This window comes from Aegilops tauschii, chromosome 2, assembly GCF_002575655.3.
Source record: "Aegilops tauschii subsp. strangulata cultivar AL8/78 chromosome 2, Aet v6.0, whole genome shotgun sequence".
Lineage (NCBI taxonomy): Eukaryota > Viridiplantae > Streptophyta > Magnoliopsida > Poales > Poaceae > Aegilops > Aegilops tauschii.
In genome coordinates this window covers 338238426-338310514 of record NC_053036.3, presented here as the reverse complement: position 1 = coordinate 338310514, position 72089 = coordinate 338238426, and the positions used below count along the sequence as shown (strand labels likewise).

The 72089-nt window shown below is 46.1% G+C and overlaps 2 protein-coding genes across 3 annotated transcripts; one reads left to right on the top strand and one right to left on the bottom strand.

The window, feature by feature from the left end:
• The first annotated feature begins 24961 nt into the window (after positions 1-24961).
• On the top strand, positions 24962-27294 carry LOC109745485 (transcription factor BHLH6). Its single transcript, XM_020304607.3, has 4 exons — positions 24962-25138; positions 25226-25448; positions 25543-25974; positions 26879-27294. Exons 1-4 carry the CDS (start codon positions 25059-25061, stop codon positions 26978-26980), a joined length of 837 nt encoding a protein of 278 aa, XP_020160196.1. The 5' UTR covers positions 24962-25058; the 3' UTR covers positions 26981-27294.
• A 15033-nt stretch (positions 27295-42327) lies between these two features.
• Positions 42328-51173, bottom strand: LOC141041671 (uncharacterized). 2 transcript variants are annotated; one of them, XM_073508555.1, is made up of 2 exons: positions 48205-50340; positions 42328-43457 (listed from the first exon to the last, which is right to left on the bottom strand). In XM_073508555.1, exons 1-2 carry the CDS (start codon positions 48242-48244, stop codon positions 42523-42525), a joined length of 975 nt encoding a protein of 324 aa, XP_073364656.1. In that variant the 5' UTR covers positions 48245-50340; the 3' UTR covers positions 42328-42522. The 2 variants fall into 2 exon arrangements, with proteins under 2 accessions (XP_073364656.1, XP_073364657.1); XM_073508556.1 differs by having other exon boundaries at positions 42773-43457; positions 48205-51173.
• Positions 51174-72089: the final 20916 nt, after the last annotated feature.

Genomic DNA, 72089 nt, shown 5'->3' with positions numbered 1-72089 from the left:
TCATGGCCACTTGCAAAAGTGAGATCTGATAGAGATAATAAGATAAGTATTTTTGGTATTCTTATGATATAGATTGGAAAGTAAAGATTGCAAAATAAAATAGATCGGAAACTTATATGATGGAAAATAGACCCAGGGGCCATAGGTTTCACTAGTGGCTTCTCTCAAGATAGCGTAATCTACGGTGGGTGAACAAATTACTGTCGAGCAATTGATAGAAAAGCGCATAGTTATGAGAATATCTAGGCATGATCATGTATATAGGCATCACGTCCGCGACAAGTAGACCGAAACGATTCTGCATCTACTACTATTACTCCACACATCGACTGCTATCCAGCATGCATCTAGAGTATTAAGTTCATAAGAACTGAGTAACGCATTAGGCAAGATGACATGTTGTAGGGATAAACTCAAGCAATATGATATAAACCCCATCTTTTTATCCTCGATGGCAACAATACAATACATGCCTTGCTGCCCCTGCTGTCACTGGGGAAGGACACCGCAAGATTGAACCCAAAGCTAAACACTTCTCCCATTGCAAGAAAGATCAATCTAGTAGGCCAAACCAAACTGATAATTCGAAGAGACTTGCAAAGATATCAAATCATACATATAAGAATTCAGAGAAGAACCAAATATTTTTCATAGATAATCTTGATCATAAACCCACAATTCATCGGATCTCGACAAACACACCGCAAAAAGAATTGCATCGAATAGATCCCCAAGAGAATCGAGGAGAACTTTGTATTGAGATCCAAAGAGAGAGAAGAAGCCATCTAGCTAATAACTATGGAACCGAAGATCTGTGGTAAACTACACACACGTCATCGGAGAGGCTATGGTGTTGATGTAGAAGCCCTCCGTGATCGATTCCCCTCTGGCGGAGCGTCGGAAAAGGCCCCAAGATGGGACATCACGGGTACAAAAGGTTGCGGCGGTGGAAATAGGGTCTCGTGGTGCTCTCGGATGTTTTCGGGGTATATGAGTATATATAAGCGAAAGAAGTAGGTCGGTGGAGCCACGAGGGGCCCACGAGGGTGGGGGGCGCGCCTCCCTATCTCGTGGCCGCCTCGTTGCTTCCTTGGCGTCCTGGATTGCGTTTGTTCCAAAAATAACTCTCCCAAAGGTTTCATTCCGTTTGGATTCCGTTTGATATTCCTTTTCTGCCAAACACTGAAATAGGCAAAAAAATAGCAATTTGCACTGGGCCTTTGGTTAGTAGGTTAGTCCCAAAAATAATATAAAAGTGCATAATAAAGCCCATTAAACATCCAAAATAGATAATATAATAGCATGGAACAATCAAAAATTATAGATACGTTGGAGACGTATCAATGTAGTCGAACCTCTTCACGATCCAACCGATCTAGAACCGAACGTACGGCACCTCCGAGTTTAGCACACATTCAGCTCGATGACGTCCCTCGAACTCTTGATCCAGCAGAGGGTCGAGGGAGAGTTTTGTCAGCACGACGGCGTGGTGACGGTCATGGTGATGTGATCCGCGCAGGGGTTCGCCTAAGCACTACGACGCTATGACCGGAGGAGCAAACTGTGGAGAGAGACGCCGCACACGGCTTGGAAGAATTGGTGTGTCTCCAAGGGGTGCCCTGCCCATGTATATAAAGGAGGGAGAGGAGGAGGCCGGCCACCAGGGGCGCGCCATAGGGGGGAAACCGACTAGGACTCCCGATCGTAGTCGGCCCCCCTTTCCTTTCTATCGGAGGGGAAAAGGGAAGGAGAGGTTGAGGGAGAGGGAAAGAGGAAATGGAGCCGCGCCCTCCCCCTTGTCCAATTCGGACTCCCTTGGGGGGGTGGCACCACCCTGCGGGCTCCCCTCTCTTTCTCCCCTATGGCCCATGAAGGCCCATTACTTCCCCGGGGTTCCGGTAACCCCTCGGTACTCCGATAAATATCTGAAATGTCCCAAAACCATTTCGGTGTCCAAATACTATCGTCCAATATATCAATCTTTACCTCTTGGCTATTTCGAGACTCCTCGTCATGTCCGTGATCTCATCCGGGACTCCGAACAATCTTCGGTCAGCAAAACACATAACTCATAATACAAATCGTCATCGAACATTAAGCGTGCGGACCCGACGGGTTCGAGAACTATGTAGACATGATCGAGACACATCTCTGATCAATAACCAATAGCGGAACCTGGATGCTCATATTGGTTCCTACATATTCTACGAAGATCTTTATCAGTCAAACCACAATAACAACATACGTTATTCCCTTTGTCATCGGTATGTTACTTGCCCGTTCGATCATCGGTATCCTCATACCTAGTTCAGTCTCGTTACCGGCAAGTCTCTCTACTCGTTCCATAATGCATCATCCCGTAACTAAATCATTAGTCACATTGCTTGCAAGGCTTATAGTGATGTGCATTACGACTGGTACAACGACGTCCTAAACATACGGTTTAAAACCCCTTTCCGCGACGACATTTGGAACCGTCGCCAAGTGAGTGTGGGAGATAGGGGGGTCCTTCCCACACGACCCAGAAATCATTGGGGATAGGCCCTCGTGGGACCCAGGCTAGGGCCGTGTGCGATCGGGCGAGGCATGGAAACCCAATCATTTCCGCAGGTATGTACATCCCACACGGTGAATCCCAGAAATCATTTCCGTAGGTATGTACATCCCACACGGTGAATCCCAGAAATCATTTCCGTAGGTATGTACATCCCACACGGTGAATCCCAGAAATCATTTCCGTAGGTATGTACATCCCACACGGTGAATCCCAGAAATCATTTCCGTAGGTATGTACATCCCACACAATGAATCCTAGAAAATCATTTCCGTAGGTATGTACATCCCACATAGTTCTTTGTGTGGAAACGTTTGTGCAAGGTGGCCTAACGCAAACAGTTCGCTGCCGGAAGCCGTATGTGATTGTTAGTTGATCGAACACGCCTACTTTCTAGAAACCGTGCGGGTTGTTTGAGTTCATCGCCCACGGTGCTGCCTGAGTAACCGTTTGCAATAGAAAACCCCAATAAGTAGGGTAATTAGCCTATTATTGATAATCCATGTACTAATCAAACTAATATTTCTTATAAAACACGCCAGATATTTCATATCCGTATAAAAGCAACCAGGATTTCATAATCGAATTACATCAGATAGCTTCGGCACTCAGTTACGCCATTACACAACAACACCAAGTTTCACATGCAACATCAAAAACCTTTGGAAAGTAGCATCATACACAGTAAATAGACAGATGAATCTCATCTGGGAAACTGCAGAAGCGGAAGGCAAATATGGAGCCTTCAGTGATGTTGAATGTCCTTGCAACTTTAGGCCAGTGGCTATGGATAATTGCCCGCCCAACCTTCGTCCTCTTCAGCAAGACTTCAGTATTGTACCGTGGGTGTTGAATGAATACCTTCCTCGCCTCTTGACCATGCAGGTGGTTTGAGAAGTAATCATCGGTGAACTGCTTTGAAAAGTACTGAAAACAAAGCTATGCATAAATCACTGTTGTAAATTTTGAAACGGCGCAAGGGGTAAAAACAAGTTAAAAGAGTTGGTACCATCCTATAGTTGACCGATGTCTTCTTCATTGTGCAAACAAAGATCTTGCTGTTATTCATCGCAAGTTTCTTCATCCTAACAATCTTTCTGAGTTTCTTGACTTGACTGATATTCATGGACATCTTATTTCCCCATATGCAAAATGGGTCGAACAGTGGGTCTAAGCCTCTGACAGCAGGACCTACATGTGCAAGACCAAATTGTAAGAAACCTAAATATTAGAATGATTCCTGCAACTGCACAATAATGTGCTATTAGCCAAAGGACCCTGCTTGAACAAACCTCGATGGTAAACCGCAGTGTCTCCCATTGTTTCTCTGCAACACACATAAGGAAGATCTTGATCAGGTTAACTGAGAGTTGCCATACTATTAGTAGAATATGTATTGAGCACAGCCAAATTCGATTGGTGTCACATGCATAACAATACAAAATTGTACCCACAACAAATGAAAATCAAATTGCAGAACTGAACCAAACAGTTAAATGGACAGCAGACCAAATGAACCAAAATAGTTAACTGAGCACGACATTGCAGAATAGAAACATGTACTAGAAGATAAGACAGTTAACAAAACAAAGAATGCTTGAGAACAGTACTACGAAATGTAGCAATTGTTGGACCAAAGTGTTAACTGAGCATTACATTTCAGAGGACCAAACTGTTAACTGAACATCAGATTGCATATTAACATTACAGAGGACAAATCACTAGAAGGCACTGGCGATGGCCTCGAGAAAACATCACGAACTATATTTTAAAGTAGACAACTGCGCGGCGGTGTCGACTGTGGCCTCGAAGACGAGGTGCTCCTCCAAGATCTGGCGGTCGACACGCATGTCAGCCATAGCGACCTCGTTCGCGCATGCGGCCACATGCTACTCAGCTGCACGTTATACTACGTGTAAAATGGTTGTGGGCGGCGCTTAATTGGAGGAGGGGGCAGTGATTTTGGTGGAAGGTGTTGCTCCGTCAGTCGGGGCATGTGGGACGGGAAAGGAGGAGGATGGTGTGGGTGGGGTGTGGATTACCTGACCATATTGACGAGGCCGCGCAGCAAGAAGAAGGGTCGGCGGCGAGGAGGCCGCGCAGCAAGAAGAGGGTCGCCAGCGAGGAGGCGGCGCTGCAAGAAGAAGGGTCGCCGGCAAGGAGACGGCGTTAGAAGAAGAAGGGTAGCCGGCGAGGAGGCGGCGCTGCAAGAAGAAGGGTCGCCGATGAGGAGGCTGAGCTGCCAGTAAGCAACAGTGAAGGTTTGAACTTGGAAAGCAAGGAGGAACAGTGGAAATGTGGCTTTTGGTAGGAGGGAGGGGTCGGGGAGATAGATATTTCCGCGGTGGCAAAAAATTTTCGCTCGGTGCCACGAGAAACTGGCGCGCAAGTGTGGTTCAAGCGGGGGCAGTGGATTGTAGACGACGAAGCTTCCTACGTAAGCCAGACAAGACGGTGTGCCAAGATATTTTATATCGCATCCCACACGATTCTTTCTAGTAAATTGTATGTGGTATACCTGATTTTTTTCATTATGTTTTGAAAGAAAAAATGGTGTTACGGAGGGAAAGGATGGTGTTTGAATTGCTAGAACATTTACGTACAGTGAACATGCAACTAGTACATGAGTGTCGTGTTTAAATTTGGAATTATTCCGGGTTTGTTTGGCATTTTTATGCATTACTTGAGTTTCTGGGCATTTAATGTGCATAATTCAAATTTGAATGACAAGCACATGCCCCAATGCACCAAAGTTTCCTGAAAAATCACATGTGTGTCTTTGGGTGAATTTATAGGTCCCATGCAAGAAATGGGAATACAATTCAAACATCTGGGTGTCGTGGCTCGGCCGGAATGATTGAGAAACTTGGTTTTTTAATCCCTGTAAATCCAAAACACGGCTGAAAACCATGAAACTTGGATCGTGTCATTACATGGCACCAACATGCTGCAGTAATTTTTTTGGCTGAATTGGGACAAGCTTTGGTGTAAGCTTCTTGTAAACCGGAGCTTCCCTCAAGCAGGCTCCTGGTTCCGAGAGGGAACGTGTCACCTCCGTGTGCGAAACGACGTACATACACTGCCTTCTCCCGCCTTAATTTTTTTACACAGGCAGATTAGACCAAATAGAAGTATATCGTGCTAAATTTTGGAATTATTCCGTGTTCGTTTGGCCTTTTTTATACATTAATTGAGTTTCTGGGCATTTAATGTGCATAAAATTCGAACTACAAGCACGTGCTCCAGTGCATCAAAGTTGTTTGAAAAATCACATGTGTGTCCTTGGGTGAATTTCTAGGTCCCATGTAAGAGATGGGAGTGAAATTCAAACATCTGGGCGTCGTGGCTCGGCCGCAAAGATTGAGAAACTTGGTTTTGTAATTCCCGTAATTCTAAAACACGGCTGAATATCATGAAACTTGGCATGGTCTCATGACATGGCACCAACATGCTGCGGTAATTTTTCTGGCCGAATTGGGACAAGCTTTGGTGTAGGCTTCTTGCACCATACATACACTGCCTTGTCCCGCCTTAATGTTTTTACACATGCAGATTAGACCAAATAGAAGTATCGTGCTAAATTTTGGAATTATTCCGTCTTCGTTTGGCCTTTTTATACATTAATTGTGTTTCTGCGCATTTAATGTGTATAATTCAAGTTTGAACTACAAGCACGTGCTCCAGTGCACCAAAGTTGTTTGAAAAATCACATGTGTGGCCTTGGGGAATTTCTAGGTCCCATGCAAGAGATGGGACTGAAATTCAAACATCTGGGCATCGTGGCTCGGCCGGAAAGATTGAGAAACTTGGTTTTTTAATTCCTGTAATTTCAAAACACGCCTGAAAATCAGAAACTTGGCATGGTCTCATGACATGGCACCAACATGTTGCGGTAATTTTTTTGGCCGAATTGGGACAATCTTTGGTGTAGGCTTCTTGCAAACCGGAGCTTCCCTCAAGAAGGCTCGTGGTTCCGAGAGGGAACGTGTCACCTCCGTGTGTGAAACGACATACGTACATTGCCTTCTCCCACCTTAAATTTTTTTACACAACCAGATTAGACCAAATAGAAGTACCGTGCAAAATTTTGGAATTATTCCGCGTTCGTTTGGCCTTTTTATATATTGATTGAGTTTCTAGGCATTTAATGTGCATAATTCAAATTTGAACTTCAAGCACATGCTCCAGTGCACCAAAGTTGTTTAAAAAATCACATGTGTGTCATTGGGTGAATTTCTAGGTCCCATGCAAGAGATGGTACTGAAATTCAAACATCTGGGCATCGTGGCTCGGCCGGAAAGATTGAGAAACTTGGTTTTTTAATTCCCGTAATTCCAAAACACGGCTGAAAATCATGAAACTTGGCATGGTCTCATGACATGGCACCAACATGCTATGGTAATTTTTTTGGCCGAATTAGGACAAGCTTTGGTGTAGGCTTCTTGCAAACCAGTGCTTCCCTCAAGAAGGCTCCTGGTTTCGATAGGAAACGTGTCACCTCCATGTGCGAAACGACATACGTACACTGCCTTGTCCCGCCTTAATTTTTTTACACAGGCAGATTAGACCAAATAGAATTATCGTGCTAAATTTTAGAATTATTCCGTGTTCGTTTGGCCTTTTTTATACATTGATTGAGTTTCTGCGCATTTAATGTGTATAATTCAAATTTGAACTACAAGCACGTGCTCCAGTGCACCAAAGTTGTTTGAAAAATCACATGTGTGTCCTTGGGTGAATTTCTAGGTCCCATGCAAGAGATGGGAGTGAAATTGAAACATCTGGGCATCGTGGCTCGGCCGAAAAAATTGAGATACTTGGTTTTTTAATTCCTGTAATTCCAAAACACGCCTGGAAATCATGAAACTTGGCATGGTCTCATGACATGGCACCAACATGTTGTGGTAATTTTTTGGCCGAATTGGGACAAGCTTTGGTGTAGGCTTCTTGCAAACCGGAGCTTCCCTCAAGAAGGCTCGTGGTTCCGAGAGGGAACGTGTCACCTCCATGTGCGAAACGACATACGTACATTAATAGAGTTTTTGGGCATTTAATGTGCATAATTAAAATTTGAACTACAAGCACAGGCTCCAGTGCACCAAAGTTGTTTGAAAAATCACATGTGTCTCCTTGGGTGAATTTCTAGGTCCCATACAAGAGATTGGAGTGAAGTTCAAACATCTCGGCGTCGTGGCTCGACCGGAAAGATTGAGAAACTTGGTTTTTTAATTCCTGTAATTTCAAAACACGCCTGAAAATCAAGAAACTTGGCATGGTGTCATGACATGGCACGAACATGTTGCGGTATTTTTTTGGCCGAATTAGGACAAGCTTTGGTGTAAGCTTCTTGCAAACCGGAGCTTCGCTCAAGAAGGCTCGTGGTTCGAGAGGGAACGTGTCACCTTCGTGTGCGAAACGACATACGTACACTGCCTTCTCTCGCCTTATTTTTTTTACACAGGCAGATTAGACCAAATAGAACTATCGTGCTAAATTTTGGAATTATTCCGTGTTCGTTTGGCCTTTTTTATACATTAATTGAGTTTCTGCGCATTTAATGTGTATAATTCAAATTTGAACTACAGGCATGTGCTCCAGTGCACCAGAGTTGTTTGAAAAATCACATGTGTGTCCTTGGGTGAATTTCTAGGTCCCATGTAAGAGATGGGAGTGAAATTCAAACATCTGGGCGTCATGGTTCGGCCAGAAAGATTGAGAAACTTGGTTTTTTAATTCCTGTAATTCCAAAACACGCCTGAAAATCATGAAACTTGGCATGGTCTCATGACATGGCACCAACATGTTGCGGTAATTTTTTTGGCCGAATTGGGACAAGCTTTGGTGTAGGCTTCTTGCAAACCAGAGCTTCCCTCAAGAAGGCTCGTGGTTCCGAGAGGGAACGTGTCAGCTCCGTGTGCGAAACGACATACGTACATTGCCTTCTCCCGCCTTATTTTTTTACACAACCAGACTAGACCAAATAGAAGTATCGTGCTAAATTTTCAAATTATTCCGTGTTCGTTTGGCCTTTTTTATACATTAATTGAGTTTCTGCGCATTTAATGTGTATAATTCAAATTTGAACTACAAGCACGTGCTCCAGTGCACCAAAGTTGTTCGAAAAATCACATGTATGACCTTGGTGAATTTCTAGGTCCCATGCAAGAGATGGGAGTGAAATTCAAACATCTGGGCGTCGTGGCTCGGCCGGAAAGATTGAGAAACTTGGTTTTCTAATTCCTGTAATTCCCAAACACGCCTGAAAATCATGAAACTTGGCATGGTCTCATGACATGGCACCAACATGCTGCGGTAATTTTTTGGCCGAATTGGGACAAGCTTTGGTGTAAGCTTCTTGCAAACCGGAGCTTCCCTAAAGAAGGCTCGTGGTTCCGAGAGGGAACGTGTCACCTCCGTGTGCGAAACAACATAGTACACTGCCTTATTTCGCCTTAATTTTTTTACACAGCCAGATTAGACCAAATAGAAGTACCATGCTAAATTTTGGAATTAATCCGGCTTTTTTTGCATTTTTTATACATTAATTGAGTTTCTGGGCATTTAATGTGCATAATTAAAATTTGAACTACAAGCACAGGCTCCAGTGCACCAAAGTTGTTTGAAAAATCACATGTGTCTCCTTGGGTGAATTTCTAGGTCCCATACAAGAGATTGGAGTGAAGTTCAAACATCTCGGCGTCGTGGCTCGACCGGAAAGATTGAGAAACTTGGTTTTTTAATTCCTGTAATTTCAAAACACGCCTGAAAATCAAGAAACTTGGCATGGTGTCATGACATGGCACGAACATGTTGCGGTATTTTTTTGGCCGAATTAGGACAAGCTTTGGTGTAAGCTTCTTGCAAACCAGAGCTTCGCTCAAGAAGGCTCGTGGTTCGAGAGGGAACGTGTCACCTTCGTGTGCGAAACGACATACGTACACTGTCTTCTCTCGCCTTAATTTTTTTACACAGCCAGTTTAGACCAAATAGAAGTACCGTGCTAAATTTTGGAATTATTCCGGACTCGTTTCGCCTTTTTTATACATTAATTGAGTTTCTGGGCATTTAATGTGCATAATTCAAATTTGAACTTCAAGCACATGCTCCAGTGCACCAAAGTTGTTTGAAAAATCACATGTGTGTCCTTTGGTGAATTTCTAGGTCCCATGCAAGAGATGAGAGTGAAATTCAAACATCTGGGCGTCGTGGCATGGCCGGAAAGATTGAGAATTTGGTTTTTTAATTTCTGTAATTCCAAAACACGCCTGAAAATCATGAAACTTGGCATGGTGTCATGACATGGCATGAACATGCTGCGATATTTTTTTTGGCCGAATTGGGACAAGCTTTGGTGTAAGCTTCTTGCAAACCGGAGCTTCCCTCAAGAAGGCTCATTGTTCTGAGAGGGAACGTGTCACCTTCGTGTGCGAAACAACATACGTACGCTGCCTTCTCCCGCCTTAATTTTTTTACACAGTCAAATTAGACCAAATAGAAGTACCGTGCTAAATTTTGGAATTATTCCGGGTTTGTTTGGCCTTTTTTGTACATTAATTGTGTTTCTGGGCATTTAATGTGCATAATTCAAATTTGAACTACAAGCACATGCTCCAGTGCACCAAAGTTGTTTGAAAAATCATATGTGTGTCCTTGGGTGAATTTCTAGGTCCCATGCAAGAGATGGGAGTGAAATTCAAACATCTGGGCGTTGTTGCTCGGCCGGAAAGATTGAGAAACTCGGTTTTTTAATTCCTGTAATTCCAAAACACGCCTTAAAATCATGAAACTTGGCATCGTCTCATGACATGGCACAAACATGCTATGGTAATTTTTCTGTCCGATTTGCGAAGGCCCAGACATTGACAATCAACAAAGTCATTTTGGAACAAGTGCTGCCACCTTACAAATCGGAAACACAAGTATTATTGAAACCGTGGGCGTTCGACTTACCAATTACGTGCGGCCACGCATCCCCTTTTTTTATTGGCTAGGATGTGTCGTGCGGGGTAGCTATTTGAGTACGGGAGGCGTGCGATCAGACCCCTGCGCGTGCTCATCGGGAGGAGAGCCCTTTGATCGCTACCCGCCGCGCACCTCCCTCCCAACGTCTCCATTAATGGCGCCCGAGCACCTATTCTACGGCGTGGCTATATGTCTCACTGGACTGAGATTTAAGAGAGAAAAATGAAAATCTGAAAAGAAAATTTTGCACGGATCTTGATGTAAGATCCGACAGACATATATACCATCGACTATGACTTATAGCAAGCATGATGAATATAAGGACGATGACGGTGGATAATAATTGTCTTACATATTTAGAAACATAATTAAAAAAGCCACATGCGGCAACGCCCGAAATACACAAGGGCAAAAGAAGAAGGTAGACAACGATCTGGCTCGTTGATCTCTATTTTCTTGATGCGTTGCTGCAGGCCACGGGAACTAGTCTCCGCGGCGAGCGGCGACGAGCTCTTTCTTGCCCTCAAGATGCTGCTTGAGAGCATCCACGGATTCCTCCACCAGCCTTTTGCGCTTGATGCGCAGTATGGCATTCTCGTCCATAATATTCTCGACGATGACGCCGGTCCTCTTCAACAAGGCAGTGGTCTGCTCCTGCTGCTCCGCACTTCCGACGATCTTCGCCCTCAGCAGGTCGCGCTCAGCCCGGAGCTTCGCATTGCTCTCATTTAGTTGCCGCATGACGTTGGTAGACTGTTCAAACGAGGCTTTCAGGTCATCCTGCAACCTCTCCCACCTGGAGATCTGATCCATCTGCCTAAGGACGAGGGCACGCATGCGCCTGTAAGAATCCTCGCCTGCCCACGAGGCATTTTCCCAGGCTGCCGCGGCGCGGGAGGACATGTCTGCTGCATTCGCGGTGCGGCGGGACATCTCTTCTGCTTCCGCGGCGCGGCCAGACCAGTCTGTTGCATCGACGGTGCGGCGGGTCCTCCGTGCTACTTCAGCGGCAGGGCGGGACCTCTCTGCTGCTACGGCCGTGCAGCGGGACATGTTGGCTGCTTTTGCGGCGAGGCGGGACATCTCTCGTGCTCCCGCTTCCAGGCTCGCCTCTCCCTGGTGGCAATCTCTTGACCCAGAACTCACGCTGGTCATGGCGGGCGCAAGGGAACGATGATGAATGACTTGTTTGTTTTTGACTTTTTGTGGATGAGAAGTTGTGGAGGAATGTGCAGTCATCTTGGAGTAGTAGTATTTATAACCGCGTAGTAATACACTCCTAAGTGGGAAACCGTTCAGGTTTTGATCGGTGTGAACAGGTTTGCAATTTGGAATGTGACGGGACGCGGCCTCCCTGTTCTTCTAAAAAAATTGTGACGGGACGCATGCTCAAACTTTACTGACGGTTATAAGTGCGGCACTATTCCCGGAAGGCGTAACGTGGGCATGTACGCCTTCTCGGCCCCGTACGTGCCGTTTGCACCATAGGGTGCACCGCAATAGGCAATGTCAGCACACGTCTTGTTCCAACAACCGTGCGCGCTCGTTATTACCATCACGCACGCTTCTTTTAATTAGAATGGGTGTGCCCGTCTAGCGCACACACGTTGATCTATCTAACTATTTTAGTTTGTTGTGGCTAATCGCAAACAGTTCATCCATGTGAAGTGTATACCATCAATCGCAGACACTTTGATCTGGCTTACCCGTTTCTGTTCTGTTGCCTAATCGCAAACGGTTAATCCTCCTAAAGCGTATGCCCTCAATCACACAGACCTTGATCTGGCTGACCGTTTCTTTTGTGTTGACTAATCACAAACAGTTCATCTGAGTGAAATGTATGCTGTATATCACACACACCTTCATCTGGTTGCCCGTTTCTTTTGTGTTGCCTAATCATAAACAGTTCATCCGAGTGAACCGTATGCTGTGTATCGCACACGCCTTCATCTGGCTGCCCGTTTCTTTTGTTCCTCCTCGCCGCAAACAGTTAATTGAACTGAACCGCATGCCCTTCATCGCACACGCAACTAAAATCTGAACCATGTTTGATGCATCCTCCATCGCAAACGGTTTCACCTTTTTTGACGGTTTTCATACACCACCGTTTGCGAATTGCATCGCACACAGTTTCTCGAAGGGTCTCTGATCGTAGTGTCGCGTTAGCAGCATCCTGCAGTAGTGTACCAAGAGGGCCCAGAGATACCTCTCCGATACTCGGAGTGACAAATCCTAATCTTGATCTATGCCAACCCAACAAACACCTTCGGAGACACCTGTAGAGGATCTTTATAATCACCCAGTTACGTTGTGACGTTTGATAGCACACAAGGTGTTCCTCCGGTATTCGGGAGTTGCATAATCTCATAGTCAGAGGAAAATGTATAAGTCATGAAGAAAGCAATAGCAATAAAACTTAACGATCATTATGCTAAGCTAATGGATGGGTCTTGCCTATCACATCATTCTCCTAATGATGTGATCCCGTTCATCAAATGACAACACATGTCTATGGTTAGGAAACTTAACCATCTTTGATTAACGAGCTAGTCAAGTAGAGGCATACTAGGGACACTTTGTTTTGTCTATGTATTCACACATGTATCAAGTTTCCGGTTAATACAATTCTAGCATGAATAATAAACATTTATCATGATATAAGGAAATATAAATAACAACTTTATTATTGCCTCTAGGGCATATTTCCTTCAGTCTCCCACTTGCACTAGAGTCAATAATCTAGATTACATAGTAATGATTCTAACATCCATGGAGTCTTGGTGCTGATCATGTTTTGCTCGTGGAAGAGGCTTAGTCAATGGGTCTGCAACATTCAGATCCGTATCTATTTTGCAAATCTCTATGTCTTCCTCCTTGACTTGATCACGGATGGAGTTGAAGCGTCTCTTGATGTGTTTGGTTGTTTTGTGAAATCTGAATTCCTTCGCTAAGGCAATTGCTCTAGTATCGTCACAAAAGATTTTCATTGGACCCGATGCACTAGGTATTACACCTAGATCGGATATGAACTCCTTCATCTAGACTCCTTCATTTGCTGCTTCCGAAGCAGCTATGTACTCCGCTTCACACGTAGATCCTGCCACGACACTGCTTGGAACTGCACCAACCTACAGCTCCACCATTCAATATAAATAGATATCCGGTTTGCGACTTAGAGTCATCCGGATCAGTGTTAAAGCTTGCATCGACGTAACCATTCACGACAAGCTCTTTGTCACCTCCATAAACGAGAAACATATCCTTAGTCCTTTTCAGGTATTTCAGGATGTTCTTGACCGTTGTCCAATGATCCACTCCTGGATTACTTTGGTACCTCCCTGCTAAACTTATAGCAAGGCACACATCAGGCCTGGTACACAACATTGCATACATGATAGAACCTATGGCTGAGGCATAGGGAATGACTTTCATTTTCTCTCTATCTTCTGCAGTGGTCGAGCATTGAGTCTGACTCAACTTCACACCTTGTAACACAGGCAAGAACCCTTTCTTTGACTGGTCCATTTTGAACTTCTTCAAAACTTTATCAAGGTATGTGCTTTGTGAAAGTCCAATTAAGCGTCTTGATCTATCTCTATAGATCTTGATGCCTAATATATAAGCAGCTTCACCGAGGTCTTTCATTGAAAAATTCTTATTCAAGTATCCTTTTATGCTATCCAGAAATTATGTATTATTTCCAATCAACAATATGTAATCAACATATAATATTAGAAATGCTACAGAGCTCCCACTCACTTTCTTGTAAATACAGGCTTCTCCAAAAGTCTGTATAAAACCATATGCTTTAATCACACTATCAAAGCGTATATTCCAACTCCGAGATGCTTGCACCAGTCCATAATTGGATCGCTGGAGCTTGCACACTTTGTTAGCACCTTTAGGATCGACGAAACCTTCTAGTTGCATCATATACAACTCTTCTTTAAGAAATCCATTAAGGAATGCAGTTTTGACATCCATTTGCCAAATTTCATAATCATAAAATGCGGCAATTGCTAACATGGTTCGGACAGAATTAAGCATCGCTACGGGTGAGAAGGTCTCATCGTAGTCAACTCCTTGAACTTGTCGAAAACCTTTCGCAACATGTCGAGCTTTGTAGACAGTAACATTACCATCAGCGTCAGTCTTCTTCTTGAAGATCAATTTATTCTCTATGGCTTGCCGATCATCGGGCAAGTCAACCAAAGTCCATACTTCGTTCTCATACATGGATCCCATCTCAGATTTCATGGCCTCAAGCCATCTCGCGGAATCTGGGCTCATCATCGCTTCCTCATAGTTCGTAGGTTCATCATGGTCTAGTAACATGACTTACAGAATAGGATTACCGTACCACTCTGGCGCGGAATGTACTCTGGTTGACCTACGAGGTTTGGTAGTAACTTGATCTGAAGTTTCATGATCATCATCATTAGCTTCCTCACTAATTGGTGTAGGCATCACCAGAACTGATTTCTGTGATGAACTACTTTCCAATTCGAGAGAAGGTACAACTACCTCATCAAGTTCTACTTTCCTCCCACTCACTTCTTTCGAGAGAAACTCCTTCTCTAGAAAGGATACATTCTTAGCAACAAAGATCTTGCCTTCGGATTTGTGATAGAAGGTGTACCCAACAGTTTCTTTTGGGTATCCTATGAAGACGCACTTCTCCGATTTGGGTTCGAGCTTATCAGGTTGAAGCTTATTCACATAAGCATCGCAGCCCCAAACTTTAAGAAAAGACAGCTTAGGTTTCTTGCCAAATCACAGTTCATATGGTGTTGTCTCAACGGATTTAGATGGTGCCCTATTTAACGTGAATGCAGTCGTCTCTAAAGCATAACCCCAAAACGATAGTGATAAATTGGTACGAGACATCATAGATCGCACCATATCTAATAAAGTACGGTTACGATGTTCGGACACACCATTACGCTGTGGTGTTCTAGGTGGCGTGAGTTGCAAAACTATTCCACATTGTTTCAAATGAAGACCAAACTCGTAACTCAAATATTCACCTCCACGATCAGATCGTAGAAACTTTATTTTCTTGTTACGATGATTTTCCACTTTACTCTGAAATTCTTTGAACTTTTCAAATGTTTCAGACTTCTGTTTCATTGAGTAGATATACCCATATCTGCTCAAATCATCTGTGAAGGTCAGAAAATAACGATACCCGCCGCGAGCCTCAACACTCATCGGACCGCATACATCAGTATGTATTATTTCCAATAAGTTAGTGGCTCGCTCCATTGTTCCGGAGAACGGAGTCTTAGTCATCTTTCCCATGAGGCATGGTTCGCAAGCATCAAGTGATTCCAAAAGCCCATCAACATGGAGTTTCTTCATGCGCTTTACACCACTATGACCTAAACGGCAGTGCCACAAATAAGTTGCACTATCATTATTAACTTTGCATCTTTTGGCTTCAATATTATGAATATGTGTATCACTACGATCGAGATTCAACAAAAATAGACCACTCATCAAGGGCGCATGACCATAAAAGATATTACTCATATAAATAGAACAACCATTATTCTCTGATTTAAATGAATAACCGTCTCGCATCAAACAAGATCCAGATATAATGTTCATGCTCAACGCTGGCACCAAATAACAATTATTCAGGTCTAAAACTAATCCTGAAGGTAGATGTAGAGGCAGCGTGCCGACGACGATCACATCGACCTTGGAACCATTTCCGACGTGCATCGTCAGCTCGTCCTTAGCCAATCTTCGTTTAATCCATAGCCCCAGTTTCGAGTCAAATATGAGCAACAGAACCAGTATCAAATACCCAGGCGCTACTACGAGTATTAGTAAGGTACACATGAATAACATGCATATCAAATATACCTTTCACTTTGCCATCCTTTTTATCCGCCAAATACTTGGGGCAGTTCTGCTTCCAGTGACTAGTCCCTTTGCAGTAGAAGCACTCAATTTCAGGCTTAGGTCCAGACTTGGGCTTCTTCCCGGGTGCAGAAACTTGCTTGCTATTCTTCTTGAAGTTCCCCTTCTTTCCTTTGCCCTTTTTCTTGAAACTAGTGGTCTTGTTAACCATCAACACTTGATGCTCCTTCTTGATTTCTACCTCCGCAGCCTTAAGCATTGCGAAGAGCTCGGGAATTGTCTTTTCCATCCCTTGCATATTATAGTTCATCACGAAGCCTTTATAACTTGTGGTAGTGATTGAAGAACTTTGTCAATAACATTATCATCTGGAAGATTAACTCTCAACTGAGTCAAGTGGTTATGGTACCCAGACATTTTGAGTATATGTTCACTGACACAACTGTTCTCCTCCATCTTGAAGCTATAGAACTTATTGGAGACTTCATATCTCTCAACTCGGGCATTTGCTTGAAATATTAACTTCAACTCCTGGAACATCTCATATGCTCCATGACATTCAAAACGTCTTTGAAGTCCCGATTCTAAGCCGTAAAGCATGGCACACCGAACTATCGAGTAGTCATCAGCTTTAGCTTGCCACACGTTCATAACGTCCGGAGTTGCTCCTGCAGCAGGCCTTGCACCTAGTGGTGCTTCAAGGACATAATTCTTCTATGCAGCAATGAGGATAATCCTCAAGTTACAGACCCAGTCCATGTAGGCTCTACCAGTCAATGTAGGAATGCATTAAAATTCAAGGGAACGGTAGCACGGGCCATTGATCTACAACAACATATATATGCAAAAACTATCAGTACTAAGTTCATGGTAAATTAAAGTTCAATTTAATCATATTACCTAAGAACTCCCACTTAGATAGACATCCCTCTAGTCATCTAAATGATCACGTGATCCATATCAACTAAACCATGTCCGATCATCACGTGAGATGGAGTAGTTTTCAATGGTGAACATCTCTATGTTGATCATATCTACTATATGATTCACGTTCGACCTTTCGGTCTCAGTATTCCGAGGCCATATCTGCATATGCTAGGCTCGTCAAGTTTAACCCGAGTATTCTGCATGTGCAAAACTGTCTTGCACCCATTGTATGTGAACGTAGAGCTTATCACACCTGATCATCACGTGGTGTCTCGGCACGACGAACTGTCGCAACGGTGCGTACTCAGGGAGACCACTTATACCTTGAAATTTAGTGAGGGATCATTTTATAATGCTACCACCGTACTAAGCAAAATAAGATGCATAAAAAGATAAACATCACATGCAATCAAAATATGTGACATGATATGGCCATCATCATCTTGTGCCTTTGATCTCCATCTCCAAAGCACCATCATGATCTCCATCGTCACCGACTTGACACCTTGATCTCCATCGTAGCGTCGTTGTCGTCTCGCCAACTATTGGTTCTACAACTATCGCTACCGCATAGTGATAAAGTAAAGCAATTACATGGCGATTGCATTTCATACAATAAAGCGACAACCATAAGGCTCCTGCCAGTTGCCGATAACTTTTACAAAACATGATCATCTAATACAATAAATTATATCACATCATGTCTTGACCATATCACATCACAACATGCCCTGCAAAAACAAGTTAGACGTCCTCTACTTTGTTGTTGCAAGTTTTACGTGGCTGCTACGGGCTTCTAGCAAGAACCGTTCTTACCTACGCATCAAAACCACAACGATTTTTTGTCAAGTGTGTTGTTTTAACCTTCAACAAGGACCGGCCGTAGTCAAATTCGATTCAACTAAAGTTGGAGAAATAGACACCCGCCAGCCACCTTTATATGCAAAACAAGTTGCATGTCTGTCGGTGGAGCCGGTCTCATGAACGTGGTCATGTAAGGTTGGTCCGGGCCGCTTTATCAAACAATACCGCCGAATCAAAATAAGACGTTGGTGGTAAGAAGTATGACTATTACCGCCCACGACTCTTTGTGTTCTACTCGTGCATATCATCTACGCATAGACCTGGCTCTGATACCACTGTTGGGGAACGTAGCATGCAATTTCAAAAAAATTCCTATGATCACGCAGGATATATCTAGGAGATGCATAGCAACGAGAGGGGGAGAGTGTATCCACGTACCCTCGTAGACCGAAAGCGGAAGCGTTAGGTTAACGCGATTGATGTAGTCGATAGTCTTCATGATCCAACCGATCTAGTACCGAACGTACGACACCTCCGAGTTCGGCACATGTTCAGCTCGATGACCTTCCTCGAACTCTTGATCCAGGAGAGGGTCAAGGGAGAGTTTCGTCAGCACGACGGCGTGGTGACGGTGACGGTGATGTGATCCACGTAGGGCTTCGCCTAAGCACTACGACGCTATGACCGGAGGAGCAAACTGTGGAGAGAGACGCCGCACACGGCTTGGAACAATTGGTGTGTCTCCAAGGGGTGCCCTGCCCACGTATATAAAGGAGGGAGAGGAGGAGGCCGGCCACCAGGGGCGCACCATAGGGAGGAAACCGACTAGGAACCCCAATCCTAGTCGGCCCCCCTTTCCTTTCTATCGGAGGGGAAAAGGGAAGGAGAGGGAGAGGGAGAGGGAAAGAGGAAAGGGGGCGCGCCCCCTCCCCCTTGTCCAATTCGGACTCCCTTCGGGGGGGGCACCCTGCGGGCTCCCCTCTCTTTCTCCCCTATGGCCCATGAAGGCCCATTACTTCCCCGGGGGGTTCTGGTAACCCCTCGGTACTCCGATAAATATCCGAAACATCCCGAAACCATTCCGGTGTCCGAATACTATCGTCAAATACATCAAACTTTACCTCTCCGCTATTTCAAGACTCCTCGTCATGTCCGTGATCTCATCCGGGACTCCGAACAAACTTTGGTCACCAAAACACATAACTCATAATACAAATCGTCATCGAACGTTAAGCGTGCGGACCCTATGGGTTCGAGAACTATGCAGACATGATCGAGACACATCTCCGATCAATAACCAACAGCGGAACCTGGATGCTCATATTGGTTCCTACATATTCTACGAAGATCTTTATCGTTCAAACCGCAATAACAACATATGTTATTCCCTTTGTCATCGGTATGTTACTTGCCCGAGATTCGATTGTCGGTATCCTCATACCTAGTTCAATCTCGTTACCGACAAGTCTCTTTACTCGTTCCATAATGCATCATCCCGTTACTAACTCATTAGTCACATTGATTGCAAGGCTTATAGTGTTGTGCATTACCGAGAGGGCCCAGAGATACCTCTCCGATACTCGGAGTGACAAATCCTAATCTTGATCTATGCCAACCCAACAAACACCTTCGGAGACACCTGTAGAGCATGTTTATAATCACCCAGTTACGTTGTGACGTTTGATAGCACACAAGGTGTTCCTCCGGTATTCGGGAGTTGCATAATCTCATAGTCAGAGGAATATGTATAAGTCATGAAGAAAGCAATAGCAATAAAACTTAACGATCATTGTGCTAAGCTAACGAATGGGTCTTGGCCATCACATCATTCTCCTGATGATGTGATCCCATTCATCAAATGACAACACATGTCTATGGTTAGGAAACTTAACCATATTTGATTAACGAGCTAGTCAAGTAGAGGCATACTAGGGACACTTCGTTTTGTCTATGTATTCACACATGTAACAAGTTTCCGGTTAATACAATTCTAGCATGAATAATAAACATTTATCATGATATAAGGAAATATAAATACCAACTTTATTATTGCCTCTAGGGCATATTTCCTTCAGTTAGTTCCCAAAAATGTTATAAAATAGCATATAAATGCATATAAAGCATCCAAGATTGATATATAATAGCATGAAATAATTAAAAATTATAGATACGTTGGAGACGTATCAAGTACCCGCCTCCTAGGGGTTGTAGCACATAAGAGTGTACTCCATGTCATCCGTTTCTGTGCGCCCCATGCCAACGGATCCCTAGCGTGCTCCCGGCCATCCGATTTGCGCTGCCCATCCACACCCGGCCGCTTTCCCCTGAGTTCCATGACGCATGGGCCACGAGCGTGACCAGGGTCACCTTCTTTGGTTTTTTGAGTCTCGCCTTAGTGCGCCGTATCACGCGAGGCCCCGTGCGCGACGGATGAGCCCGGGTTGATTATATATATTAGTGATGTCCGAAGAAAATTCTGCGCCACCAATAGTCAAAACAGGAGTGGCGGTGGCACTATATCCAACACCACTAATAATGGGGTAACAAAAGCAAACATGGGCATGTCAGGCCGAGGACCTCTAGCAGCGCTAGCTAAAAAACAACACACGCCACTAGTGGCATGGGAGAAATGCCCAAAGCCACTAGTATGTCGACCCCATAGGTGGGCCCAAACTATATGTTACTGGTGGCCAGTAGGCCTGCTGGCCCCCGCCCACGCCACTACTGAAAGCAGTACTAGTGGCATACGACTCACCCATATGCCGCTAGTTACCCTTGGATGCTCAGACAACGGGGTCTCACAAACTAGTGGCGGTTCACCTAGAAGGGACACCACTAATAAAGTCTTAGTTGTAGCGCCCTCTGTGTGCTGCACGCTGTTGGTATTTTGCTAAATTACCAGCAATGTACTGTTTATGGCCGATGCCACTAATTATCTCAACCTATTGGGGTTTCTCTACTAGTGGATTTCGCCCCTGTTTGTTCCTATGAGATTCTTGGACATCAAGGAAGGTATCGGGAGAGGTTTAGGCTCATCTACATCCCATGGATCAAAGGAGAGAAGATACATCCATGGAGGAGACCTGTGGAGGAACTATTCACACCCCTTCAACTCTAGCCATCGGCCATCATCATCCATCATCATGCATCTCATCTCTCGCAAGTTCAAGCCATCATCTACATCATGTTAAGAAGCATTAAGGGGATTTGCCAAGTTCTAACTCCATCCTTTGCAACCTCGAAGGTCGGAAGGAAGCCACTGAAGGAGCCTTTGCTGCCGCTGCCACGCCACCAACTTCATCACCACCACTCCTTCTTCCTTCCTATCACGTTCTCCCTGATAGATTGTAATCACTCTTGAACCATGTTATCATTGATGTTATCTGAGTAATTTGTTGGCTATAGGTGTTGTAATATAGTACACGTGTTATTTGATAGATGTCGTTTATTTATGTGTGCTTTCTTGATGTTATTATTTACCTTGTGTTAATTTAGTGGTTGTAGATGCTGAATGCACCGGTGTAGTTGGAGACATGTAACTCCCTAGGCCGTGCATGCATGGAGTCGTTAGGTATTTTGTGCGATCTGATAGACCTTTGAAGTTACATGCATTAGTATCTTGAGGGAAGTATAGCTTACCTAGTAGTAACCATTATCCATAGAAATTAATGCCTTTGGTCTGGTTTAACGACCATAATTGTTGAAATGACCATGCATATGACAACAGTGATGCATGAAAATTGAGTTGTCCGCACAAGACACTGCTTGAGAGGCAATGTTATGCGACGAACCACTCACCATAAATAAGTTAATCGATTCTATAAATACATGGCAGTGATCTAGCTATACTGGTAGTCGATAGATTAACGTCATTCAACGCCGTTGAAGTACTAGTAACCCATGCTTAGATGGCACCTTTGCTCTTATAAAACATCGCATCAATTCTCCTTCATTTAATTTAATTTTTTTAGCCTAGTATTTATTTTATGTCTCGTAGTACTTAGTTTAGTTTCATCGTTCACTGTTTTCCTAGCAACCATTAGGATATATTATTTTCAAACTACGGTGTGTGGACATAGCTATGTATGTGACAATGTAGTTGCAGGGTTAATAGAGCCTTCCTTCAGCTTTCTAAGGGTTCGACACTTCCCGTGAATTGTGCTACATAGTCCTATGCACTTGCAAGAGTTTGGTCTTCAAGTTCTTGATCATAAGGTCGTATAGTGGTGTTTGCTTCAGATGACTACATCCTAAGACATGTTGTAGAGATGCCTGGCGGGGGAGGAGGGGTACAATGCCTTATCTAGTCGGCCTTGGCTAGGTTTGCAATCCCAAGTTGGTTGCTAGCATGCTTAATACATAAGACCTAGCTAGATACGTAGTAGAGGCTTTGTCTTGCCCCAAGGTGGCGATGCGCCCTATATTGCCAGCGGGCTTCGCAGTTGCTGGGCCTCTTCTATCCTCTGTGGCTATGCCTTAGGGGCATGGCATCATCAATCATGGTTTGTTATGTGAGAATGAATAACTCTCACGAGATCAGTGGTACTAGAAGAAATTCTTCGGAAGTACCGTAGCTTGGAGAAACTCATACAAAGATTCATTAGGGAGTGAATTTTTGGAATTTTTTTTACTTAGGATCTGTTCTTGGAATTAAAACCAAAGTATTTTCATGTGACCCGCTTCATAATACGGTTATCCTGGACTTCTAAACACCTAGAATTTACAAACTAAGAACTTGATGAGGACAACAACTAGAAAGTTGTTTGTGGGGGTGACAGATGATCTTCCATTTGTAGCAAAGACAGGTACGCAATAACTATATCTGAAATAACATGAATAAAACATTAATCCTCTCTGTAGAGTTGTCACAAATCATCAAAACTAATTAGAATGGAATGGAGATGCACTTCCAATCTACCACTAGTGAGGATAGCACTTTGTGGTTGTATGCCACGATGACATAGGTTGGATGCTCCTTCGTGGATCTTGCAACCGGAACCTTAATTAAGTGACCCTAGAACCTTCGTGGTTTGAATCCGTCATCAATGTGGAGTATGATAAACCCAACTATCCCAACCATAGGAAAAATCTTTGTCGAGCCCCCCTGTGTTTGTGTGCTCCTAACCTTTACTTTTTATATATGCAAATTGGTGTCTTTCATTGTTATACTCTTGTAGACTTGCTTGTGTAGGATGTTCGTGAGATACCGTAGAAAAGGTTAAAGTTACCAAAACCTTAAAGCACTGGCAGAACTACACGAGGGCAAAACATGGCCATAGCCTGTCCAGCCCAAGGGCAATTTTTTTGTGCATAAGCCTAGTCTACGGCAGACCATCAGCAAAGGCCACAAGCCCAAAACCGCATGAGTTGCCCATATACGCTCCCGATTTAGCAGCAAAGGTCCAGCGACCAGTGGCCACTGAGCACCGATGGGGCAGCTGGTCGCAACGAGTAGTAGCGACAAGCCCCCAGGCGAGCCATCCCCCATTCCCATGGTCATGCTACAGGGCACAAACAGCTAGCAGTGGGAAGCCAGTGACGAGCAACTGCAACTGCAAGTACTGACTATTGAAGTATGTAACTTGTATGGTTCAGATTAGTTTTTTTTTTAAGTTATGAGTAAAGTCTATTGAAGAAGTATGGTTCAGAATGAAGTATGTAACTTGTATGGTTCAGTTTTTTTTTCTATCAGAAAACTTATCACTAAAACCTATTGAAGAATTATGGTTTAGATTTTGAAAATTTATGTGTTCTCCTTTAGCATGGCCCGCCCAACAAATTCTTTGTAGCTCCACCACTGCTTAACAGTAAGAAAAGAGTCATTCATGTATTCTATTCACCTCTCTCCAGACATACTAATGATTGTACGCACATGTTTAGGCCTCTTTGGTTTGTAGGAATTCTATATGATAGGATTTTGAAAGAAAAAATTTCTTCGAAGACCTTTGGTTTGCAGAAATGATTCCTATTTCTATGTAGGATAGGAACTAATCCTTCATATTTTTTTCAAAAAAAAGACATTAGCCTGGAAAAATTCCTATTATATGCATCGAATGACATTTATTTTCATACAAGAATTGAGATGCATGCGACCCCACTTCCCATAATTTTCTATTTTTATGATATTTCTACCTTACGAACCAAAGAATACCTTAAATTATAACACATGGTAGCACCAGTAGTAAACCCAAACATTCATGTTATAGAATATGTGTTTTTAGTATGCGTAGGAATTAGGATCATCTTTAGTTTTAGGTAATGTCCTTGCGAAAAGCCTGATTTTTTGTCAACCAAAAGGAAAAAGGAAAAAACGGATATCGTTGGGTTTGGTTTGAGCTAACAAGGCACGTGTGGTAGTAGACTACTACTACTTCCTCCGTCTCAGTTTACAAGTCCTATACGTATACCTAGGTTGCCAATTTGATCACCCTAATATAAACTATATAACACAAAAAATATAACTTTTGAAAATAGAACATCTGAAGTTTATATTGGTATATTTTTTTTAATATATGACTTGTATTAGGTTGGTCAAACTGACGACCTAGGAATACGCGCACGCTCTGTAAACTGAGAGTGAGGGAGTACTAGTAAATCGAGTTATCATCAATGCTCCATGTGCTGGATTAGCCAAAACTAATTAATAATCCCGCACGTTGTGTCCGCGAGAGAGTGCTCTGCGCGTGAAAGAGAGTGGCGTGCGTGTCCGCCTCGAATTTCTCCACGTTTTTCGCCTGGTCGTTACGCGGAGACGGAGACCACAGGCCAGCGCGTCCTTGTCCGGTGCGCGGGGCCCGCCTGCCAGCCGCACATGTGAGCCCGCGCTTATATATAAGGGCTCGAAGAGACAAGTGAGAGCACCTGGAGAAAGAGGGACAGAGCAACAGAACAGAGAAGAGCAGAAGCCAGCGACGAATCAGAGGGTAGAAGAAAGAAAGAAGACATGGACCCGGACATGGGCGAGAACTTCGCATACTACTGGGAGACGCAGCGCTACCTCGAGTCAGAGGAGCTCGTTGACAGGTACGTACGCCGCCTTCCGGCCATCCATCGCCATTGTTGAGGGATTTTGGAGGCGAGGGTGATTGAATTCATGGTACTTGGTTGCAGCATCTTCGTCGGGGCGACCGAAGACGCCATCTCGTACTACGACTCCAGCTCGCCGGACGGTTCCCACTCGTCCTCGACGCCGATGGGGGCGGCCATGCCAGGGGCGGGGATGGGGATGGGCGGCACTGGGGCGAACAAGAACATACTGATGGAACGCGACCGCCGCCGCAAGCTCAATGAGAAGCTCTATACGCTCCGGAGCGTCGTGCCCAACATCACCAAGGTGAGCGCAAGAATCTCAGCCGGCATTGCCGGAACACAGCAGCATCTCCATCGCCGGAGAGACGGTTTTAACGGCCAGTCCCTCGTCGTTGCAGATGGACAAGGCCTCGATCATCAAGGACGCGATCGAGTACATCCAGCAGCTGCAGGCAGAGGAGCGGCAGATGGAGGCGGAGGTGTCCGCGCTCGAGTCCGCCACCGGCGCGGAGGATGACTGCGACGGCGGCCTCTCCGTGGACCAGGTCTCCTCGGCGCAGAGGAAGAAGGTGAAGCGCGCGCTCTCGGTCTCGTCCATGAACGACGCGCTGCTCGCCGCGGCGGCGACGGTGGCCTCGCCGCCCGTGGAGGTCCTGGAGCTGCGCGTGTCGGAGGTGAGCGAGAAGGTGCTGGTGGTGAGCGTGACGTGCAGCAAGCAGCGCGACGCCATGACCAAGGTGTGCCGCGCGCTCGAGGAGCTCCGCCTCAGGGTCATCACCGCCAACATCACCTCCGTCTCCGGCTGCCTCATGCACACCCTCTTCGTCGAGGTACGTCGCCGCCGCCATCCACAATTCATGAGTAACAGTTCTTTCCCACGATTCTATCCGATCCGATGGCTCTGTTTCTGCTTCCGTTAGTTCACTTGGTTGAATTGATGATAAGATGACGTGGGCCGTGCTGACGTCACACACCCCTTCTTTTTACTAGTTGGTTGACTGGATTTGACTTTTACTCCAAAATCGGTAGACACTTTTAGTTTCCGCTTCCAAGTCGACAGTTTGTATATACATCAAAAAAGTTGTTCCTCTGTTCCATTTGCGGCGATCAACGCCACATCACTCGCAAGTCGCAAGAAACTCAAAAGGCTCCAGAAAAAGAAAATATCGCTTTCCCATCCCGGCATCTCCTCGATCCATATTTGGGCCACGCTCGATTTGCCGCTGGATCGGCGTCGCGCAACATAACCAATCAATCACATGGCAATCAATAAGCACGCGCGGCGTGGATGCCATCGCTCAGCTTGAGCACGATGGGGACATATCAATCGCCACGTGCTTTGGATGCCAATTGATCTCGAGAGAAACGCGGAAGCATCAACATCACGTGGTCGGGGCCTCGGGGGAGCCCTGGAGATCGATTTGCACGTGCTCAGTGCAAGAAGATGCTCCCTCCTGTCTACATCTATCCTCAGATTTTTTTTTTCTCTTTTTGTACTACTACAAGTGAAATAGGGCGGAAATGCTTCTCTTCCACACGTCACGCTTGATATTTTATTGCGGGTGATTCTTTTGTTGTACTAGTATATTGAGCACGAGCGCCACATGCTTTAAGCTAACTCCGTGCTGTATTATCGGTACTAGTTTTCAATCCGGATGAGATTTTGGATAATATTTGCTGTGCATGAGACAATATTAGCAGCCGTGACTGACTCGATCAATTTCCTTTTTTCAGGTAGATGAGATGGACCGCTTCGAGATGAAGGAGACGGTGGAGGCTGCTCTCTCGCAGCTTGACTCTACGGGGAGCCCGCCGCTTAGTTCGATGAGCTATTAGGGATCACTGCTACGGTCACTAGTCGCTGGTCACCTATTTTCACCTCACCTAGTCTCTCTTTTGCAAGGCCAATATTATATACGTATATACCTTATGTAATGTATGCCAGAATTTTGCCCCCTTTTTTGCAACACCCGTTTATATGTGTGGACGGAGGTGACTGCTTTTTTTAGTACGAGGCAATAACTCAAGGGATAGATAAATAGGCTAGGCGTGCTCTGGACCTCAACGTGTAAAGGTCTTCATGAGCATGGCATGATATGCTTCTGGACTATGACATATTTATAGTGATAAATAACAAGGTGATTACTTTATAGGAGCGTTTGTAAGAAATGTAGTGGCAATTTTCTTGCGGTTCTCTACGCAAAAAATAAAATAAAATAAAATAAAATAGTTCTTGGCGTTCGGTGGATCGCATGGTAGCAGGAAATATCATATGCCAAATGTGATAGATTCTATAATGGAAACATGTGTTTCTACAGCGTTATGAAGACATCCCTTAATTATCTTGATTTCCAGCGTCTCAATGACTTGTGGCAAATATTGATGTTTTTTGAATTTTGTTGTTGACGTGGAGCATACTGCATTTCAGTAGTGGCAACCGACCCCAGGTTTGGGCACATTTGTGAAGATTTTTTTGGGAGTGCTTAGATTAGAAAAAAACATTGTGTTTCTATAAACTCATCCTTTGTGGCTATTGCTGAAGTGATTCCCATGCTATTTCGTCATTATGCAGACCAATCTCTTCGATGGTACTACCTTCATCGAACAAAATAGTTGCTCGGTTGCGTTTTTTTAGTACACCAATTGCATGATGTCATTGAGCTAGCTAGGATTCCCAAATGTTGCTGGAACTGATTTTGACACCTACTCCCTCTAGTCCTATTAAGTTGTCATTTTAGGAACTAACATGATCTTCAAAGTATGGTGTTGAACACTATTTTTTAAATTAGTTTATTTGTGAAACCTTAAAAGCCATGTATAATGTGAAAACAATTTTTGAGGAAAAAAGAATCACACATACGATTTCAGTTATTACAGTAGAAATATATGTAAAGACGTTGGTAGTCAAAAATTCAAAAGTTTGACTCTAGTCCTGGTCGAAAACAATAACTTTTACATAACCAACAACAGGATCTGGTTCGCACATATTCTGCCTTCTTTCTGGTCATTTGTTCAAACTGGTCTAAAAGAAAAGTTAAGTTTGAGACATACTCAAATGCTTTGGTCTTGTTAGGGCATCTTCAATGCTGACCCGTAAACTGCATATCCATGGACCGAGGAACCTATCTATAGACATTGATACGAAAACCGGCCATCCAACCATATACCGCATATGTCCGCCTCTATTAACTTAAACAAACAACATTCCGCCAAACGCCGCAACCTTCCGCCAAACGCAAACGCATGTAAATCTAACTTCGACACTGCTAATTGTACTTCTCACCGGAACACTACTACTAACAAGGATTTCTGGCGCTAATAGCAAGCTCTAACTGTACTATTTATCTAGGTTCCGCCAAACATAGTGGCCAAACTAGTTTTGGAAATATGCTTTCGCCCCGCTTTATAGATAAAGCAAAGATCCATACACCCAACATCCAGATACGCCATAAAGGCAACGGCTGGGGCAACAGCACAATAATTCCCAAGGAGAAACTGAAGAGAAAACGAAAACAATGCCACCTAGTGGCGGTCGACGGGCGAAGCTAGGATGATGAAATCCGACGGGCCGAGTCCACGAGCGCATCCAACATGGTGTCTAGACGCGCACGGTCGTGCTGCCTAGTAAGTGGGTGTCATTACTGCAGAAAAGCAAGTAATTTGAAAAGAGAGTCAGATGCCTGCCTCGGGAACACCTTAGGGGTGTAAGCTGGGTCCCGTTTAATCCCGTTTAAAGTCCACTCATGGTATGATAGTTCAAAAGAGTTTTTGTTTTTTGAGGAAAATGAACTATCGAGCTAGCAAATATTAACTAGGTGGGACTTCCGGATGCCATTTATTTGCCGCTTACTTCCCTAGAACACCTTCTCAATAACCATTTTATTTCTTGTCGTCCAAAGAGTCCATGACATGGCCGCAAAGATCCGTCAGAATGTGCGGCGGTGTCGTCCTGACATGGTAGCCCTGGCCTGGACAAAGTCCACGAGATCCAGGGCCTCCCAGTCGGGCCCTAGTGCCTCACGGACGAACTGCCAAAACACTCGAGCCGCCGTGCACGAGAATATAATATGTGCCATAGTCTCAGGGACCCTGCATAAAGGGCAAAGTCCATCACCTGGGCCCTGTCGCTTGAGCACCTCGGTCCCCGAAGGGAGGCGATTTCTAAGAAGCTGCCAGACGAAGATCTTTATCTTCAAGGGCATGGGAGCCTTCCACAAGTTAGATAGCCAAGGGATAACGGGGAGGCGGCCTAGAGCCTTGTATGCGGATTTGACGGAAAACTCACCTAAAGGTGAGAGCCGCCATGATACAATGTCCGGATAGTCCGGCAACACTGGCGGCAGGGCTACCATCAGTCTCATCCATTCGGCATGCTCTGCCCTGCCAAAACATCCGGCAGAACCAGATATCCCACTGTCCCGAACGTGACACCTCGGAAAATAGAAGATGGTTCCGAGCATATAGAGAAAAGGGTAGGGAAGCCCACCTTGAGGGTCTCGGTACCCATCCATGGGTCTAACCAGCATTGGGTCCCGTCCCCATCACCTATAGTGAAGGAAATCCCAAGGCGTTGTCCTCCTTTATCTTTTGTATGGATTGCCAAAACTGGGAACCTCCCGGTCATGAGTACGCCAGGAGGGGTACACCTCTCAGATATTTTGCTAGAATCAGCCGTAACCACAGTCCTCCCTTGCCGCGCATGATCCGCCATATCCATCGCATCATAAGTGCAACATTCATGCGACGAGACGCCATAATTCCCAGCCCACCTTGGTCCTTGGGCCTGCAGATATCTGCCCACTTGACCATGTGATACTTCTGGCGGCCGTCTGCGGCCTGCCAAAAGAACCTCGCGAGTTCCTTATCGAAGGAGCCATGTGTTGGGAATCGTAGCATAATTTTGAAATTTTCCTACGCTCACCAAGATGCATCTATGGAGTATACTAGCAACGAGGGGAAGGGAGTGCATCTACATACCCTTGTAGATCGCGAGCGGAAGCGTTCCAATGAACGTGGATGACGGAGTCGTACTCGCCGTGATCCAAATCACCGATGACCGAGTGCCGAACGGACGGCACCTCCGCGTTCAACACACGTACGGTGCAGCGACGTCTCCTCCTTCTTGATCCAGCAAGGGGGAAGGAGAGGTTGATCGAGATCCAGCAGCACGACGGCGTGGTGGTGGATGTAGCGGGTCTCGTGCAGGGCTTCGCCGAGCTTCTACGAGAGAGAGAGAGAGAGAGGTGTTGCAGGGGAGGAGGGAGGCGCCCAAGGCTGTTGTTTGCTGCCCTCCCTCCCCCCTTTATATAGGCCCCTGGGGGGGTGCGCCAGCCCCAAGAGATGGGATCTCAAGGGGGGCGGCGGCCACAAGGGGGGGAAGGGGTTGCCTTGCCCCCCAAGGCAAGGGGGAACTCCCCCCTAGGGTTCCCAACCCTAGGCGCATGGGGGGAGGCCCAAGGGGGGCGCCCCAGCCCACTAGGGGCTGGTTCCCTTCCACTTTCAGCCCACGGGGCCCTCCGGGACAGGTGGCCCCACCCGGTGGACCCCCGGGACCCTTCCGGTGGTCCCGGTACAATACCGATAACCCCCGAAACTTTCCCGGTGGCCGAAACTGGACTTCCTATATATAATTCTTCACCTCCGGACCATTCCAGAACCTCTCGTGACGTCCGGGATCTCATCCGGGACTCCGAACAACTTTCGGGTTTCCGCATACATATATCTCTACAACCCTAGCGTCACCGGACCTTAAGTGTGTAGACCCTACGGGTTCGGGAGACATGCAGACATGACCGAGACGCCTCTCCGGTCAATAACCAACAGCGGGATCTGGATACCCATGTTGGCTCCCACATGTTCCACGATGATCTCATCGGACGAACCACGGTGTCGAGGATTCAATCAATCCCGTATACAATTCCCTTTGTCAAACGGTATGTTACTTGCCCGAGATTCGATCGTCGGTATCCCAATACCTTGTTCAATCTCGTTACCGGCAAGTCTCTTTACTCGTACCGCAATGCATGATCCCGTGACTAACGCCTTAGTCACATAGAGCTCAATATGATGATGCATTACCGAGTGGGCCTAGAGATACCTCTCCGTCACACGGAGTGACAAATCCCAGTCTCGATCCGTGCCAACCCAACAGACACTTTCGGAGATACCCGTAGTGCACCTTTATAGTCACCCAGTTACGTTGTGACGTTTGGCACACCCAAAGCACTCTTACGGTATCCGGTAGTTGCACGATCTCATGGTCTAAGGAAAAGATACTTGACATTGGAAAAGCTCTAGCAAACGAAACTACACGATCTTTTATGCTATGCTTAGGATTGGGTCTTGTCCATCACATCATTCTCCTAATGATGTGATCCCGTTATCAACGACATCCCATGTCCATAGTCAGGAAACCATGACTATCTGTTGATCAACGAGCTAGTCAACTAGAGGCTTACTAGGGACACGTTGTGGTCTATGTATTCACACATGTATTACGATTTCCGGATAATACAATTATAGCATGAATAATAGACTATTATCATGAACAAAGAAATATAATAATAACCATTTATTATTGCCTCTAGGGCATATTTCCAACAATCTCCCACTTGCACTAGAGTCAATAATCTAGTTACATTGTGATGAATCGAACACCCATTGCGTCCTGGTGTTGATCATGTTTTGCTCTAGGGAGAGGTTTAGTCAACGGATCTGCTACATTCAGATCCGTATGTACTTTACAAATATCTATGTCTCCATTTTGAACAATTTCACGAATGGAGTTGAAGCGACGCTTGATATGCCTGGTCTTCCTGTGAAACCTGGGCTCCTTCGCAAGGGCAATAGCTCCAGTGTTGTCACAGAAGAGAGTCATCGGGCCCGACGCATTGGGAATCACCCCTAGGTCGGTAATGAACTCCTTCATCCAGACTGCTTCCTGTGCTGCCATGTACTCCGCTTCACATGTAGATCCCGCCACGACGCTTTGCTTGCAACTGCACCAGCTTACTGCTCCTCCATTCAAAATATACACGTATCCGGTCTGTGACTTCGAGTCATCCAGATCTGTGTCGAAGCTAGCGTCGACGTAACCCTTTACGACGAGCTCTTCGTCACCTCCATAAACGAGAAACATATCCTTAGTCCTCTTCAGGTACTTCAGGATATTCTTGACCGCTGTCCAGTGTTCCTTGCCGGGATTACTTTGGTACCTGCCTACCAAACTTACGGCAAGGTTTACATCAGGTCTGGTACACAGCATGGCATATATAATAGACCCTATGGCCGAGGCATAGGGGATGACACTCATCTCTTCTATATCTTGTGCCGTGGTCGGGCATTGAGCCGTGCTCAATTGCACACCTTGCAATACAGGCAAGAACCCCTTCTTGGACTGATCCATATTGAACTTCTTCAATATCTTGTCAAGGTATGTACTCTGTGAAAGACCAATGAGGCGTCTTGATCTATCTCTATAGATCTTGATGCCTAATATATAAGCAGCTTCTCCAAGGTCCTTCATTGAAAAACACTTATTCAAATAGGCCTTTATACTCTCCAAGAATTCTATATCATTTCCCATCAATAGTATGTCATCCACATATAATATGAGAAATGCTACAGAGCTCCCACTCACTTTCTTGTAAACACAGGCTTCTCCATAAGTCTGTGTAAACCCAAACGCTTTGATCATTTCATCAAAGCGAATGTTCCAACTCCGAGATGCTTGCACCAGCCCATAGATTGAGCGCTGGAGCTTGCACACTTTGTTAGCATTCTTAGGATCGACAAAACCTTCCGGCTGCATCATATACAACTCTTCCTTAAGGAAGCCGTTAAGGAATGCCGTTTTGACGTCCATCTGCCATATCTCATAATCATAGTATGCGGCAATTGCTAACATGATTCGGATGGACTTTAGCTTCGCTACGGGTGAGAAAGTCTCATCGTAGTCAACCCCTTGAACTTGTCGATAACCCTTAGCGACAAGTCGAGCTTTGTAGATGGTCACATTACCATCTGCGTCCGTCTTCTTCTTAAAGATCCATTTGTTTTCTATGGCTCGCCGCTCATCGGGCAAGTCATCAAAGTCCATACTTTGTTTTCATACATGGATTCTATCTCGGATTTCATGGCTTCTAGCCATTTGTCGGAATCCGGGCCCGCCATCGCTTCTTCATAGTTCGAAGGTTCACCGTTGTCTAACAACATGATTTCCAGGACAGGGTTGCCGTACCACTCTGGTGCGGAACGTGTCCTTGTGGACCTACGAAGTTCAGCAACTTGATCTGAAGCTTCATGATCATCATCATTAACTTCCTCCCCAGTCGGTGTAGGCACCACAGGAACATTTCCCCGCGCTGCGCTACTTTCCGGTTCAGAAGGGGTGACTATCACCTCATCAAGTTCCACTTCCCTCCCACTCAATTCTTTCGAGAGAAACTCCTTCTCCAGAAAGGACCCGTTCTTGGCAACGAAGATCTTGCCTTCGGATCTGAGGTAGAAGGTATACCCAATAGTTTCCTTAGGGTATCCTATGAAGACGCATTTTTCCGATTTGGGTTCGAGCTTTTCAGGTTGAAGTTTCTTGACATAAGCATCGCATCCCCAAACTTTTAGAAACGACAGCTTAGGTTTCTTCCCAAACCATAATTCATACGGTGTCGTCTCAACGGATTTCGACGGAGCCCTATTTAAAGTGAATGCGGCAGTCTCTAAAGCATAACCCCAAAATGAGAGCGGTAAATCGGTAAGAGACATCATAGATCGCACCATATCCAATAGAGTGCGATTACGACGTTCGGACACACCATTTCTCTGAGGTGTTCCAGGCGGCGTGAGTTGTGAAACTATTCCACATTTCCTTAAGTGTGTACCAAATTCGTGACTCAAATATTCTCCACCATGATCTGATCGTAAGAATTTTATTTTTCTGTCACGTTGATTCTCGACTTCACTCTGAAATTCCTTGAACTTTTCAAAGGTGTCAGACTTGTGTTTCATTAGGTAGACATACCCATATCTACTTAAATCATCAGTGAGAGTGAGAACATAACGATATCCTCCGCGAGCCTCAACACTCATTGGACCACACACATCGGTATGTATGATTTCCAATAAGTTGGTTGCTCGCTCCATTGTTCCGGAGAACGGAGTCTTGGTCATCTTACCCATGAGGCATGGTTCGCACGTGTCAAATGATTCGTAATCAAGAGACTCCAAAAGTCCATCTGCATGGAGCTTCTTCATGCGCTTGACACCAATGTGACCAAGGCGGCAGTGCCACAAGTATGTGGGACTATCGTTATCAACTTTACATCTTTTGGTATTCACACTATGAACATGTGTAACATCACGTTCGAGATTCATCAAAAATAAACCATTGACCAGCGGGGCATAACCATAAAACATATCTCTCAAATAAATAGAACAACCATTATTCTCAAATTTAAATGAGTAGCCATCTCGAATTAAACGAGATCCAGATACAATGTTCATGCTCAAAGCTGGCACTAAATAACAATTATTGAGGTTTAAAACTAATCCCGTGGGTAGATGCAGAGGTAGCGTGCCAACGGCGATCACATCGACCTTGGAACCATTCCCGACGCGCATCGTCACCTCGTCCTTTGCCAGTCTTCGTTTATTCCGTAGTTCCTGCTTTGAGTTACAAATATGAGCAACCGCATCGGTATCAAATACCCAGGAGCTACTACGAGTACTGGTAAGGTACACATCAATTACTTGTATATCACATATACCTTGGGTGTTGCCGGCCTTCTTCTTGTCCGCTAAATATTTGGGGCAGTTCCGCTTCCAGTGACCACTTCCCTTGCAATAAAAGCACTCAGTCTCGGGCTTGGGTCCATTCTTTGACTTCTTCCCGGTAACTGGTTTACCGGGCGCGGCAACTCCCTTGCCGTCCTTCTTGAAGTTCTTCTTACCCTTGCCCTTCTTGAACTTAGTGGTTTTATTCACCATCAACACTTGATGTTCTTTTCTGATCTCTACCTCAGCTGATTTCAGCATTGAATATACCTCGGGAATGGTCTTTTCCATCCCCTGCATATTGTAGTTCATCACAAAGCTCTTGTAGCTTGGTGGAAGCGACTGGAGGATTCTGTCAATGACCGCGTCATTCGGGAGATTAACTCCCAGCTGAGACAAGCGGTTGTGCAACCCAGACATTTTGAGTATGTGCTCACTAACAGAACTGTTCTCCTCCATTTTACAGCTGAAGAACTTGTCGGAGACATCATATCTCTCGACCCGGGCATGAGCTTGAAAAACCAGTTTCAACTCCTCGAACATCTCATATGCTCCATGTTTCTCAAAACGCTTTTGGAGACCCGGTTCTAAGCTGTAAAGCATGCCGCACTGAACGAGGGAGTAATTATCAGCACGCTGCTGCCAAGCGTTCATAACGTCTTGGTTCTCAGGGATTGGTGCTTCACCTAGCGATGCTTCTAAGACATAATCTTTCTTGGCTGCTATGAGGATGATCCTCAGATTCCGGACCCAGTCCGTATAGTTGCTGCCATCATCTTTCAGCTTGGTTTTCTCTAGGAACGCATTGAAATTGAGGACAACGTGGGCCATTTGATCTACAATACATAGTGTAAAGATTTAGACTAAGTTCATGATAATTAAGTTCATATAATCAAATTATTTAATGAACTCCCACTCAGATAGACATCCCTCTAGTCATCTAAGTGAAACATGATCCGAATTCAACTAGGCCGTGTCCGATCATCACGTGAGACAGACTAGTCAAGATCGGTGAACATCTCCATGTTGATCGTATCTTCTATACGACTCATGCTCGACCTTTCGGTCCTCCGTGTTCCGAGGCCATGTCTGTACATGCTAGGCTCGTCAAGTCAACCTAAGTGTATTGCGTGTGTTCCGAGGCCATGTTCTGTACATGCTAGGCTCGTCAACACCCGTTGTATTCGAACGTTAGAATCTATCACACCCGATCATCACGTGGTGCTTCGAAACAACGAACCTTCGCAACGGTGCATAGTTAGGGTGAACACTTTCTTGAAATTATTATAAGGGATCATCTTACTTACTACCGTCGTTCTAAGCAAATAAGATGCAAAATATGATAAACATCACATGCAATCAAATAGTGACATGATATGGCCAATATCATCATGCTCCTTTGATCTCCATCTTCGGGGCACCATGATCATCTTCGTCACCGGCATGACACCATGATCTCCATCATCATGATCTCCATCATTGTGTCTTCATGAAGTCGTCACGCCAACGAATACTTCTACTTCTATGGCTAACGCGTTTAGCAATAAAGTAAAGTAATTTACATGGCGTTTATTTAATGACACGCAGGTCATACAAAATAATAAAGATAACTCCTATGGCTCCTGCCGGTTGTCATACTCATTGACATGCAAGTCGTGATTCCTATTACAAGAATGTGATCAATCTCATACATCACATATATCATTCATCACATCTTCTGGCCATATCACATCACATAGCACTTGCTGCAAAAACAAGTTAGACGTCCTCTAATTGTTGTTGCAAGTTTTTACGTGGTTTGTAGGTTTCTAGCAAGAACGATTTCTTACCTACGTATGACCACAACGTGATTTGCCAATTTCTATTTACCCTTCATAAGGACCCTTTTCATCGAATCTGTTCCGACTAAAGTAGGAGAGACAGACACCCGCTAGCCACCTTATGCAACTAGTGCATGTCAGTCGGTGGAACCTGTCTCACGTAAGCGTACGTGTAAGGTCGGTCCGGGCCGCTTCATCCTACAATGCCGCCGAAACAAGAAACGACTAGTAGCGGCAAGAAGAATTGGCAAACTCAACGCCCACAACTGCTTTGTGTTCTACTCGTGCATAGTAACTACGCATAGGCCTGGCTCATGATGCCACTGTTGGGAATCGTAGCATAATTTTGAAATTTTCCTACGCTCACCAAGATGCATCTATGGAGTATACTAGCAACGAGGGGAAGGGAGTGCATCTACATACCCTTGTAGATCGCGAGCGGAAGCGTTCCAATGAACGTGGATGACGGAGTCGTACTCGCCGTGATCCAAATCACCGATGACCGAGTGCCGAACGGACGGCACCTCCGCGTTCAACACACGTACGGTGCAGCGACGTCTCCTCCTTCTTGATCCAGCAAGGGGGAAGGAGAGGTTGATCGAGATCCAGCAGCACGACGGCGTGGTGGTGGATGTAGCGGGTCTCGTGCAGGGCTTCGCCGAGCTTCTACGAGAGAGAGAGAGAGAGAGAGAGAGGTGTTGCAGGGGAGGAGGGAGGCGCCCAAGGCTGTTGTTTGCTGCCCTCCCTCCCCCCCCTTTATATAGGCCCCTGGGGGGGTGCGCCAGCCCCAAGAGATGGGATCTCAAGGGGGGCGGCGGCCACAAGGGGGGGAAGGGGTTGCCTTGCCCCCCAAGGCAAGGGGGAACTCACCCCCTAGGGTTCCCAACCCTAGGCGCATGGGGGGAGGCCCAAGGGGGGTGCCCCAGCCCACTAGGGGCTGGTTCCCTTCCACTTTCAGCCCACGGGGCCCTCCGGGACAGGTGGCCCCACCCGGTGGACCCCCGGGACCCTTCCGGTGGTCCCGGTACAATACCGATAACCCCCGAAACTTTCCCGGTGGCCGAAACTGAACTTCCTATATATAATTCTCCACCTCCGGACCATTTCGGAACCTCTCGTGACGTCCGGGATCTCATCCGGGACTCCGAACAACTTTCGGGTTTCCGTATACATATATCTCTACAACCCTAGCGTCACCGGACCTTAAGTGTGTAGACCCTAAGGGTTCGGTAGACATGCAGACATGACCGAGACGCCTCTCTGTTCAATAACCAACAGCGGGATCTGGATACCCATGTTGGCTCCCACATGTTCCACGATGATCTCATCGGATGAACCACGGTGTCGAGGATTCAATCAATCCCGTATACAATTCCCTTTGTCAAACGGTATGTTACTTGCCCGAGATTCGATCGTCGGTATCCCAATACCTTGTTCAATCTCGTTACCGGCAAGTCTCTTTACTCGTACCGCAATGCATGATCCCGTGACTAACGCCTTAGTCACATAGAGCTCAATATGATGATGCATTACCGAGTGGGCCCAGAGATACCTCTCCGTCACACGGAGTGACAAATCCCAGTCTCGATCCGTGCCAACCCAACAGACACTTTCGGAGATACCCGTAGTGCACCTTTATAGTCACCCAGTTACGTTGTGACGTTTGGCACACCCAAAGCACTCTTACGGTATCCGGTAGTTGCACGATCTCATGGTCTAAGGAAAAGATACTTGACATTGGAAAAGCTCTAGCAAACGAAACTACACGATCTTTTATGCTATGCTTAGGATTGGGTCTTGTCCATCACATCATTCTCCTAATGATGTGATCCCGTTATCAACGACATCCCATGTCCATAGTCAGGAAACCATGACTATCTGTTGATCAACGAGCTAGCCAACTAGAGGCTTACTAGGGACACGTTGTGGTCTATGTATTCACACATGTATTACGATTTCCGGATAATACAATTATAGCATGAATAATAGACTATTATCATGAACAAAGAAATATAATAATAACCATTTATTATTGCCTCTAGGGCATATTTCCAACACCATGAACACCTTCTGGTAGGATATGATAGGTCTTTAGATCGGAGTAGGCTAGTAGATCCGGTGAACCTACCTTGTGCAGCAGTAGATGAACTCGAGCTGGAGGCCATCGTGGTGCTGGTGCGCACGGCGATGGCGGAGAGTGGGCAAGGTGGAGGTGGCGGCGATGTGTAGGCAGTGGCGGCGGCGGAGCTTCCCGTCACTGTCAGCGCTAGACCTAGATCGGGTCGGGGTTTTCGGTGGGGAGACTGGCAACGCGGTGAACCCCGTACCGCGTGCCGCCGGCCCCCACCTCTTTATGTAGCGCTGCATGACAGGGGCCCGTCAACCATATTGCGGTTGGGCGCCCCCGATCAGGGCGCGGATCAGGGGCCCGGTGGGCCGTTCGGCCCACACGGAAAGAGATCAACATAACATTCTCCCCCTTGATCTCAACTTTTACTTTTAACCTTATACTTTCTAGTTTATTTGTTTCATCACATATTGGTACATAGAGCATGTTTCATCGTCACGGCTTAATTGCCGTTAGAATCATACAGCTACAACATACGTTATGTTCAGAAACAAATTCTGTTCCTTTTGGGCCTATCCAGGAATCATAAGGCTTTCCCTTAAACCCATGCCGGCTAAGTGTTCCTTGAACACATTGGGTGGTAAGCCTTTCGTTAGCGGATCCGCAAGTATATCTTTTGTCCTTATATGCTCGAGACTTATAGTTTGATCCTGGATTTTATCTTTCACAACATAATACCTTATCTCTATTGTTTTGGCAGCATTACTCGACTCGTTGTTGTGAGCGTAAAATACCGCGGGCTGGTTGTCGCAGTACATCTTTAGTGGTTTGTGAATACAATCTACCACTTTCAAGTCGGGTACAAATTTCTTTAGCCATATCGCCTGCCCCGTGGCTTCGAAACATGCTATGAATTCTGCATACATCGTGGATGATGCAACTATCGACTGTTTGGAGCTTTTCCACGAAATAGCTCCCCCAGCGAGGGTGAATATATATCCTGACGTGGATTTTCTATCATCTCTGTCCCCCGCAAAATCTGCGTCTGAATACCCTTTTATCTCTAGGGAATCACTTCTCCTGTATATTAGCATGTAGCCTTCGTGCCTTGCGCATAACGCAATGCTTTCTTTACCATCTTCCAGTGCTCTAGGCCTGGATTCTCTTGATATCTACCGAGTACCCCGGTGATAAAAGCTAAGTCAGGGCGAGTGCACACTTGTGCATACTGTAAGCTGCCAACTGCCGAAGCATATGGTACTGCTTTCATTTGATCGATCTCATACTGGTTCTTGGGACATTGAAATTTCCCAAAACTATCGCCCTTGACTATTGGAGCAGGTGTGGCTTTACTCGCATGCATATTATACTTTTTAAGAACCTTTTCTAAATATGCTTGCTGAGATAGTCCTAAGACTCCATTGTTCCTATCTCGGTGAATTTCTATGCCCAAAACATATGATGCTTCACCAAGATCTGTTATGTCAAAATTTGAGGATAAGTATTTCTTTGTTTCTAGTAGTAGACTAACATCACTACTAGCAAGCAGGATATCATCCACATACAAGATTAGGAAAATATATTTCCCATTTTTAAACATTGCATAAATGCAATTATCCTCAATATTTTTTTTAAATCCAAAACTTTTAATCGTTTGATTAAACTTTAGATACCACTGCCGAGAGGCTTGTCTTAATCCATAAATGGATTTCTTCAGGCGGCATCCCATATTTTCCTTGCCTTCCATGATAAAACCCTTGGGTTGTTTCATGTAGACCTTTTCTTTTAAATCACCATTCAGAAATGTCGTCTTAACATCCATTTGATGTAACTCTAAATCAAAATGGGCAACTAATGCCATTATGATTCTGAAGGAATCCTTACATGAGACTGGAGAAAATGTCTCATTGTAATCTATCCCTTCTCTTTGTGTAAATCCTTTTGCCACGAGTCGTGCTTTATACTTTTCTATATTCCCTTTAGAGTCATACTTAATTTTGTAGACCTATTTACAGCCTACTGTTTTGGCTCCTTTGGGAATTTCCTCTAAGTCCCAAACATCTTTGGAACTCATCGATTTCATCTCGTCTTCCATTGCCTTCATCCACTTCGATGAATGAGGGCTTCTCATGGCTTCTTCATATGAGGTGGGATCTTTTTCCATATGAACCATTTCTGTGTTATAAACTTTAAAGTCAGTAGAAATAGCTGACTTTCTTGGTCTTGTAGACCTTCTAAGGGCATCAGTTTCTGGCACATTTTGTGCCTCAACTTCTGGCACTTCTTCTAAATTTTGCTGTTGCACCTCCCTTTCATGCTCAACAACGGGTTCAGTCGGCTCCTGACGGACAGGTTCCGGGTCTTTCCCCATAGCTGTCATGGGTGGAGTTGCAACTGGTAGTGAGAAAAATGGCTCCTGAATCATCGGATTAGGTGCATGCACCCTCTTCTCCTCAAGATCAATTTTCCGAGCTACCAAGCTCCCCCTCATCATTTCGTCCTCTAAGAAGACTGCATGTCTCGTTTCTACAAACTTTGTATATCTGTCAGGGCAGTAGAAACGAAAACCTTTTGATCTGTCTGGATAGCCAATGAAGTGGCAACTTACTGTTTTGGGATCTAACTTTGCAATGTTTGGATTAAACATTTTGGCCTCAGCAGGGCACCCCCACACCCTGAAGTGTTGTAGGGAGGGCATCCTTCCTGTCCATAGCTCGTACGGTGTTTTGGGCACCGACTTGCTTGGTACTCTATTGAGAATGTGAATGGCGGTTTTAAGCGCCTCCATCCATAATCCCAATGGCAAGTTGGAATAACTCATCATGCTGCGCACCATATCCATAAGGGTACGGTTGCGCCTTTCAGCTGCTCCATTTTGCTGAGGCTCGCCCGGCATTGAATACTGGGCTACTATGCCAGTCTCCTGCAAGAACTTCGCAAAAGGTCCAGGGACTTGGCCATATGGAGTGTGTCGACCATAGTACTCCCCCCCACGGTCGGACCTTACTATCTTTATTGTTTTATCATGCTGATTTTCAACTTCAGCTTTGAATATTTTAAATTTATCCAACGCTTCCGATCTTTCTTTGATTGGATAAATATAACCATAGCGAGAGTAATCATCTGTGAATGTTATGAACGAGTCATATCCATCCACACTTTTCACCGGAAATGGTCCACAAATATCAGTGTGAATGATTTCTAGTGTGCCTGTGCTATGGATTGCACCTTTTTTGATTTGTTTTACATACTTTCCTTTAATGCAATCTATGCATTGTTCTAAGTCTGAAAATTCTAACGGAGGAAGAATTTCACTTTTCACTAATCTTTCTATTCTCCCCTTCAAAATATGGCCCAAGCGACAGTGCCATAATTTCGATGAGTCAAATGTTCTTTTCCTTTTCTTTTGTTCTTTATTCGACGCAGAAACATGTTCTTTCACATTGCAAACGGAATAAACTTTTTCACGAAGTGATAACAAATAAAGCTCATCATGTAGTAAAGCATCACCCACATAAGCATTATTTAACCAAATGGCACACTTGCCATGTCCAAAATAACACTCATAATTATCTTTGTCCAAGCAAGAAACACTTATTAAGTTTCTATTACATGATGGAACAAATAAAACATCTCTAAGTAGAAGATTGAATCCATCAGCTAACTCCAAGGAGATATCACCGACAGCTTCAACTTCTGCTTCAACTCCGTTCGCCACTTCAATGCGTCTTTCGCTTCTTAGCGTAGTCCGCGTCGAATGGAATCCCTCTTTTTGCCATGATCGACTTTAGCCAAACAGGACAGTCTTTCTTGTAATGCCCGGTCTTCTTACAGTGGAGACAAGTGTCTTTGTCCACTGAGAAAGGCTGTTGCTGACGCTGATGCTGATAGGAAACTTTTCCTTGTGGCTTTGAAGGAGAACTTTTGTTGTTTTGATTGTAATTCTTTCTTTTGTGACCATGCACATAGTTGAGTGTACCATCATGTGAGGCTTTTAGTCTCTCCTCCTCTTGAACACACATTGCTATTGTCTTTTCTACGTCCCATGTTCCAGGTGACATGTTATAGTTCACAACAAAAGCTTCAAACTCCTTCGGCAATGAAGCCATGACAAGGTGGACCAGGAGCGCTGGTTTGATCTCCAGATCCGCATCCATGGGTTTGAGCTTTGCTGCCATATTGCTCATCCTGAGGATGTGCTCTCTTATGCCATGACTGCCACCTGTGTATTTTTCTGTCACCAGTTGCTCTAACACCTGGGTGGCATATATCTTTGAAGAGCCAGTGAACTGGCTCTTTATCTTTGAGAGCAACTCCCCTGCGGAAGTGCACTCTCCAATGGAGCCAACAATGGCGCTCTCAATGGTGTTCTTTATAAAAGCCATGCATTTTTTATTTGCATTGACCCACTTTTGATTATCTATGAGGTAGGACTGCTCCAAAGGAGCATAGTCCCCTTTCCTTTTAGCCCATGCAGCATCATCGTCAGTAGCCTCTCTTACTGGCTCTGTGGGTCTGACCGGCTGTGGTTTCTCCACAACCCAGTCAAGATCAGCACAAACAAACGCCAGTTCAACTTTCTTCCTCCACTCAGTGTGGTTGTCACCTCTGAGTGTCGGAACTTCTTTTAGGCAACTCATCAAATGAAAGCCTCCTGAAATTACAATTTAAGTGACATTAATATAACAATCATATGTATTAATATAACGTTGGTCAAATTAAACATATAATTGTCTATGCAATTAAATCTATATTACCGTTGGGCAAAAATTAGAAATAAATGCACCTTTAAATAAAACATGATCATGTTATTAACAACGTTGGTCATAAAAATAACATAATCATATTCATTTTAATAATCACTTTAACATGCTCTTAAAAAACTTAATACTATGGAAACTTTTATTTTCTTTGTAAAAGAGCATTAATTATTTACGTAGCGGAAAATCATGAATAAAAATTCACGAACTTTTTAATTTTTACAGAAACTTTTCTATGACCGAATAAAAAATCAAGAACTTTTTTGGTTCTACAGGAACTTTTACTTTGTAAAATACATAAACTTTTCTTTTTTTTGGAATTTTTTCTATTCTTTGTAAAAAAAATAGCTGCAGCAGAAACCAGCGCGCGCGGCCCGTAGCGGAAAAAGCCGGCCCACGGCTTGGCCTGCGCGCTGGCCGCGACTGTGGCCTGGGCCCAGCGCCTATGCGCGCGCCGCTGCCGCCGGCCTCGTCCACTTTCGGCCCAGAAGCCCAGCGGCGCGCTAGGGTTTGCATCTCAGCCGTCAATTCCTATCGAACGGCCACGCGCGCCGATCGGCGGAACAAAATGGGCAGCCCCCGTCGGGGGGGGAGGAAACCTAGCTCGTTCCCCATCGCTCGCACCGCTCGCCTCGTTCTCTCCGCCGCGGCGGCTCTGCCTGTCGGTCCGGTCACGCCGGTCGCCGGCGACGAAAGCCATCGCGCCACCGCGCCACCGCGTCGCGCGGGTGTGCTCTTCCTTCCCCTTTCTCTGTTTCTCCCCATCTCCTTCAACAGAGAGCGTGAGAGAGAGCAGAGAGTCGCAGCCGGCCTTCCCGATGCGGCGGGTCGAGCCACGCCGGCCACCGGCGACGGCGTCGAGCCGCGCTGTGCGAGCCTTCCCTTTCCCCCTTTCTCTTTCTCTTTTTCACCCATCCACCACCTCCTTGTCATAGAGAGAGAGAGAGAGAGGTGAGCTGCGGTGCGAGATACGGCGGCGCCCTCCCTGTCCCCTTTGCCGGCGTGCGCGAGCACCTCGATGGTGAACGCGTCGCCGTCAAACGGCTCAGTGGTGGTGCCTGTACTTTGCCCCTGTGGGGGGTTGGTTCTTCGTCTCTGTCGCCTCGGCTTGCCGATGCGCGACGGGATCGAGAGGAACAGGCGCGGCCTTACGGCGGCGCTCTTTTCTTCTTTGCCCTTCTAGGGTTCTTTGAGGAAGAGGATCTCTTTTCTTTTTCTTTTTCTGTTGTTGTTTCTTTGTACCAAAATCAACTAGCCCGATCTGGCTGATACCATTGATAGGTCTTTAGATCGGAGTAGGCTAGTAGATCCGGTGAACCTACCTTGTGCAGCAGTAGATGAACTCGAGCTGGAGGCCATCGTGGTGCTGGTGCGCACGGCGATGGCGGAGAGTGGGCAAGGTGGAGGTGGCGGCGATGTGTAGGCAGTAGCGGCGGCGGAGCTTCCCGTCACTGTCAGCGCTAGACCTAGATCGGGTCGGGGTTTTCGGTGGGGAGACTGGCAACGCGGTTAACCTCGTACTGCGTGCCGCCGGCCGCCACCTCTTTATGTAGCGCCGCGTGACAGGGGCCCGTCAACCATATTGCGGTTGGGCGCCCCTGATCAGAGCGCGGATCAGGGGCCAGGTGGGCCATTGGGCCCACACGGAAAGAACATGGGGAGACTCGCTAGGTTATCAGAAATAAGGGCCGATTTACTCCCCTTGGACATAAACCGTCCGCGCCAGGGCTCAGCCCGCGTCGCCACCCGTTCTACCAATGGATCGAAGGCACTCATTAGAATATTTGAGTCGGCCATCAGCGTTCTCAAATAGGTAATGGGAATTGATGCCAGTCTACAATTCAAGTTATCCGCATTCCGTTGTTGCTCGTCAGCCGGGAAGCCTATAATGACGACCTTATTCTTATCAAAGTTGATCTTAAGTCCCGACATGGCCTCAAAGCAGAGGAGCTGGAACTTAAGATTCACTATGTCAAGGGCCGATCCTTCCACCATAATCATGGTGTCGTCCGCATATTGGAGGTGGGTGACCCCACCCCCCAGGATCAGGTGGCCAACAACCCCTTATATGTGGCCTGACGTCCTAGCTTTATCCAAGATGACTGCCAGAGCGTCGACAACAAGGACAAAGAGGAGAGGGGATATCGGGTCACCTTGCTTCACTCCCGCAGATGACGTGAAGAAAGGCCCGACCTCACCATTGATATTGATAGCAGTCCTACCAGATCGGACCAACTGCATGATCCAAGAGCACCATCTGTCATCAAAGCCCTGACGTTGAAGTACCAACCTCAAGAAGGACCAATCCAGACGATCATAGGCCTTCTGGAAGTCCATCTTGAGGAAGATACCCTTATGACCATGCGTCTTGACCTCATGAACAATCTCATGAAGGGCTAGGATCCCATCATGGATTCGCCGCCCTTTTAGAAAAGTCATCTGTAGCGGGTGATCAAAGCGCTCTGCAACAGGGGCTAGACGGGTCGCGCACACTTTGGAGAAAATGCACTCAAGCACATTAATAACTGTGATAGGACGAAAGTGGCGGATATCTGTAGCCCCAACTATTTTGGGGATAAGGGTGATGACCCCATAATTAACCCGGGACATGTCAAAAGTTCCAATGCAGAACTCATGGAACATTGGCATGATTACTGGTTTAACGTCCCAGAACTTCTGGAAGAAGACCACCGGCAAGCCATCCGGTCCCGGGGCCGACCCCGCCTTCATAGAGGCGATGCCCCTGCCCACCTCTTCCGGGGAGAATGGGATGGTAAGCTTCGCATTCTCGCTATCAGAGACTCTATCCGCCATCGGCCAGAAGTCCTCCGCCAGGGATACCCCACCCCGGGGTTCCGCCGTGAATAGCTCATTAAAGGAGTAAATATGGGATCTAATCTCGTCCGGGTGTTCCAGGAGGGTGTCCCCATCCCAGAGGCACGGGATGGAGCACTTCCTACAGCACCCAGTGGCGAGCGCCTGGAAGTAAGCAGTATTGGCATCACCCTCAAGCATCCACTTCTGGACCCCGTGTCGTTGCCAGAATAGCTCTTCACCCATGAATATCTCCATCAACAAGGATTCAAGGGCGTACCGCCAGAGCCAGTCGTCAGCCGAGAGGCCGGTCGAATCGGCCACCTCATCCAGGGCCTTAATCTGGTCCAACAGTTCCCCTTTGCGAACCCTAAGATCCGCACCAAGGTTGGATCCCCACCCACGCATGAACTGGCGAGAGACGCTGCAGTGTTGCCATATGCCCGTGGCGCAAAAAGACCTTGGTGGGGAAGCCGCGACTTCAGTCCACCGGTCCCGCACCATTTCAATGAACCCTGGCTGCAATAACCAAGATGGTTCAAAATGGAAGTGTCGCATTCGTGGTGGCTCCCCTTCCCAGAGGAGAATAGCAAGGGAGCATGGTCAGACCCAATCCGCATGACCGCCCGAAGCGAGCAGAGCCGGAACATGACCTCCCACTGTATAGACACCAGGACCCTATCTAACACGCTCCGGATGGGATCCGCCTGCTTGTTTGTCCATGTGAATCTAGCCCCTACGTGGGCTATCTTCCGTAAGGCCATATTCGCAATGAAGTCGTTGAACATGGACATGCGTCGCCGGTCCACATTAGGGGTGCTCTTGTCAGCCTCAGTCCGAATCAAGTTAAAGTCGCCGGCCACCACTACCGGTGTAGTGCAGCGAGCGACCTTATCCTGAAGCTCAGCCAAGAAGTCTACTGACCACCCGTGGTCAGCCGGGCCATAAACGATGATTACCTCCCAGCGGAGGTTCAATCGTCGGTCAGTGATGGACATGCTCAGGAAGAATTACCCTCGCTCCATATCCTCAACCGAGAACAAGTCCTCCCGAACCCCCAACAGGAGGCCCCCTGAGAGCCCCGTCGTCGGCAACCATTGCACGGCAAAATGGGTGCGGCGAGAGTCCCTGGAGCTCCTGGATGGTAAAGTCCTGCCTAATCGTCTATTGCAGACTAACTATATCTATCTCCTCCTGCCTAAGGTAATCAATCAGTTGCCGCCTCCGACCGAGGTGTCCAAAGCCCCGTATGTTCCAACATAGGAGCTTCATAAAGGAATCGTCGGTGTCCTACTAGGCCCCTCGGGTGGGGCTGAATTAGCCCACCTGCCAGTTGCGGGACGAGGTAACAGCTTATCCAAGTGACCGCGACGCCCGTTCCTAGCGGGGCCGCCGCCAGCCGGAGCCTCCCTAGGAGGGAGGCCAACACTAGCACTGCGCACCATAGTCGGTTGCTCGGTTGGGTTCAGTCGTGTTGGCGGTCTTCCCCTCAAGGCCCTTGCAGCTCAAGGGCTTCCGAGGTTACCAGACCCACAGACGTGCGGGTTGGACCCGCCACTACTCCGGGCTCTCTATGCCCAGAGATAGTAGTGGCAGCTGAGCTCCCCGCAGCCCCAAGCTCTGCTTGAGCCTGGGCCTTTGCAAGGGCCCCATCCAATCTCTCCTTGGTGCAAATGGCCGAGATTTTCTCAAGTCGAGGACCTTTATCGCCCCTAAAGACAATGTCTCAGTCAGAAGCAACGTCTCCGAGATGTGCAGGCGGAACCGGACCAAGAATCGCAAACCGAGATCCAGAGCCAGAATTAATAGGGGTGGTGGCTATCATACCTGGGGTGAGATCGCGTGCCGCTGCCCTCATGGCAGCCATCTCTGAGACCGTCAGGACGCGACCGTCCGGGAGAGTCCGAGAGAGGGACAGGCGCACGCTCTATCTAGACGCCATGGACGGGGAGGGTGCCGAACGAGTCCTGGAGCCGGGCACGGGAGAGTCAGTGCCGGTCGTGCCCAACCCCAAGCGAGACGGCGGCGCCGTAGCAGGGACCAGTGCCGGGGATGCCACAACTGGCGAGGGTGGGGTCCCAGGCGAGCGAGAGTAGCGCACCACCCCGGGTGAGCACGGGGAGGACGACGGGCACACATCCATCCCCATACTTGCAGTATCGTCCTCCTGATCCAGTGCCTTCGAAGGTGTTGTTGAAGTGGGCCTCACCACCGCAGGTGGTGGCGATGCCAGTCCGCCTCTAGTGAGGGCCAGGGTGGCAGCCCTGGGGGCCCCGACCCCGCCTCGGCAACGCGAGCGGGGCTCTGCTGGTCGGAGTCCTTCACCAGAGGGACGTCATCATCCTCGGACAAGGACTCATCAGAACCCTCCTCACCCCCGTCGTGCCGGTCATCGGTGGGAGCCGGTGGCAGGGGAGGCGGGATCACTCTCGACGGGCTCTCGAGCTCCTCCAGATCGACCTCATAGGTGAGACGCCCACCCTTCTTACCAAAGTAGAAGATCAAGGATAAGCCTTCCACATCGGCCAGCATCGGGCACAGAACCTCGATACGGGCCGGATCATCTCCCTCCAGGGAGGCGAGATCAACAGATAAGAGCTTGCCCACCGGCTCCGAGACAGCCTTGAGAATGTGCTCAAGCTTGCCCCCTCTAGGGGCGAGCCTGCTTCCCTTTGGGAGCCCGTATACCAGCACCCATACCGCGGTCAACGGTGGGACCGAATCTGGTTCCGCGGTGGCCTCCTTGACGGAGATGAGGAACTTCTTGAGTGGGCATTTGATGTTGTCATGGGTGCAAACACGGAGAAGCTCAGCAGAAGGGAATGACAAAGAGAAGACCAGAGGTGCAGTCTCAGTGACGACCCAGGAGAAGTCTCTGTCACAGTAATCGCCGATGTAGGCCGTCAGCTCGTCGCGAATGAGGTCCGCAGTAACCACGACCGACTGCGGCAGAGTCTGACCAGGAACGAGCGAGACCGTCACCAAGTGCGGCCTGACAGGCTCCTCATCCAGATCCGCGTCGACGTAGTAGAAACCACAGCCCTCATACCCATACCCCAAGTATGCAAGAGTCGTGGGGCATCGGGGAGGCGCCGGGCACTCGGAGCAGAAGTGCCATGTGTATCTACAGTTGATACACATCATCTCCTCCCAAGACCTGGACCGTCCGCTCCTAGCCGGGGGCGGCACCGAAGCCTCCTGCTTTGGTCCAGGAAGGGCGGGGCGAACATCCGGAACCGTCCCATCACCATAGGGAGGTCCTTGCTGGGTGCACTTCTTCTTTTTGTTCTTGTACTTCTTCTTCCGGGGCAGGAGTTCGGACGGGCCCAGAGCATCTTCGAAGCGCCGAGGCGACGAGTACCGCGGCACATCGTCCGCGGGTCGTCTCCAATCCTGGAGTCCGCACCACAGCGGCGCCTTGCATACTTAGTACCTTGGGTCGGTCTGGCCTCGCCGAGCTGCTCACGCGGGGCCTCCCGATGGGACCGCACCACCGGCTCCGGTGAGCGCCGCCGGTCACGGGAGCCACCACGGGGCTCCTGGAAGGAAGACCGGTTGCCTCTTGAGGACGAGCCCTCCTGGAAGCACAGCACCCCACTAGGTCGGGCCTCCAGTTCACGCTGGAGGGAGGCTTCCCAAACTTCATCATCGGCCCACCGGCGAGCGGCTTCTTTGCGTCGGAGGTCGCCCGGTGACCCAGCCAGAGGAAGGCAGGGGTCGTGTGCAGGGTCACGAGGTGGCGGCGGCCGGCGCAGGGTTGTGCCCACGTAAGTGTCCGGCGCCCGCCGCACCCGCGGGGAACGGCCGTTTCGGCCGTGTCTGTCCGCCGCCTTGCTCCCTGTCCATAAGGAACTCAAGGTAGGAGCGAGGGATGGGGGCGCTAGAGGGAGTCGGAAAGATAGGGAGGAGCACGCGAGCAGGCGGCACAGAAGACGGCGGCAGATTGGGCGCGTACAGGGGATCGAGGGATGGAGGCGACGTCTGGGGAGGAAGAACACGAGCCGAACTGCCAAGTCGCTCCACCTCATCCCTGGTGGCGGGCCATCCCATCCGCAGATCGGTTAACCCCCGTTGGATCCAGATCCATCGGTCTGGATCATCTGGGGCGAGCCTCCACGACCGAACGGCTAGGTCAACCGCCGCCTGGGCTGAATGGGCCGCCAACGCCGCCCACCGGGACCTAGGCCGCACCCCAAAATCCAGGCGTCCACGGGCCATCCCGCGGGCCAGCGTCGGACAACGAAGCAGAGCCGCCCGCGCGGGGCCAGACTAGGCGCTCGTCCCTCCCGTAGGGTTTGCAGCCGCCGACCATGGCGGCGGCGGGCCCCGGGATCCCCGGCGCATCCCACCGACACGGAGCCCCTCCCGACTGCATCCCAGGCCAAGCGGCCACCGTGCGACGCCGGTGAACGACGCCGCCACCGGTCCGGCGAGCGAGCCCAAAATTGCCTGTAGCCTAGTTGCGCGAGGCTTAGATGGGGCCACCAGAGGAGCCACGCCCAAGGCCGCTGAGCCCCGTTGCCGAGACGGATGCGCCACCGCCAAAAATTCCCCAAGTATCGGCGGCGGCAAGGAGACAAGGAGCTCCACCTGGCCGCCCTCCTCGTCGGCGTTGGCCATGTCTGCCCAAGACACGGCGGAGCGGGAAATGCGCAAGGTCAGAGACGGCTGCGGTCCAGCAGCGCCGCGCCCGGACGGGACGGCCGCACCAGCAGAAACCATCACACCGGCGGCGAGCGCAGAGCCTAGGTGGCACAGAGCCGGCGAATTCAAAATCGCCCCAGCTCCCCTACCATTTTCACGTTTTCGGCCAAACTAGTTTGCTTCCGCCAAATGCTAATAGCTATAGTATCTGCCAAATGCTAGCTAGCATCCGCCAATTCATCACGTGGATGTATGGACTCCTGCAAAGCCCCCAGGTTTGATTCCAATGTGCGGGAAAATGGACGTCCGGACGCGTCGACGAACTGATGGAGTATCGCGTTGAATACAAACTATGTCCGAATAGGTCAGTCCGGGCAAATGCGGACGGTTGAGGGTCCGCTTCGAAGATGCATTTAGTCGCCGGCCAATTGATTTTCCGTTGGTTGGCTTCACTATCATGTTTTTGGTTTTGGGAGTGTAAATTGGAAAGAGAGGATTGCAAGCATCGATAGTACTTTGATCATGTGCATGATGCACATATATAGGTACAGGGTGGACCGGCCTCCACTTGTCTCCCAAGATGTACAAATATACAGAAGGGAGAGAGGAGATACAACAATATAAATACAAGACCCTAGTTCTATACATGTACAATGGACAACATATGTTCAACCGCAGTCAAAGCATCACCGGAGACGCAGAGACTGGACCGAAACTCCTCAAAGACTGTGGTCGGTAGTCCCTTTGTCATAACATCGGCGAACTACTGAGCGGTAGGTACGTGTAGAACACGAACCCTCCCAGGCGCCACCTGTTCGCGAATGAAGTGTATATCAAGCTCAATATGCACTACTGCAGGATGCTGCTAACGCGACACTACGATCAGAGACCCTTCGAGAAACTGTATGCGATGCAATAATCGCAAACAGTGGTGTATGAAAACCGTCAGAAATGTATAAAATGTTTGCGATGACGGATGCATCAAACACGGTTCAGATTTTAGTTGCGTGTGCGATGAATGGCATACGGTTCAGGTTTTAGTTGCATGTGCGATGAAGGGCATACGGTTCAGTTCAATTAACTGTTTGCGATGAGGAGGAACAAAAGAATCGGGCAGCCAGATGAAGGCGTGTGCGATACACAGCATACGGTTCACTCCGATGAACTGTTTATGATTAGGCAACACAAAATAAACGGGCAGCCAGATGAAGGTGTGTGCGATATATAGCATACGGTTCACTTGGATGAACTTTTTGTGATTAGGCAACACAAAAGAAACGGTCAGCCAGATCAAGGTGTGTGCGATATACGCATGCGGTTCACTCGGCCCTTGTCGTCAGTGTGTGACCTCTGTGGCAACTGTTCGCTCCCCAGGCGCCTCTTCGTGTACCGTGGCAACCGTCCACCGCCTCTTCGCCTTTCCCTCTCGATTTGGAACTGCTGTCGCACGCTCTTCCTCCCTCCATTTGCCTTCACCCTTCCTTTTGCCATTGTTCGATCATCTTCTCCATGGAGGGAACAGGCCGGAAACGACCCCGTTATTCTTGCCCCGATCTGAAAGATGACGTGGTGGAGGAACTCATTGATCGGTGCGACGTCATCACCTCGGCTAGCATGGCAGGTTCGTTCAAGACCATTCTCGACTCAACTAATAACATCATTACAAGGAACCCAAGGGTCCAGGAGCGGTTTGATCTCCCCTATCTTCTTCGCCGTGACCCTACTGACTGGCGCGGGGATGAGGGAAGCCTCGCCTTGTGCAAGTTGATGCCGCTTGATAATGATACGTATGATGTTAAGATGCCATCGCTTGAGGGCAAGGCTTGGGTAGGCGCAAATGGAGATTGGGTTGTTTATATTGGGTACAACTGTGAGTGGGAACTTATGAATGTGTACACTCGTCACCGGGTTCCACGTCCAAAAATCTCAGACGACTGCACAGAAGTTGAGTACACCGGTATTCTACGTGAGTTCAAATACGATCATGGTGACTGTCGTCTACGGAAGATAGCAATTTTTTGAGTTCCCAACCGCTCTTAGGATTACACGAACTATGAAGTTGTTGCTATCTTCGACAAGCTTGTTGCCTTCCTTACTTCCATGCCTCGATGGATATTGCTCAAAAATCAATTTATGTACACGGATGAGTACTGTGATGCAATTCAATACGAGGGTCTTGTGTTTGCTGCCACCACTTGTGGCACTATTTTTGCATGGAATCATCATGCTTTCGGTACGTTTGTCTTCCACCGTAATTATAATTGTTTCATCCACATGCATGCGGGTTAGCTAGTTTCTCTTTACTAATTAATTAACCTTCTTGTGTTTCCAAGGTCCTGTGAACATTCCACCACCTATACTTGAAAAAATTTATAACCAAGGGGGAGATGACGATGCTGATGATCACGAGCATGAGGACGAGCAGGACCCATATACTCGGTGGCGCCTGGCAACTTATTCCGATGGATCACCTCTTGTTGTCTGTATACAGGGCACTGTTGATGTTACTAAGGAAGCATGTGTTGTCTCGCATGGTCGCACTCTCCGGACCTATTCCAACATCCGTTGCAGGGTATTCGGGATGGATACTAGTGTACTAGCGCCAACACCTTCTCCCTGGTTCGGTATTGAAAGTCTTGGAGGAAACTTGCTCTTCCTTGGACAAAACTATCCAATGATGGTGGAAGGCGATCCAGCTGCTGTTGACACAACATTACTACCATTTATGAGAAGCAACTGTATCTATACCTCGGACATTGCTATGCTTGCCTACCGTCCCAATATGGGTCCTGACATAGGCCGCTTCAGCCTGGATGACCAGTCCCGCATTGGTCTTGAGATTGACAGTAGCTGGCCCTTCCGAGAGAATCACTTCTGGTTCAAAGCAAGCGTTTCCAACGCCGACGAGTGGTTGAGCTGAAGTTCATTTCATCGCTTTGTTATTTATTCTGTGAGAAAAACTTTACTAGAATGTTTTGTTGGAAATGATCTATAATCCAACGTGTATCCTTGTTGTCATTGTGGGCTGATGACTTGTTGTATGTAATCAATGGTACATTTGCATATGCGTCCATCAACTCATGCCTGCTAGTAGTGTCCGTATGAACAGTGCTAGTGATTTTAGTTGCAAAAATTAGATAGTGCTAGTGATTTTTAGCTGCATATTTTGACAAATCGCAGTGTTACAAGGTTGACAAATGGCAATGTTACTAGATAAACAAATGTCAATCTTTCCAGTTTGACAAATGGCAACATACCCAAAATGATAGATATGCAAATCTTACCCAATTGTTTGTACGTGGTTGCACACGGGTCATGCAAAACAACCGTTTGCGTTGAAGGGATGCAGAAATCCTGCTCGGCACATTTTCCCTTGGCTTCTTGGGGAAGCTGTCGGTTTGAATCCGGGTGTTCTAACTAAAATGTTTGCGATGAGTGTTTTATATTTAAAAACCATTGATGTTTTTTTCAAAAGAAAATCGTTTGATAAGTCTGTACATTAAGAGAGAAAATCGCAAGTTCGTTCAAACCATATCTTTCATTCAATCACACTGCGAATTTATATTCATATGATCGAGAATTCGAGATACAGTGTTAAACCCCCAAAAAACTATTTCAGGCGGAGGCGGCGTGCCGCGCCGTCGTTGTCGTTGTCGTCCTCCGGGACGCCGTTGTTGAAGTCTTCAAGGCAGCACAAAATGTTCTTCACTTGTAAATCGAACATCATGTCGTCGCGTGATCGACGGGCGGGGCACGGGAGGACGGCAACTGGCGCCGCTGAGAGGTAGCGGTCGACGGCAGCGTCCCATGCCACTAAGGGGGGCGCGCGCACGGGCACGGGCGTGGCGGGTGCAGCCAAACGCACGGGGGTCGGCGCCACGGTGGGTGGAGGGGCGCGCACGGGCACGGGCGCTGGCATGTACACGAGCTCGCGCAGGTCCGCGTTGACCTCGCTGACGCCCGCGGCTTCCAGCTCTGCGATAGTGCTCGGCGACCAGCCTGTCAATGCTACGGGGATGTTCGCTGGCGCGGGCGCGGGGATAGGAGCTGGGACGGGAGCGGGGGCAGCAACCGCCGCGGCTAGCTCGTTCTGGGCCATGTCCATGAGGCCCCATTCCTCCTTATTTTCTATCTCCTCCGGCTCGGAGTCGACTTCACCAAACTTGAAGACTAGTGGCAGATGATCGTTCCGCGCCATGGCATTGGTGGAGGTCTGCGGGAGTGAGGGGAATGGGAGGCGAACAATAAGGCCGCCCGTATTAAACAGCGGCTCGGGCGCCATTAATGGAGAGGAAGGCGGGCAGCCATGGAAGTCAAAGGGCTCGCTTCCCAGTGAGCCTGCATAGCATACAGCTCGCACGCTTCCCGGTGAGCCTGCGTTGGAGGACAGCTTGCACGCCTCTCGGTCAGCCTGCGCACCGGACTGCGCTCGCACGCCTCCCGTTCAGTCAAGGTCAAGCAGCTATCCGCACGGCACATCCTACAACCATTAAAACCAAGACACGTGGCATCACGTGAATGGTTAATAAAACGCACACGGTTTGAATTCTACAAACGTTTGAGATATTAAAGTCGCAGCTATTTTTTCAAAATGCCTTTGTTGGCTGTCATTATTCGAGTGCGCCTTCTCTCAAAATGGACACGAAAAAAGCCACAACATGTCAGGTGCCATTCCATGATAGCATGCCAAGTTTCATGAATTTCAGACGAGTTTTGGATTCACTAGAATTTAAAAACCAGGCATCTCAATGTTTTGCCGGCAATCAACGGTGCCCTGGTGTTTGAATTTCGTTCCCATTTCTCGCATGGGACCTAAGCATGCACCCAAGGACACATATTTGATTTTTCAACCAATTTATACGCACTGGAGCATGTGCATGTAGTTCAAATTTGAATTATGCATATAAATGCAGTGAAAACTCAGTTAATGCATAAAAATGTCCAAACGAACCCCGAAAAATCCCAAAAATTGACACAGCACTCCTGTTGTTCTGTCTTGACACGAGAAATTTTTTGAAAGCAATAAGATGCAATGTATATCGTTTCGTCCCCAAAGGTGGGACGTTCCCTACCGAAACCATCATGCTGCTTGTGAGAAGCTCTGGTTTGTGAGAAGCATATACCCGAACCTGCCCCGAATGGGACAATTTTTTTACCATGGCATGTTGATGCCGCTCCATGATAGCATGCCAAGTTTCATGAATTTCAGACGAGTTTTGGATTTACTAGAATTTAAAAACCAGGCATCTCAACATTTTGCCGGCAATCAACAGTGGTCTGGTGTTTGAATTTCATTCTCATCTCTTGCATGGGACCTAGAAATTCACCCAAGGACACAGATTAGATTTTTCAACCAACTTTAGTGCATTGGAGCATGTGCTTGTAGTTCAAATTTGAATTATGCACATAAAATGCATAGAAAATCCAGTTAATGTAAAAATGTCCAAACGAACCCCGAAAAATCACAAAAATTGACACAACACTCCTGTTGTTCTATGTTGACACTAGAAATTTTTTGAAAGCAATAAGAGGCAATGGATATCGTTTTGTCCCCAAAGGTGGGACGTTCCCTATCGAAACCATCATGCTTGTTGTGAGAAGCTCTGGTTTGTGAGAAGCTTATACCCTAACTTGCCCCAAATGGGACCAATTTTTTACCACGGCATGTTGATGCCGCTCCTTGATAGCATGCCAAGTTTCATGAATTTCAAACGAGTTTTGGATTTACTAGAATTTAAAAACCAGGCACCTCAACGTTTTGCCGGCAATCAACAGTGCCCTGGTGTTTGAATTTCATTCCCATCTCTTGCATGGGACCTAGAAATTCACCCAAGGACACACATGTGATTTTTCAACCAACTTTGGTGCATTGGAGCATGTGCTTGTACTTCAAATTTGAATTATGCACATCAAATGCCTAGAAAACCCAGTTAATGTATTAAAAAAGGCCAAACGAACCCCGAAAAAGTCCAAGATTAAACACAACACTCCTGTTGTTCTATATTGACACTAGAAATTTTTTGAAAGCAATAAGAGGCAACGGATACCATCCCATCCCCAAAGGTGGTATGTTCCCTATCGAAACCATCATGCTTGTTGTGAGAAGCTTTGGTTTGAGAGAAGCTTATACCCAAACCTGTCCCAAATGGGACAAATTTTTTACCAGGGCATGTTGATGCTGCTCCATGATAGCATGCCTAGTTTCATGAATTTCAGACGAGTTTTGGATTTACCAGAATTTAAAAATCAGGTATCTCAACGTTTTGCCGGCAATCAACAGTGCCCTGGTGTTTGAAATTCATTCCCGTCTCTTGCATGGGACCTAAGCATGCACCCAAGGACACACATGTGATTTTTCAACCAATTTATATGCACTGGAGCATGTGCATGTAGTTCAAATTTGAATTATGCACATAAAATGCCTAGAAAACTCAGTTAATGCATAAAAATGTCCAAACGAACCCTGAAAAATCCCAAAAATTGACACAACACACCTGTTGTTCTATGTTGACACGAGAATTTTTTTGAAAGCAATAAGAGGCAATGGATATCGTTTCATCCCCAAAGGTGGGACGTAACGTTCCCTACCGAAACCATCAGGCTTGTTGTGAGAAGCTCTGGTTTGTGAGAAGCATATGCCCAAACCTGCCCCAAATGGGACAAATTTTTTGCCACAACATGTTTATGCCGCTCCATGGTAGCATGCAAAGTTTCATGAATTTCAGACGAGTTTTGGATTTACTAGAATTTAAAAACCAGGCATCTCAATGTTTTGCCGGTAACCAACGGTGCCCTGGTGTTTGAAATTCATTCTCATTTCTTGCATGGGACCTAAGCATGCACCCAAGGACACATATTTGATTTTTCAACCAATTTATATGCACTAGAGCATGTGCATGTAGTTCAAATTTGAATTATGCACATAAATGCATTGAAAACTCAGTTAATGCATAAAAATGTTCAAATGAACCCCGAAAAATCCAAAAATTGACACAACGCTCATGTTGTTCTATTTTGACACGAGAAAAAATTAGAAAGCAATAAGAGGCAATGGATATCGTTTCGTCCCCAAAGGTGGGGCGTTTCCTATCGAAACCATCATGCTTGTTGTGAGAAGCTCTGGTTTGTGAGAAGCTTATACACGAACCTGCCCGAAATGGGACAAATTTTTTACCACGGCATGTTAATGCCGCTCCATGATAGCATGCCAAGTTTCATAAATTTCAGACGAGTTTTGGATTTACTAGAATTTAAAAACCAGGCATCTCAACGTTTTGCCGGCAATCAACAGTGCCCTGGTGTTTGAATTTCATTCCTATCTCTTGCATGGGACCTAGAAATTCACCCAAGGACACACATGTGATTTTTTAACCAACTTTAGTGCATTGGAGCATGTGCTTGTAGTTCAAATTTGAATTATGCACATAAAATACCTAGAAAACCCAGTTAATGTATAAAAAAGGCCAAACGAACCCCGAAAAATTCCAAGATTAAATACAACACTCCTGTTGTTCTATGTTGACACTAGAATTTTTTTGAAAGTAATAAGAGGCAACGGATATCGTCCCGTCCCCAAAGGTGGTATGTTCCATATCGAAACCATCATGCTTGTTGTGAGAAGCTTTGGTTTGTGAGAAGCTTATACCCAAACCTGCCCCAAATGGGACAAAATTTTCACCATGAAATGTTGATGCGGCTCCATGATAGCATGCCAAGTTTCATGAATTTCAGACGAGTTTTGGATTTACTAGAATTTAAAAACCAGGTATCTCAGCGTTTTGCCGGCAATTAATAGTGCCCTGGTGAAATTCATTCCCATCTCTTGCATGGGACCTAGAAATTCACCCAAGGAGACACATGTGATTTTTCAACCAACTTTGGTGCATTGGAGCATGTGCTTGTAGTTCAAATTTGAATTATGCACATAAAATGCCTAGAAAACCCAGTTAATGTATAAAAAAGGCCAAACGAACCCCAAAAAATTCATTCCCATTTCTTGCATGGGGCCTAAGCATGCACTGAAGGACACAGATTTGATTTTCAACCAATTTGTATGCACCGGAGCATGTGCATGTAGTTTAATTTTGAATTGTGCACGTGAAATGGCTAGAAAACCAGTTTAACATATAAAATGTCCAAACGAACCCTGAATAATTCCAATTCTTTTACGACACACATATAGTTGCATGTTCACTGCAGATAAAAGGTCTAGCAATTCAAACAGCGTCCATTGCCGCTGTGACCCCAGTTTGTAATTCAACTCAAGTAGATCCCACACAATTTATTATCACCAACCGTGTGAGATGTAGTACAAAATATCTTGGAGCACCGTCGGTGTATAGTACGCCTATGGCTTACACGAGAAGGTGCGTCGGCTACAGTCCACAGCCGGCGTGTCAAGCACACTAGCTCACTCCCCAAAAACTCCCGCCTCTGCATCCCTCGCAATCTCGAAAATATCTACCGCCTGGAAGGATTTAATGTTTGATAGCATACGATTAGTATGTGCAGACCGTGAGCGATGTCTGTTACTCCCGCTCTGCTTCAGTCCCTTGATTCAAATTTTCAGTAGCCCCGGTATTTTACTCCCGCCTCTGCATCCCTCGTAATCTCAAAAATATCTACTCGCCCTTGATCCAAATTTTCAGTAGCCCCGCCTTGTTACTCCCGCCTAGTAAAATTTTTAGTTGCCGCAGTATTTCCTCAAACACAACCTTGCCCCCCTCCACACACCCCCAAAACCTCCGCTCACACAGACACACACAACCCTCGAAACCATTGGTAGGTCGCCGCCATCGCCGGCGCCTCCATCCTCAACCTCTGCCTGTGTGCCGGGGAGCTCGAGGAGCCAATGGCCAAAACGAGGTTTATAACGGCCTTTTTGCCCGACGCCGGCGAGGTGGCCGCCGAGGTGTCCCCGTCGTCCTCCTCGGGCCCGATCCGCCGTTGCTGGTCCCCCGATCCGCCCGCCGCCGCGCCCCTATGCCGGTTCGAGGACTTCCCCCTCCTCCCCCGGACCCGGCAGCCGACGAAGTCCTACCTCGGGGTCCGGCAGCGGCGGTGGGTACATGGGTCGCCGAGATTACAGATCGAGAGACCCACACCCGCTGGTGGCTCGGTAGCTTCCACACGGCCGAGCTCGCGGCCATGGAGTACGACTGCTGGCAGATCCGCTACCACGGCACAGCGGCTAGGCTCAATTTCCCCTTCGGCACATGTCCGGTCCACCTCGTTCTGCCGGAGCCAGGGGTGGTGAGCTCGGCTATGGCGCGGGAGGACCGCGAGGCATGGGAGCGCCTCGAGGCCGAGGCCGCCGCCGAGGCCTGCATGCAAGAGCTCCGCCGGCAGCACCCGGAGCTCGTGGAGGCGGAGCGGGCGATCTTTGCCGGCGCGGAGGGCGGCGAGGTTATCGCGCTCTCCTCTGATGACGAGGTCGAAGGCGGCGAGGACGGCGGCGCGGAGGGTGGCGAGGTTATCGCGCTCTCCTCTGATGACGAGGTCGAAGGCGGCGGCAACGGCGGCGCAGAGGGCGTCGAGGTGGGCCCTGAGGACGAGGAGATCGACGTCGATGAGTGGAGGAGTGCCTTCCCCAACGGCCCCGACGACGGTACTGGCCCGGACCCGGCTCGCGGCACACCATACATGACGAGGAAGGATTGGCTCGACCTCTACTTTGACCGGAAGTAGTTTAGCTTAGTTTAAATTTATGTTTTATGTTCGGTTATGCAAAACTATCTATGTTCATGTTTGAATGCATGCTACTTTCGGTTGAACCTGCTTTGAACTTGATTAAATTGAAGTTTACAACCTTAAGTTTAGGGGATCGACTAGAAAAGGCCAAAAATTGCTGGAGTATATATATATCCACTAAGGGTTTTAGTCCTTTAACTTTTTAAGGATCCCTAGAGATGTCCTGATGACTTGTTTATTTCAGTTCTTCACAATGTGATGCTCTATATGTGCAACTATTTGTCGTGCAGTTCAATTTCATCAATAACAGTTTCAACAATACCACTATGAATTACGATATTTGGTTGCTGTTAAGGATATTGCAGTTAACATGCCTTTTCGTTTTTCAATTGTTGTTTAGCAACATGCATTGTATTGAATGACTAAATATGCAATCCCAGGCTACATAGCAACAAGGAAGAGTGTTACCTTAATGTTCTGATGATGTCTAGATATACATGTAATAAAATCTTATATAATGGGATGGATGGAGTGTTGTACTACATCATTTTTTAATTGTTGTTTAGCTTCTAATATTAACTTGGTGCTTTTAGGTACATATATCATTGCCAAAGATCCACACTTCAACCCTTTCTGCGTATGGGGCAATGAGATATTCATGAACCAACATCAAGTGAGGAAACTGATAAAGATTGTTATTAAAATAGGTCAAAAGATGTCAATCGAACTATTTATTTACACTTTATGCAAGACAACAATGAACTGCAGGATGGTAAGTGAGAACCCTGTAGCCTTGTTTTTCCTGCCCGTAATGAGTTGTGTTAGATGACAATATCTGAATCTTTTTTCTTTTGCAGTGGATCCTGAAGCAGTTTACTCAAGATTACCTCTCAAACTACATGATTGGCGGCCGGCCATCACAAGGGGTTGGACTAGAGTCCTGCATGCCTTCTACATCCAGGAGAGCACAATAGGGCCAATCCGCTTCACCTTGTTCAGCAACTGGAATGTCTGTCGCCTCTTTCTTTACCATCTGTAATAGTACAAGTATAGAACCCTGGTACATCATTCTTTATTTGGTGCTTATGTAATTCTTAAACATATGTACCTGTGAATCGAATAATGCATTGGTTGTTTGAACCTGATGGATATGAATAAAGCTATAGCCTACTTTCAAGTTTAAATTAGGTACAATTTTAATTAGCAGCAATTAAATTAGGGCGAAATTACGTTGTGTAGGTCATTACGGCACACATGGTTGGTAAAACACAAACGTTTGCGATATACACCATAATACGAGACGATTCACAGAGAGGAAACGTGTGCGAGCATGCACAAAGTTGCCATCTGCAAAGCGTGTGTGATGTCAGACACTATCACATACGGTGCGGGAAAACTAAATGTGTGTGATTGTCTACCCATCGTCCAAGGTTTATAATCATGAACTATTTGTGATGTGCCAGGCATCGTAAAACTCCCGTGCCTAGAATCTGCCTGGAAAACCCCCGTGCCTGGAATTTGCCTGGTTTTAGGCAGAACCACAAAACTCCGACTCCGATAGCAATGCGAGCACAAACTAGTAGCAAGGATGAAGCGTTTGGGATATTCAAAATATCGAAAACAGTTATATAGGGACAACTGTATGCATTAAGGCTCCCTATCCCCGACGGTTTCTGGGTCGTGTGGGAAGGACCCCCCTATCGCCCACACTCACTTGGCGATGGTTCCAAATGCCGTCGTAGAAAGGGGTTAAAAACCGTTTGTTTAGGACCGACGTGCACCAGTGATGCTTCATGCAACGATGATGAACAGGGTTAGCGGAGAGGTAAACGACAGAGATGTTGTCGTTGTAGATGATCGTGGCCTTGTGAAAGTCACAAAGCAACTTCTGGAGCAACTAACGAAGCCAAGAGCACTCGGCAACGGTGTTAGCCACTGCCCGATACTCCGCCTCGACACTCGAGCAAGAAACTGTGGATTGTCGCTTGGACGACCATGAAATCGGCGAGGGCCCGAGATAAACACAATAACCTGATGTAGAACGATGAGTGTCGGGGCAGCCAACCCAGTCGTCGTCAGAGTAGGAAACATTGTCGGTGGAGGCTGAAGCCAGTAGGGTGAGTCCCAAGGTCATAGTGCCGCGTATGTACCAAAGAATACGCTTCAGCAGAGTCCGGTTAGAGTCACGAGGGGAGTGGATGTCAAGGCACACCTGCTACACTGCATACTTGATGCGGCTTGAAACTGCATCGGTGTTTCCCCAAAGAGGAAGGGATGATGTATTACAGCTACGGTAGGTATTTCCCTGAGTTGTTAAACCAAGGTATCAATCCAGCAGGAGAACCAAGCAACACTATGCAAACGGTACCTGCACACAAAGAACAAATACTTGCAACCCGACGCGTAAGAGGGGTTTCAATCTCTCCACAGTAAAAAGATAGATTGATTTGTATGAGATTGGATAAATATATCTGAACAAAACACGAAATAAAATAAGTAAAGAAAAAGTGCAGCAAGGTATTTTTAGGTTTTTAGAATAATAGATCTGAAAACAAATATGGCAAAATATAGATCGGAGAGCAAATACGATAAAATATAGACCCGGGGACCGTAGATTTTATTAGTGGCTTCTCTCGGGAAAATAGCACACGGTGGGTAAACAAATTACTGTTGGGCAATTGATAGAAGATCAAATAATTACGACGATATCCAAGGCAATGATCATGTATATAGGCATCACATCCAAGATTAGTAGACCGACTCCTGCCTACATCTACTACTGTTAGTCCACACATCGATCGCTATCCAGCATGCATCTAGTGTATTAAGTTCATGCAGAAACGGAGTAATGCAATAAGAACGATGACATGATGTAGAAAAGATCTATTCATGTAGGAATAGACCCCATCTTTTTATCCTTAATAGCAAAGATACGTGTGTGCCTCGCTACCCCTTCTGTCACTGGGTGAGGACACCGTAAGATCGAACCCATCACAAAGCACCTCTTCCCATTGCAAGAAAAATCTATCTAGTTGGCCTAACTAAACCAAATATTTGGAGAAGAAATACGAGGCTATAAATAATCATGCATATAAGAGATCAAAGAAGACTCACATAATATTCATGGATATAGATCTGATCATAAACTCGAAATTCATCGGATCCCAACAAACACACCGCAAAAAGTCATTACATCAAATAGATCTCCAAGAGACCATTGAACTGAGAATCAAAAAGAGAGAAGAAGCCTTCTAGCTACTGCCTACGGATCCGTAGGTCTATGATGAACTACTCACGCATCATCAGAGAGGCACCAATGAGGATGATGAACCCCTCCGTGATCGTGTTCCCCTCCGACGGAGTGCCGGAATGGGGCTCTAGATTGGATCTCGTGCTTCTGGAACTTGCGGCGGCTGGAATTGTGTTTCGGCGATTCCCCTAGGGTTTCTGAAATATTTGGGTATTTATAGAGCTGAGAGGCGGTGGAGGAGACCCTCGTGGGCCCCACAACCCATCAGGGCATGCCAGGGGCCTCTGGCGCGCCCTGGTATCTTGTGGGCCCCACGGGCCTCCCCCAGGTGCTTCCTTGGCTCCCAAGTTGTCTTCTGGTCCAAAAAAATCTCCAAAAAGTTTCGCTGCGTTTGGACTCCGTTTGATAGGGATATTCCGCGAAGTAAAAAAACAAGCAAAAAATAGCAACTGACACTGGGCACTATGTCAATAGTTAGTCCCAAAAAATGATATGAAGTTGCTATAAAATGATTTAAAACATCTAGGAATGATAATATAACTGCATGGAACAATAAAAAATTATAGATACGTTGGAGACGTATCAGCATCCCAAGCTTAACTCCTGCTCGTCCTGGAGTAGGTAAATGATAAAAACGGAATTTTTGACGTGGAATGTTGCCTAACATGTTCATCACATATTCTTTTCTTTTGTAGCATGGACATTTGGACTTTTAGATGGTTCAAAGCAATAGTCTAGTTTTGACATGAAGACTTCAATTCTCAAGCATATCAATGAGCAACCATGTCTTTCAAAATATCAACACTAAAGAAAGTTATCCCTAGCCCATCATGCTCAACCATTGATCCATTCACGAAACACACTCGAATATTAGCTACATCCAATGCTCAAGTACGATCATAGTGCTCCCTTGTTGGTGCTTTATAAGAGATGGTGGAGACCCAAAATAAAATTGCATAAAAGTAAATAGATATGCCCTTCGCAGAGGGAAGTAGAGATTTGTAGAGGTTCCAGAGCTCGAAGCTTAAATTGAGAGATAAAAATATTTTGAGAGGCATGCTTTTCCCGTCAATGAAAACGACCGAGTAATTCCCAACACTTTTCATGCTAGATATATCATTGGCGGTTCCCAAACATAAAATAAAGTTTATTCCTTTTTCCACCATACTTTCACACTTCACGGCTAGCCATATCCACGGGTACCGTCCATACCAACACTTTCCAAGGAATTTATTATTTGACAATATAAAGTAAATTTCTTTTTCATGTCGGGACTGGGCATCCCTGTTACCGTCGTACTCTCGTGCAATGACAAGTGAATAAACACTCATCTTGAGAATCACACATTTAGTATGGAAAATATTGGCCACCCCCTGCCGCTTCATGAGATCTACGAGCACACAAAAAAGGAAATTCATTTTGAAAATTAGAGATGGCACATACAAATTTAATTAGAACGGCACAGAAATACCGCATATAGGTTGGTGTGGTGGACTCATATGGCAAAACTGGGTTTACGGATTTTGGATGCACAAGTAGTATTTCTACTTAGTACAAATGAAGGCTAGCAAATAGATTGAGAAGCATCCAACCAAGAAAGGAAAATTCACGCAAACGAGCATTAAGCATAACTAACACCGAATAATGCACCACAAGTAGGATGTAATTTCATTGCATAACTATAGACTTCCGTGCTTGCATAGGGAAGCGCAAACCTTAACACCAATATTCTTACTAAAGCATAATTACTCAACAACATGACTCACATATTACTATCATCATATCTTAAATTAAGCACACCGTGGTAAAAAAGATATAAGTGAAGCACTAGAGCAATTCCATGGCTCAAAAAAAATTAAGTGAAGCACATAGATCAATTCTAACAAATCATAGCATAATTTTGGTTCTCTCAAATAGGTGTGGCCAGCAAGCATACCTGTGACAAACTAAAAAGCAAAACAAGCAAAGACTCATATAATATAAGACGCTGCAAGCAAAACTCATGATATGTGACGAATAAAAATATATCTCCAAGTAAAATTGCCGATGGTTGTTAGAAGAAAGAGGGGATGCTTTCTGGGGCATCCCCAAGCTTAGTTGCTTGGGTCTCCTTGAATATTAACTTGGGGGTGCCATGGGAATCCCCAAGCTTAGGCTCTTTTCACTCCTTATTCCTTCATCCATCGTGATCTCACCCAAAAGTTGAAAACTTCAATAACACAAAACTCAACAAAACCTTCGTCAGATCCGTTAGTATAATAAAGCAAATCACTACTCTAAGTATTGTTGCAAACCCATTCATATTTTATTATTGCATTACATATACTATATTCCAACTTTTCCATTGCTTATACCCTCCAATATAATCCATAGATTCATCAAAATAAGCACACAATGCAACGAACACAGAATCTGTCACAAATAGAACAATTTGCAGTAATCTGGACTTTGTCCATACTTCTGTAACTCCAAAACTTCTGAAACATTAGGGCAATGTAGGCAATTCGTAAATTAATCTTATGTGAAAAATTCAGAATTTTATCACGCTTCTGTGATTTTTAACAATTCTGCTACTGGGCGCAAATGTTTCTGTTTTTCAACAAGATCAAATCAACTATCACCAAACATGATCCCAAAGGATTTACTTGGCACAAACACTAATTAAAACATAAAAACACAATCATAACAGCAGCACAATTGTGCAAAAACACAAGAACAGAAAGAAAAAGACAAAAATAAATTTTATTCATTGGGTTGCCTCCCAACAAGCGCTATCGTTTTATGCCCCTAGCTAAGCATAATGCATAGATTCAAGTGTTGTCATCTTTGGTTTTCGCCCCATAGGACGCCCTCATGGCTAATTCATATGGTGGCTTAATTCTTGTTCTAGGGAAGTGTTCCATACCCTTTCTTAGTGGAAATTTAATTTTAATATTCCCTTCTTTCATATCAATCACGACACCTATAGTGCGTAAAAATGGTCTACCAAGTATGATAGGACAAGACGGATTGCAATTAATATCAAGAACAATAAAGTATATGGGCACATAATTACTATTTGAAAGAATAAGAACATCATTAATTCTTCCCAAAGGCTTTTAGAATCCGTCAAGTGCAAATTAAAAAAACATTCTTCAATATCGGTAAGACCAAGCACATCACATAGAGATTTCGGAATTGTGGAAACACTAGCACCCAAATCACATAAAGAAAAGCGCTAATAATTTTTAATCTTGACTTTAATGGTTGGTTCCCACTCATCATATAATTTTCTAGGAATTGAAATCTCTAACTCCAACTTCTCTTCTAAAGCTTTCATCATGGCATCAACAATATGTTTAGTAAAAGCTTTATTTTGTTCATAGGCATGTGGTGAATTTATCATGGATTGCAACAAAGTAAAACATTTAATCAAATAGCAACTATCGTAATTAAAATCTTTGTAATCCAAAATAGTGGGCACATCACTAGTTAAAGTTTTGACCTCTCCAAACCCACTTTTATTAGTCTTCTCATCAAGATTTTCACCCTCCGAATCATCGGGATGCCTTCTAGCTAAAGTTGAATCTTCTTTAGTCCCTTTATCATAAATTTTAATCTTACTAAGCAAGGAGTCAATAGAAGAAACACCAATCACTTTAACATCTCTCATCATTTTTATGAAAGCAATCGGTAGAAAACGCTCTTTCTAAAAATTCTCTTCTAGCTCTAAGCATAGCGGTTCTTTTCTTATTTTCATCCATTGAAACATATAAAGCTTTGATTGATTCATTGATATCAACCTTAGGTGGAAAAAGTTTAATCTTGAGATTATCTACATCATGGGAAATTTTATCTATGCTTCTAGACATATCATCAATCTTGTTCAACTTTTCTTCTATCGTAGTATTGAAAACCTTTTGAGCATTGATAAATTATTTAATATAATTCTCCAGATCAGAGTGGTTTCTATTATTATTGTAAGAAGAATTACCATAGGAATTGCCATAATTATTACGGGAATTTCCAGGAAAAGGCCTAGGATTAAAATTACCTCCATAAGCATTGTTATTAAAATTGTTTCGTGAGACAAAATTCACATATGTGGGATCACTATTTTGCTCAATAAAAGTAGACAAAGTCACATCATTAAGATCAATAGGATCATTTTTACTGGCAACCAATTTCATAAGAGCATCAACTTTTTCACTCAAAGTACCAATTTCTTCAACCGAATTAACTTTTTTACTAGTAGGTGCTCTTTCGGTATGCCATTGTGAATAATTTGCCATAATATTATCAAGCAATTTAGTAGCCTCACCCAAAGTAATCTCCATAAAAGTACCACCCGTGGAGGAATCTAAAAGATTTCTAGAAACAAAATTCAACCCCGCATAAATTTTTTGTATAATCATCCAAAGATTTAAACCATGGGTAGGACAATTTCTTAGCATCAATTTCATTCTTTCCCAAGATTGTGCAAGATATACATGCTCATGTTGCGTAGAATTCATGATTTGAGTTCTATGGGAAATAATTCTCGTGGGCGGAAATTCTTAGTAATAAAAGCATCCTTGCACGTATCCCAAGAATCGATATTATTGCGAGGCAAGAAGAAAACAATTCTTTTGCACGATCCCTCAAAGAGAACAGAAATAATTTCAACTTCACAATATCATTGTCCACATTTTTTATCTTTTGCAAATCACACAATTCTACGAATGAGTTTAGATGGGACGCGACATCCTCATTAGGAGTACCATAAAATTGATCTTTCATGACAAGATTCAACAATGCGGCATTAATATCACAAGACTCTGCACTAGTGGCGGGAGGAGCAATCAGAGTGCTAATAAAATCATTATTATTGGTATTGTAAAAATCACACAATTTGGTATTTTCTTGAGACATCATGACTACACAAACAAGATTGCAAGCAAAAAGATATATCTGACGAGAAAAAGGCAAATGAAAAGGCATTTTTTTGTGAAGTGGGGGAGATGAAAACGAGAGGAAAATGGAAAATAATGTAGATTGCAAGGAGATGAGATTTGTGATTAGGAACCTGATAGATGTTGATGATGACTCCTCGGCAACACCACAAGAAATTCCTTTTGATGCGGCTTGAAACTGCGCCGGTGTTTCCCCAAAGAAGAAGGGATGATGCAGTACAACTACGGTAGGTATTTCCCTCAGTTGTGAAACCAAGGTATCAATCCATTAGGAGAACCAAGAAATACTATGTAAACGGTACCTGCACATAAAGAACAAATACTTGCAACCCGACGCGTAAGAGGGGTTGTCAATCCCTCCATGGTAAAAAGATAGATTGATTTGTACATAAATAGATCTGAACAAAACATGAAATAAAATAAGTAAATAAGAAGTGCAGCAAGGTATTTTTGGGTTTTTGGAATAATAGATCTGAAAATATGGCAAAAGATAGATCGAAAAGCAAATATGATAAAAGATAGACCCGGGGGCCGTAGATTTCACTAGTGGCTTCTCTCGAGAAAATAGCACAGGGCGGGTAAGCAAATTACTGTTGGGCAATTGATAGATCAAATAATTATGGTGATATCCAAGGCAATGATCATGTATATAGGCATCACGTCCAAGATTAGTAGACCGACTCCTGCCTGCATCTACTACTATTACTCCACACATCGACCGCTATCCAACATGCATCTAGTGTATTAAGTTCATGGAGAAACGGAGTAATGCAATAAGAATGATGACATAATGTAGACAAGATCTATTCATGTAGGAATAGACCCCATCTTTTTATCCTTAATAGCAACGATACATGCGTGCCTCGCTACCCCTTCTGTCACTGGGTGACGACACCGCAAGATCGAACCCATCACAAAGCACGTCTTCCCATTGCAAGAAAAATCAATCTAGTTGGCCTAACTAAACCAAAGATTTGGAGAAGAAATACGAGGATATAAATAATCATGCATATAAGAGATCAAAGAAGACACAAATAATATTCATGGATATAAATCTTATCATAGACTCGAACTTCATCGGATCCAACAAACACATCTCAAAAAGTCATTACATCAAATAGATCTCCAAGAGACCATTGTATTGAAAATAAAAAAGAGAGAAGAAGCCATCTAGCTACTGCCTACAGATCGGTAGGTCTATGATGAACTACTCACGCATCATCGGAGAGGCACCAATGAGGATGATGAACCCCTCCATGATCGTGTTCCCCTCCGGCGGAGAGCCGAAATAGGGCTCTAGATTGGATCTTGTGGCTCTGGAACTTGCGGCGGCTGGAATTGTGTTTCGTTGACTCCCCTAGGGTTTCTGGAATATTTGGGTTTATAGAACTGAGAGGCGGTGGAGGAGACCCCCTGTTGGAAATATGCCCGAGAGGCAATGATAAAGTGGTTATTATTATATTTCCTACTAGTAAAAAAGTTAATTATCATGATAATGGTTTATTATCCATGCTATAATTGTATTGACTAGAAACTCAAATACATGTGTGGATACATAGACAACAACATGTCCCTATTAAGCCTCTACCGGACTAGCTCTTTGATCAAAGATGGCTATGGTTTCCTAGCCATAGACATGAGTTGTCATTTGATAATGGGATGACATCATTAGGAGAATGATGTGATGGACAAGACCCAAGCTATAAACGTAGGATATGATAGTATCAAGTTTATTGTTACCGTTTTCTGCATGTCAAGTATATATGTTCCTATGACCATGAGATCATACAACTCACTGACACCGGAAGAGTACCTTACGTGTACCAAACGTTGCAACGTAACTGGTGACTATAAAGGTGCTCTACAGGTATCTTCGAGGGTGGTTGTTGAGTTGGCATGGAGCAAGACTGGGATTTGTCACTCCGTATGATGGAGAGGTATCTCAGGGCCCACTCGGTAATACGACATCACAATAAGCTTGCATGCATTGTGACCATGAGTTTGTCATGTGATCTTGTATTACGGAACGAGTAAAGAGACTTGCCGGTAATGAGATTGAACTAGGTATGGGGATACCGACGATCGAATCTCGGGCAAGTAACATACCGATGGACAAAGGGAACTGCATAGGGGATTAGCTGAATCCTTGACATCGAGGTTCGACCGATAAGATCTTTGTAGAATATGCAGGAACCAATATGGGCATCCAGGTCCCGCTATTTGTTATTGACTGTAGAGGTGTCTCGGTCATGTCCGCATAGTTCTTGAACCCGCAGGATCTACACACTTAACATTTGGTGACGATATAAGTATAGTTGACTTGTTATGGTGGTCACCGAAGGTTGTTCGGAGTCCCGGATGAGATCTCGGACATGACGAGGAACTCCGGAAGGGTCCAGAGGTGAAGACTGATATATTGGACAAAGGGTATTGGAGTCCGGAATTGTTCTGGGGGTACCGGGTGTTGGCCAGTGTGACCGAAAGGGGTTTTGGGGGCCCAGGCAAGTGTTGGGCCGGCCTCATGGGCCTAGGGGAGGGGCACACCAGCACACTAAGGGGCTGGGCGCACCCCTCACCCCATCCCACGTAACCAGAAGGGGTGGGGCGCCCCCTAGGGCAGCCACCCCCTTTGCCTTCGGGGCCAAGGCTCCCGGGGGGAGGCGCACCAAAACCCATCTAGGGTTTTCCCTTGACGGCCGCCCCCCTAAGGAATCCTAGGGTGCCCCTCCTCCTCCCTTCCCCCTATATATAGAGGGGTAGAGGGAGGGCAACCGCACCCATCTATGCCACGGTGCTGCCCTCCCTCTCCCTCATAGTCCTTGTTCTTCTCTGTGAGGCTTGGCGAAGGCCTGCTGAGATTTCTCCACCACCACCGCCATCACGCCATCGTGCTGCTGGAGGACTCGAGCTACTACTTCACCATCACTCACTGGATCAAGGAGGTGAAGGCGTCATCAAGCTATACGTGTGTTTAACACGGAGGTGCCGTCCATTCAGCACTTGGACTGGGAGTTCGCGGGACAGATCGTGATTGGATCGCAAAGACGTTTGACTACGTCAACCGCATTTCTTAATGCTTCCGCTTAGCAATCTACAAGGGTATGTAGATGCAATCTCTCCTCTGTAGATGTCCATCTCCACGATTGATCTAGGTGAGCGTATGATTTTTTTTGTTTCCCATGCAACATTCCCCAACA

Excerpts from the sequence above, each read along its gene's own strand:
- LOC109745485 (XM_020304607.3), top strand. The coding sequence starts at position 25,059 with ATGGACCCGGACATGGGCGAGAACTTCGCATACTACTGGGAGACGCAG. Across the intron at positions 25,139-25,225 it reads TCAGAGGAGCTCGTTGACAG|CATCTTCGTCGGGGCGACCG; the intron begins GTACGTACGCCG and ends ACTTGGTTGCAG. Across the intron at positions 25,449-25,542 it reads TCGTGCCCAACATCACCAAG|ATGGACAAGGCCTCGATCAT; the intron begins GTGAGCGCAAGA and ends TCGTCGTTGCAG.
- LOC141041671 (XM_073508555.1), bottom strand. The coding sequence starts at position 48,244 with ATGGCTGCCATGAGGGCAGCGGCACGCGATCTCACCCCAG. Across the intron at positions 43,458-48,204 it reads GGCACGCGATCTCACCCCAG|GAGGCTTTCATTTGATGAGT; the intron begins GTATGATAGCCA and ends TTGTAATTTCAG.